Source organism: Somniosus microcephalus, chromosome 2, assembly GCF_052327205.1.
Source record: "Somniosus microcephalus isolate GS21.2 chromosome 2, FLI_Smic_1.0, whole genome shotgun sequence".
In the NCBI taxonomy this organism is placed as follows: domain Eukaryota; kingdom Metazoa; phylum Chordata; class Chondrichthyes; order Squaliformes; family Somniosidae; genus Somniosus; species Somniosus microcephalus.
In genome coordinates, this window is record NC_140988.1 from 213,116,366 (window position 1) to 213,188,299 (window position 71,934).

At 47.4% G+C, this 71,934-nt stretch overlaps 1 protein-coding gene across 3 annotated transcripts; it reads left to right on the top strand.

Annotated features, from left to right (window-relative positions):
* The first annotated feature begins 1,449 nt into the window (after window positions 1–1,449).
* Window positions 1,450–57,528, top strand: chrna9a (cholinergic receptor, nicotinic, alpha 9a). Of its 3 annotated transcripts, XM_085968998.1 has the most exons (7): window positions 1,450–2,072; window positions 2,188–2,294; window positions 16,995–17,140; window positions 19,477–19,581; window positions 28,929–29,083; window positions 33,650–34,182; window positions 52,363–57,528. In XM_085968998.1, exons 2-7 carry the CDS (start codon window positions 2,228–2,230, stop codon window positions 53,010–53,012), a joined length of 1,656 nt encoding a protein of 551 aa, XP_085825124.1. In that variant the 5' UTR covers window positions 1,450–2,072; window positions 2,188–2,227; the 3' UTR covers window positions 53,013–57,528. The 3 variants fall into 3 exon arrangements, with proteins under 3 accessions (XP_085825124.1, XP_085825115.1, XP_085825133.1); XM_085968989.1 differs by lacking the exon at window positions 1,450–2,072 and having other exon boundaries at window positions 2,083–2,294; XM_085969007.1 differs by lacking the exons at window positions 1,450–2,072; window positions 19,477–19,581 and having other exon boundaries at window positions 2,083–2,294.
* The last annotated feature ends 14,406 nt before the right edge of the window (window positions 57,529–71,934 follow it).

Genomic DNA, 71,934 nt, shown 5'->3' on the forward strand with positions numbered 1-71,934 from the left:
GCAGCCTGTGGGTTTAGATCCAGGTACGGCGGTCGGAGGGCTCGCAGCCAGGCCGGCTGCTGGGGCTGTTGTAGCTGGCCGTTTGGCTGGGGCTGTTCGTTTGGCTGGTCGTTTGGCTGCTCCGGTGCAGACATTTCAAAATTTAGCCAATAAAATTGATATACCTATCAATTCAGTTCATGAAAAGCGACGAGTTAAGTTAGTAACTATAGGTTTTTATTGGCTAAATAACAGAGCCCACCCTCGTGGGTGATCGGATCCAACAAGGAGGAATACCAGCCAGTCGACCACCTTTATACCTGGGCAAGCAGGCGGAGCCATGGGCGGAGTCAGCTGTGGTCAGCCCAGGTATAACAGCGTGGCAAGAGGTAACCTTGTGTAGTGATACAACAGTGTAAACAGTGATAACCATAGTGTAACAATATAAACAGTGATAACCATAGTGTAACGATAGTGAACGATAAAAGTGGTTTACCACACACAGTAGGATGGTGAAGTGATTCAGTAGAGAGATAGAAAGGTAAGGGTGCAAGGGAAGTAAGGGTAAGGTGAGATGAGGAGGAGCAGGCTAACAATGCAGAGTGCCGGTGATGAGAAGAGAAAGGAAGCAGAATGAAGGTAAGTGTGATGTGATACTCACTTTTGATGTTCGGACAAGATCATTGAAGCGTTTGTGGCATTGGAGCCAGGTGCGTCCACACAGCGAACTTGCGCTGACCTCCTCAGCTATCACCAGCCAGGCTGTCTTCATATGTTGAGGAGGCTTCCTGCAGCCATCGACAGGGAACAGAATGTCCCTGCGCCCTCTTACTCCCACTACAAGAGCTTGCAGGGAGTCCTCATTGAATCTAGGAGCAGCCTTCTTGCCTGTGGCAGCACTCATGGTGATCCTGGCCCTTTCCAGCAGCAGCAGCAATGAGAAATGAGAGGCTGAGGCTATATGGGGCCCTTAAAAAAAGCAGCAAAGACCTCATCAGTGCAGACCAACAGACCCGCTCCAACTCATTGCAGCAGGCAGCGCGCACGGCGGGACTAATTGGACCAATTTAGTCAAAATAGGACACTAGGAGCGGCTGAAACTGGCAGTGGGTCCGAAACCCGCCCACCAGGCAACCCAACTCCATCCCTCCTCCTCCATTAAAATCGAGCCTGGGGTGTCTGTCTGGGAGCATTCCTTGGAATGTGTGTATTTACAGGCATAACTCATTGGCTGTGGTCACTGGGTAATTTAACTCTGTTTCTCTGTGACCACTTTTCTCTCTCTCCCACCTCAAAAAAGTTAGCGACCCCCTGCCATAAATTCAATACTAGCGCCCCAAGCAGGAGGTGGGGGGCTACTGGAAAGCGCTCCACGGGGCGCTACTACTGCATCATTGCAGGCCTCCTCCCCTGATTAAAGGGGAGGGGCCTAGTGCTGCACACACCAAGGCCCTGCCAGACCACCGGGGAGCCGTGAAAACAGCCCGGCATTCAAGAGGAGGGCCGGACAGCACGATCGCGGCCGGAACACCGCATACAAAAGCGAAAGGGGGCAGGTGCTGGCAGTTGGCACCTGCCCTTTAATTTGTGCCACCGCCTCTGCCATCTGATCCTGTCGGACATATCGTGCGCCGATAGGTCAGGGGGTGCAAGGGAATTAGCGCCCTGCCAGGTGTGCTAACGAGAGGTGCAAACCAACCCAATTTAACTTTTACTAGTTGGCCTGTTCCAATATGACTGCAGCCATTTCGTCCGCGAGATTACACAAAAATGAACACCACCAATTTATGCACTATCGTTTACAAACAAAATAACTATGTAACACCATTAACAAATATTCCCACCCGAGTCTTTAGTTCGGCCTTGAACCATTCCTGGTTTTAATGCATCCGTTACAATATTCGGCAACGTTGGTCTCCGATCAACGAATGGGGCGGCCCGGAGGGTAACGAGCATGTTGGAGAAGTGTCCTTGAACAGTTCACGGTGGGCTAGTGCCCGCGCTGCAGCCACCTGTCACTCAGCAGGTAGAGCCGGCGGCGCGCGCAGCCCGGGCCAGCTCTGGCAAGTTGGAGCTGTACCTTCCCACAGCAGGTAACGTCAGTGTTCAGTAACACCTTTGGCGAGTATGTCTGAAAAATTCACGTTCCTTTCTTTTGTTGCTATCAACAATAATGGGTTCTTGGAGTAACGTTTTGTTTTTGCGAAGGTACATTCTCTTGCTCGAGTTGAGGGGCACAGGTCGCAGAATGAAGCTGGACATCTGTCTCCTGTCCTACGAATTAATTTTCCTCTTGAATGCACTCTTCATTATGGGTAAGACTTTAGTACTCTCTGGCTCTTTTTTTGTTTTATGCAGCTTGTTTACTATGAGTTTCAGAAATATCAAATTGTTCTTAAACCTTTTTCAGAGCAGCTCTTTAAAGTCATTTTGCTTCATTGCATTGGCCTTGGCACCTGCACAGTAAATAATAGATAATGTAGGATTTTCTTGCTGGTTGAGAGAATGGAAACGTTTAATTTTAACGTTTAGTTATTTTCCTATATGATGATGAATTTAAATTGTTGAGAAAAATTACTTTATACAAAACTAATCAGGACTCCTTTTTAAGCATGAAATGCTTCCAGTAACAACAACTTGTATTTATATTTAACACTGAGCCACATGAGATATTAGGGCAGATGACCAAAAGCTTGGTCAAAGAGGTAGGTTTTAAGGAGCGTCTCAAAGGAGGAAAGAGAAGTAGAGAGGTGGAAAGATTGCGGGAGGGAATTCCAGAGCTTAGGGCCTTGGTAGCTGAAGGTACGGCCCCCAATAGTGGAATGATTAAAATCAGTGCTGCTCAAGAGGCCAGAATTAGAGTACTTTAAGTACAGTAAGTGTACTTTATTGCCTCTTCCAGATTGCTGCCCAAAAAACAGAAGAAATTGTGCTTTACACCACTGATATCCGTCAGAGGACCCTTCCAAAAAAAATTAAACATTTCTGAAGTGTCATTTTTTCCAGTAATGGCATATTCAGGAATTTGTGAGCCAATTTGCATCTTACTAATTTGGTTGCAACGAAATGCCAGAAGTCTGGAATATATTAAACTGTGAAAGTGACTCTCAGATTTTTTTTAAATAACTGTGATCAAATAGGATATTTCAGTTGTATTTAGGTGCCAGTAAATGGGAGCTTGTGGTAATCTGAATTGATTCTACTTGTGAGGAAGATCGAATTGTTTACCAGTGATTTCAAAATTCTGCAGGACCAGTATGAATCCTGTATTCTTCTTCTTCTTAGGCAGTCCCTCGGAACCGAGGATGACTTGCTTCCACATTAAAAATGAGTTCTCAGGTGACTGATTAGTCCAATGCGGGACCTACAGTCTCTGTCACAGGTGGGGCACACAGTGGTTGAAGGGGCGGGTGGGTGGGGTGCTTGGGTTGACGTGCGCTCCTTGCGCTGCCTGCGCTTGGCTTCCACTTGCTCCCGGCGAAGAGACTCGAGGTGTTCGGCGCCTTCCCGGATGCTTCTCCTCCACTTTGTGCGGTCTTGGGCCAGGGATTCCCAGATGTCGGTGGGGATGTTACACTTTTTCAAGGAGGCTTTGAGGGTGGCCTTGAAGCATTTCCTCTGCCCACCTGGAGCTCTCTTGCCGTGTTCGGAGCTCCAAGTAGAGCGCTTGTTTTGGGAGTCTCATATCGTGCATGCGGACAATGTGACCCGTCCATCGGAGCTGATTGAGCGTGGTCAGAGCTTCGATGCTGGGGATGTTGGCCTGAGCAAGAACACTGACGTTGATGCGCCTATCCTGCCAATGGATTTGCAGGATCTTGCAGAGGCAGCATTGGTGGTACCTCTCCAGTGTTTTGAGGTGCCTGCTGTACATGGTCCATGTTTCTGAGGCATACAGCAGGGCGGGTATCACTGCTGCTCTGTAGACCATGAGCTTGGTGCCGGGTTTGAGGTCCTGGTCTTCAAACACTCTCTTCCTCAGGCGACCGAAGGCTGCACTGGCACACTGAAGGCGGTGTTGGACTTCGTCATCGATGTCTGCCCTTGTTGACAGCAGGCTCCCGAGGTATGGAAAGTGGTCCACGTTGTCCAAGGCCTTGTTGTGGATTATCAAAATTGTATTCTACAGTTAAAAGGAAGACTTGCATTCATATTGTTTTTTATCATGTCTCAGAAATATCTCAAAGCACCATATTTACTTTGAAGTGCAGCTATGTAAAAGAAAGAACTTGCATTTATATAGAGCCTTTCATAACCTCACGATGTCCCAAAGCGCTCGACAGCCAATGAAGTACTTTTTTTAAAGTGTAGTCACTGTTGCAGTGTAGGAAACAAGGCAGCCAATTTGCACACAGCAAGCTCACACAAACAGCAATGAGATAAATGACCAGTTAATTTATTTTTGGTATTGTTTATTAAAGAGGAATGTTGGTCTAGGGTATCTGGAGAACGCTCTGCTCTCCTTCAAAATAATGCCATGGAATTTTTAACATCCACCTGAACAAGAGATGGGGGCCTTGGTTTAACATCTCATTATATAAGGAGAGAACCTCCAACAATGTAACGCTTCATCAGTAGTGCACTGGAGTGTTTGCATCGATTTATGGCTTGTGCTGCTGATTTTTCAGTCTGTATTTTGTGATGGAAGTGGGGCCTTCCAAAACTTACCCTATAACCTTGTGCAGGGAAGACTGGATAAAGCACTGAGCCTTAGTGAGGAAGAGCAAGTGGAGGTGGCAATGGAAGAGCCACTTGCCAAGCCCAGAGATTTCAACCTCATGGGACCTGTATATAAAAGAAAGCTGCTGTCTAAGCTTTAATGTTTTATGTCAGAATTTGATTGTGGAAAGTACTCTAAGGTCTGTGGAGGAATCCACTAGCTGCATGTTTTCAGCCATGCCTGACTACTTACACAAACTTCAGCCCACCATGGAGCATGTGGCACTTCCAGGCCTTCTGCAGCAGAGACTTAAATGACCGATGTCCTAAGCCCATCTGGAGCACCTCTTGTGAATGCTTGGACTGCCACCAATGATGCCTTGGGCTTCAATTGGCTTCAAAGGGAATCAAGGGATATGGGGATAGTGCAGGAAAGTGAAGTTGAGGTAGAAGATCAGCCATGATCTTATTGAATGGCGGAGCAAGCTTGAGGGGCCAAATGGCCTACTCCTGCTCCTATTTCTTATGTTCAATCAACAATGGGCTCCCTTGTTTGGCTTCAGATGGAGAGAAACTTGAGGCAGTGTTTCATTGCTGCCCTCATGTCTACTCCCACACAGATCAGTAGATAGTGCTAGCTGAGGGCGTGCTAGCAGCAGGGGCCTGACTGAAGCAGAAACAAATGAAATTGTTGTCTCTCAAGGTAATGCCACTTCTGTTCCATTCTGTTATGTATTGTGTGTTCTCCTCCCACCTGTGGTGGCGCTGTCACAGCAGATAAATGGTTGGGTGTTCTCTTGGTTAAGTTTGGCTCTCTTTGTTTGGAACTTTCCAGAACTTCCTTTCCTTCCTGAATAAAGCACTTCATGTTTGAATCTCTGAGTTCTGAGTCCTAAATTGTGTCTAGGTAGAAAGGTACCGACACAACAAGTGGCGACGAGGATTGGATGAATCTGCGTTGTGGGAACTTACTTGTTTTCGACTACAAAACACTCGGAACAGAGATTGCAGCATCACATTAACGTTACGGCAGTGAGTAAACAGAAATTTTAATTTGAAATGTGAGATGGCTACTATATTAGGAAACATCGGTGATTTTGATGAAAATGTGGAGCAATGGAGCGCATATATGGAACGTTTTGACTTTTGTATTGGTGAATGCGGTGGCAAACGGAAAGGTGTGTGTGCGCGCGCGCGTGTTACTGAGGACAACCTTACTCTCAAAGGCCATTGAAGTTAGTGTCTCCATGGAGATGGCGGAAAAGGAGGCTCAACAGGGAGAGTTCACAAGGTGTCGTCTGAGCCTAAAGGTGCACGGAACGGCACATGTTACCGTTGTGGGAAAACGGGCCATCACGCTAATGACTGCTGGTGTACGGAGCTGGAATGCCGAAATTGTGGCAAAAAGGGTCACATTGAACGCGCCTGTAGAGGTTAAAAAAAGAACAGACAGAGCTGGGAAGCATGAAAGCAAAATGTCTGTATTTGGACAAGAGAGGAAAAGGAGTGTTCATTCAGTGCAGTATGATGAACAAGCAAAACAGAGGGGAGCGACACCTCTGAGGAGGAAGAGGTGCACATACTGACGGTTGCAGGTGGTTCAAATGGCTACTGGGTATCACCACTGGTGATGGGACAATCAGTGCGGATGGAGGTGGACACAGGCGCGGCTGTGTCCCTTGTTTCAGACACTCTACAACAAAATGCTAAAGCATCTTCCCTTCAGCCAACAAACATTGTGCTAAAGATGTATACCGGCAAACCTGTGGCCAGGAGAGGCGCCATTGAGGCGACAGTTAAATTGAACGGACAGACTGCGAAACTGCCACTATATGTGGTAAAGGGAAATTACCCATCGCTACTGGGACGTGCGTGGCTAGAGAAAATCACGCTGGACTGGCCTGCAGTCCGCATGAAGTCAAAAGGGGAGTCAGGTCTGACTGCAGTGTTAAACAAACATGCAGAACTCTTCAATGGGGAACTTGGGAGCATGAAAAAGATCAGCGTGAGACTGGACATTAAACCTGACGGCAAGCCGAAGTTTCACAAAGCCCGACCTGTACCCTATGCAATTAGGCCAAAAGTTGAGGCTAACTTGGAGGCCTTAGTCGAGAATGGAGTCCTGGAGCCTGTGAGCGTGAGCAAATGGGCCACACCCATTGTTCCTGTCCTGAAAAAGGATGGATCTGTTCGAATCTGCGGGGATTTTAAAGTGACTATTAACCCAGTGCTGTCTGCGGAACAGTACCCTCTTCCCCTCATTGATATTTTTACGGGCCTGGCCGGAAGGCAAAAGTTCAGCAAAATAGACTTATGCCAGGCTTATCTACAAATGCATGTCGATGACAAATCAAAGGAGCTGCTGACAATTGTGACACACAAGGGGCTATACAGGTATTGCCGCCTTCCGTTTGGAATTACGTCGGCCCCTGCTCTATTCCAAAGGGCAATGGATCAGATTTTGAGTGGACTGCCAGGAGTCCAGTGCTACCTGGACGACATCCTTGTCACTGGGACAAATGAGGAGGATCATCTTCTGAACTTGGATGCGACACTACAACGACTGAAAGAGTATGGACTCAGAGTTCATAAAGACAAATGTGAATTCTTTCAGTCTTCAGTTGAGTACCTGGGGCATGTGATTGACGCTACTGGCCTGCATAAAGCGCCGTCAAAGGTCAAGGCGATCGTGGAGGCCCCAGCACCCCAGAATGTGAGCCAGTTACGTTCATTTCTGGGGCTACTTAACTACTATGGGAAGTTTATTCCAGACTTAGCAACATTGCTGAAGCCGTTATATCAGTTGCTATGTCAAGGCAAAACATGGAAATGGACTGAACTGTGCAACGAAGCTTTCGCCCAAGCAAAGAAAGCATTGCTGAAATCTGAGGTCCTGACACACTTTGACCCAAAGCTACCCGTGCAGCTAGCATGTGATGCGTCACCATATGCTGTGGGAGCAGTCATATCCCACATCATGCCTTCTGGTGAAGAGAAACCTATCGCCTTTGCATCACACACCTTGAACAAGGCCGAGAGTAACTATGCACAGATTGAGCGCGAGGCCTTGGGAATCGTTTTTGGAATACTAAAATTTCATCAGTACCTGTTTGGGAGAAGGTTCACACTCCTGACGGACCACCGTCCATTGACTTCAATCTTCGGGCCCCACACCGGAATTCCGTCTCTTGTTGCAAGCAGGATGCAAAGGTGGGCTTTACTGTTGTCAGGACACACATACGACATCAAATATCGCAAATCAGACTTGCACGGCAACGCAGATGGTCTCTCGAGGCTACCCTTGCCTGTTACTCCCCCAGAGCCTCGTCAGATAGACATCTTCTACTTTAGACAAGTGGAGGGAGCACCTGTCACGGCAGTTCAGGTGCGAAGGTACACCCGCAATGATCCATTCCTGTCTGAGGTAATGGACAATGTCATTCGAGGGAGAGCTATAGGAGATTCTCCTAGTTTGAAACCTTACGTTTCAAAAAGAAATGAGCTCTCCGTCCAGGCAGGTTGTCTTCTTTGGGGACGCCATGTCATCATTCCGCCACCTCCTGAGGGAACCTATACTGCAACAACTTCATACAGGCCACAGTGGGATGGTTCGGATGAAGGAAATGGCAAGAAGCTACTTCTGGTGGCCAGGTCTCGATGGAAATATTGAGGAGAAAGCCAAAACATGTTCCCCATGTCAAAGGGTCCGGAATGTTCCACAGCTGGCAACCCTACACCCCTGGGATTGGCCTGCAGAAGTGTGGCAGCGAGTACATGTGGACTTCGCCGGTCCTTTCGAAGAGAAGATGTTTATGGTGGTTGTGGACGCTCGTAGCAAGTGGCCGGAGGTCGCTGTGATGAGGTCTACCATGGCAGAGAAAACAATTGAGAAACTTGGTGAGATGTTCAGCCATTATGGCTCACCGGAACAACTCTTAAGTGACAACGGTCCACAATTTGTATCACAGGAGTTTGCAACCTTCCTGCATGTGAATGGTGTCCAACACATCAGGTCTGTGCCCTATCATCCCTCTACTAACGGCCTGGCAGAAAGGTTCATGCAAACTTTGAAGCACGCCTTCCTCATGATGAAGAGGCAGTTGCGGACAAGTTTTGACTTACTCAAACCTCCAAGGGCAGAACAGGTTGTCCATTGTCAACAACAAGCTCAAGTTGAAAAGAGAGAGAAAAGAGCCAAGGAGAGACGGTTTCACCCCGGAGAGCACGTCCTAGCTCGAAACTACAACACTGGACTGAAATGGGTTCCTGCTACGGTGATCGCGCAGACAGGCCCTGTGTCTTACACGGTTGAGACTGCCGAGGACGTCGTCTGGAGAAGAGACACAGATCAACACAGAGCAGCACGGTGGCATAGTGGTTAGCACTGTTGCCTCACAGCGCCAGGGACCCGGGTTCGAATCCGGCCTCGGGTGACTGTGTGGAGTTTGCACATTCTCCCCGTGTTTGCGTGGGTTTCCTCCGGGTGCTCCGGTTTCCTCCCACAGTCCAAAGATGTGCGGGTTAGGTTGATTGGCTATGATAAATTAACCCTTAGTGTTAGGGGGATTAAATACGTGGGGTTACGGGGATAGGGTGGGATATGTGTTGGTGTCGGGGTTACGGGGATCGGGTGGGATATGTGTCGGTGCAGGCTCGATGGGCCGAAATGGCCTCTATCTGCACTGTGGGGTTTCTGTGATTCTGTGAACTGTTGCTAGGAGCAGAGACAGCCACAGAGGCTCCAACGGCTGGTTGGTCTGAACTGTTTACGGATGATACCGCAAACCAGCATCCTTTGCCACAGTGCTCTTCAACACAGGAAGTCATAGAGACTGTTCCACCTGTGCAAACTCCTGACTTTCGACTGACACAGGCACCTTCTCCATCCAGGCCTGTTTCAATGCCTACTGCTGTGGAAGCCAGCGATGACCGCCGGTATCCTGTCAGGGAGTGGCGGCCTCCAAGACGCTTGGATCTGTAGGCTTAGTGACTTGCCCACAAGACTGGGGCAGAATAAACCCCAGGGTAAAGTCAGTGTTTGAGGCAGTCTACCTCTACCCTTGGTTAGTGAGTGCATTGAAAGTAACTTACCTGTTGAGGAATAATGTGACCCTTTCATTTAAGAGGGGAGGAATATGTTATGTATTGTGTGTTCTCCTCCCACCTGTGGTGACGCTGTCACAGCAGATAAATGGTTGGGTGTTCTCTTGGTTAAGTTTAGCTCTCTTTGTTTGGAACTTTCCAGAACTTCCTTTCCTTCCTGAATAAAGCACTTCATGTTTGAATCTCTGAGTTCTGAGTCCTAAATTGTGTCTAGGTAGAAAGGTACCGACACACCACATTCACATGCCCCAATCATGATACAAGGTGTGTCAGAAATTGGGCAGGACCAGCTAGCCACTGGAACATCACGTGATGCAAGTCTTTGTAGGGCCATTCCATGACCCAGCCCACATAGCTACAGGACCCATCCACCCCTAGATGCACATGCTGATACCTAGCTGCCAGCCATTGCCTTTCCACTGGGAAAGTGCCTAGAAGGAGCACTAGGAAAGGTTCTGAAAGGCAAGCCATGCACTGTCATCAAGAAGTACCACCAGCATAAAACATTAATGATGTTTACAATGATCACTTACAAGGAAATAAATTGATTGCATTTTCCAGAGTTCCCTCCTGATGGGATGGAGTAAAGTATCAGCAGATGAAAAGATGGGCATCTGTTACAAGTTTTGGGTGTTCCTTAGATATTCTCTCGGGTATAGCTGTGCTGGTCACTCCTGTAAGCAGTCTGAGTGTCTTGTATCCGAGAGTGTCTGTTAGCCCAATATCTAATAAGAAAGTGTAACCTTGTGTTGTAACAATAGGTCCCCTTGTGATTTGAACTGGATATTGTGAGCGCAAATTTTGGATCCATAGCATCTGTTTTTTGGGTGCTACGAGTGCCCTCGGAAGTCCAAAATGGCTTGTGTGGCATGTATGCACAACTCTGGTGCAAGTCGTGCCAGATGCCATATTGATGAGGGTGTTGCCGTGTGCGCGCGCAGTAAGCGTCCACCGGAAGTATGCAGAATAGGCAGATCATGATGTCGGTGCTGCCATTTTGGAGCTCATCGCCCCAGCTAGCGCCCTCTCTTAAGCTTGCATAGCTGAACATGCGTTCAGCAGCAGGAAGGACCCCCCACCAGCACTATTTAAAGGGATCATCAACTACTTACAGGTTAGTTGCTGGTTGATTTCTTCTGACTGTTCCTACGATTCTATAAGTGTTTGATACTTTCTATAGTTGTTTCAAGTTGCAAATGTCTACAGCGAGTGGTGTGGCAGGTGCTGAAAGACGTTGTCTTGACTTCAAAGCTTCTGCACAAACCACTTGCTCACAGACATGGGTGCAGTAGTAGGCATTCCCCTTAGAATACAGCATGACTGGAAGAATGAGCAGAGGTAGCAGCTTAGCCCTGCTCTGTCGCAAGAGCAGGAGGGGGGGAGGGTGTTGGAGGGAAGGGCTCTCAGCAGGAGGTCATATTTGCCCAGGATGTTCAGGGAGCAAGTCTCCTACCTAAACCTTAGCGAGGAACAGTGTGCGAGATGTCTGCGCTTCAGTAAGGACGTCCTCACTGAAATCTGCCACCTGCTGCAGCCACAACAGCAACCTCAGCAGGGCCAGTGGCTGTGAAGGTCACAGTGGACATGGACTTTTATGCGTCTGGCTCCTTCCAGGCTGGAGCTGCAGATATTTGCAATATCTCGCAGTTTGCCGTCCACCGTTGCCTGAAGGAGGTTACTGAGGCTCTTTATTCCAAGAGAGCTGACTACATTCCATTCCGTCTTGCCAGAGAGCAGCAAGCGGAGTAAGTACACGGCTTTGTGAGGATTGCAGGCTTCCCCATTGTGCAGAGTGCCGTTGACTGCACACATGTCGCTTTGTGGGCGCTGCATGTCAACTCTGAGATGTACCGCAACCAAAAGGAATTCCACTCTCTCAGCGTCCAGCTGGTGTGCGACCATATGCAGCAAATCATGCAGGCCAATGCCTGGTATCCTGGCAGCAGTCTGCTGTGCCATCTGCATTTGAGCCACCACGAAAAACCAGAGGGTGGTCACTGGGTGATGAGGGCTATCCTTTGACGACATGGCTCATGATTCCGGTGCGCAACCCACCCACACGTGGGCAGCATGCATACAACGAAAGCCATGCTCCCACACAAAATGTGTGAGACCACACCATTGGCGTGCTGAAACAATGCTTCCACTGCCTGGACTGCTCTGGAGGAGCCCTGCAGTACTCGGCAGAGCAAGTGTCAAAATTTGCCGTGGTCTGCTGTATGCTGCACAACCTCACCATCATGAGGGCACAGCCTTCACCACCAGCTATATGGCGAGCAGCTGAGGAGGAGGCAACCTAGACAGCCCCTTTCTGGCTGGGCTGTCATCCGACTGCGATACCAGTAAACGCAACCCCAATTCCTCATTCACCAAGAGTCCCATACCTTGCCTTTCCTCTGTTACTGACCATTACAGCATTCGCTTGTCCACAATGAAAAAATAAAAGCCAACACAAATAAACATTCAAACCAAATTTATAAATCAAAGCATGTCATATTGCATACAAGTGTAAACTAATCACCCTTGTGCATTCCCTTAGTGCCTGTCTTCCGTGTGCCTTTGCCTGTCCTAGTGCTCCTACGCAGTGCTACCCCAGTGGCTGCAGCATGGCTGGTGGAAGGCTGCTGACTTTCAGTGGGGGAGATGGCCTTGGACGACCTTGACCTGGGGCTACACGGCCTGGCTTCGGACTGCACCATCTTTGCATGAGCGGTAGCAGTCTGGGCTGGCTGGCTGACCGGCAACAGCAAGGTGGAGTGGCAGTGGTGGGAGGACAAATGTTGTCATCCTGAGAGAGTACAGCAGTTTCGTGCTCCACAGAGCCACTGCTACTCCCCTGGGGCGGTCCCTCAGCAATCCTAGTCATCTTTTGGAGGACAGATTGCTGGACTGCTGTGACATCTGCTCTTCCACCTGTTGCTCTTCCACCACTGCCTGGCCAGGTGGCAGTTCTTGGTATCTGAAAAGAGAAAGGCACAAGAGTAGGGTTGTGGTGAGGAGAGGGGGCAAAAGTAAGAAGTGCATGCTTACACCATCTGCAGCTTGTAAATCAGAAGTTATTGTGGGATGAGGGGGAAATGGGATGTGAGGAGGAGAATTAGGTATGAGGATAGTCATCTTGTATCCTTTAGCCCCGCCGCTGGCCCCACGTGGGAGACTTCTACTGCCTCCCAAAGATACACAAAGCCAACACACCTGGACGTCCTATCGCATCAGGCAACGGAACCCTGTGTGAGAACCTCTCTGGATATGTCGAGGGCATCCTGAAACCCATCGTACAGGGAACCCCCAGCTTCTGTCGCGACACTACAGACTTCTTACAGAAGCTCAGCACCCACGGACCAGTTGAACCAGGAACACTCCTCGCCACAATGGACGTCTCGGCACTCTACACCAGTATCCCCCACGATGACGGCATCGCTGCGACAGCCTCAGTACTCAACATCAACAACAGCCAATCTCCAGACGCCATCCTACAACTCATCCGCTTCATCCTTGACCACAATGTCTTCACCTTCGACAACCAGTTCTTTACCCAAACACACGGAACAGCCATGGGGACCAAATTCGCACCCCAATACGCAAACATCTTCATGCACAAGTTCGAGCAAGACTTCTTCGCTGCACAGGATCTCCAACCAACGCTATACACCAGATACATCGACGACATTTTCTTCCTATGGACCCACGGCGAAGAATCACTGAAAAGACTACACGACAACATCAACAAGTTCCATCCCACCATCAAACTCACCATGGACTACTCCTCAGAATCAGTCTCATTCCTGGACACGTGAATCTCCATCAAAGACGGACACCTCAGCACTTCACTCTACCGCAAGCCCACGGACAACCTCACGATGCTTCACTTCTCCAGCTTCCACCCTAACCACGTTGAAGAAGCCATCCCCTATGGACAAGCCCTGCGAATACACAGGATCTGCTCAGACGAGGAGGAACGCGATGGACACCTACAGACACTGAAAGACGCCCTTGTAAGAACGGGATATGACGCTCGACTCGTCGATCGACAGTTCTGACGGGCCACAGCGAAAAATCGCATAGACCTCCTCAGAAGACAAACACGGGACACAACCAACAGAGTACCCTTCGTCGTCCAGTACTTCCCCGGAGCGGAGAAACTACGCCATGTTCTTCGCAGCCTTCAACATGTCATCGATGACGACGAACACCTCGCTAAGGCCATCCCCACGCCTCCACTACTCACTTTCAAACAGCCGCCTAACCTCAAACAGACCATCGTTCGCAGCAAATTACCCAGCTTTCAGGAGAACAGCGACCACGACACCACACAACCCTGCCACAGCAACCTCTGCAAGACATGCCAGATCATCAACACAGATACCATCATCACACGTGAGGACACCACCCACCAGGTACATGGTACATACTCATGTGACTCGGCCAACGTTGTCTACCTCATACGTTGCAGGAAAGGATGCCCCGGAGCATGGTACATCGGCGAGACCATGCAGACACTGCGACAACGGATGAACGGACACCGTGCAACAATCACCAGGCAGGAGTGTTCCCTCCCAGTCAGGGAACACTTCAGCAGTCAAGGACATTCAGCCTCCGATCTTCAGGTAAGCATTCTCCAAGGTGGCCTTCGAGACACACGACAACGCAAAATCGTCAAGCAGAAACTGATAGCCAAGTTCCGCACCCATGAGGACGGCCTCAACCGAGATCTTGGGTTCATGTCACGCTACATGTAACCCCACCTGATGCAGGGTCATCCAGACTCGAGTCGACATTGGCTTGTTCTCTCTACACAGATGCGGCCGGACCTGCTGTGATTTCCAGCCAAAAAAAATGTTTTTTGTCTTTTTTTGTTTTCCATACAGACCCCAGCATCTGCAATATTTGACCCCTTGTGACCCCACCTCATTGTTCTTTGATGTAATGTTTCCCTGACTGACCTGTTTGGACACCATTCACACCTTTGACTGCTGTGATTATCTCTCTGCCGAGGTGTGATAAATGGCAGTTGGAAAGGTTACCTGTAAACATCTGACATGATTCTCTGACTATATAAGCTGTGTCTTTATGCATTTCTCCACTTCACCTGAAGAAGGAGCAGCGCTCTGAAAGCTTGTGATTTCAAATAAAGCTGTTGGACTATAACCTGGTGTTGTGTGACTTCTTACATTTGTCCTCCATTGGGGTAAGGACATGCAATTGTGCCTGTCCCTTGGTTGAATAGCTGGCAGTCTGTACAGGCTGTGGGATATGGGTGAGAGGCTTGGAGCAGTGCGAAGTGTGAGGGGGTGAGGTGAAGCTCTGAATGTTGGGTATGAGCCCTGATTGATAGTGATTATGGGGGTGTGGTGCATTGAGCAGATGCTGAGGGTAGTGGTGCAGTTGGTGGAATATGGCATTTGAAGATACATTCACTAAACTTTTTGTGGCACTGTGTCCAGGTCCTCGGGGATTGACTTCTGGCATTGACCGCTACGGCTGTTTGGTCCCATGGCCTTCTGAAAGTTTGTCTGGAGGGTCTCCTGCCCCCCTATGGATAGAGCACATCTCTCCTCCTCGCCACCTCCTCCATCAAGGCCTCCGGTGCAGTGTCGGAAAATCTTGGAGTCTGCTCTCTCCCATGTTTGCCATTACTACATCTTTTTCTATGTCAGAATGAGTTCCATACCTGCTTCCGCCACAATGCATCTCCCCTTTAAGAAGTGCAGGCTAGCTTTAAGTGGCGCTAGCCTTGCACAATTCTGGGTCCTCTGCTGAGGTGCGCAGTCACTCAAAAGCGCAGTTAGTGCTGGCTGCATGCTGAAATCATGTTAATTAGCAGGCAGTATGAAGTTGGCGTGCTGCCTGCATCAAGCAACGGGAGCGGGTTAACCCTGCATCGCGATCCCCGCACCCATTTGTGGGGGCTATCGCATTTAGCCCCCTGTGTCTTTTGCACATGCCCTCACTTGCACTTCTCCAATCTTTCCAAAGGTTTACTGAAACTCTTTGTAGTGAGGCAAGGCTGGATATGTATTGTTAAGCTGACAGCAAGTGAATGTACAGAGTAATAGATGTAATCAAATCTCATCTTGATTCAACTAGCTGCAGAACCCTCCTCGAGATCAAGAGAAAAATGTAAACTACACTATCCCGTTTTAGTGGGCTTAATGAACTTTTCCTGGTCAGCCTTCTGATTCTGAACAGCTCTGGGCTTGAGATGAGCGCATTTCCCCCTGCTAGGCCGGGCTTCTTCCTTTGACCCAGCTGGCTAACAGACTGCCCCCGTGTCCTATTAATTTCCCAGTCAGTGAGGGGGCACTTTCTTTGACTTCTTAACTGTTCAGTGATCCACCAATATGACTGTCATTAAAACCGGTTACCTCTCCTTGTGCTACCTGATATTCTCCAAATGAATGGGGCAATCTTGGCTTAATGGACCTGGAATGAATCAATTGATCATGCTCAGAGCACGTTGAACATGGAATGGGTGAAAGGGGTTCCCCGCCAAATTTCCTAACTCATGATTAATTGTTCTATGCTGGTGGGATCCAGATTGTCAAATGGATAATAGGCTGTGTTTTTAGACTGAAGGTTGTGGAGCTAGCTAATACTTTGAAATTGAAGTTTGGCTGCAGAATTGGTGTGGTTTTAATTCTCACCACTTAATGGCTAAACTCCAGTATGATACTTCTTGTATAATTAAGTAACTGTTGCCACAGGAATCAGACAATATTATTCATTCCAGCACACTGATTTTAGTCACTGACAGTATTAATTCTTGGTTCCACTGGGACTTACAGTGCAGTTGATATAAAGCTTCATAATTGCAGAAAATGGCAGACTTAAGTTACTTAGATTCTCTAAAATAGTTGACAAAATTGATTATTTCAGTCCAGTAGTGGTAAATGTTTACTGTTAGGAAATCAAGCACTTCTGCACAAAGTGCAGCTTTTTGCTCTGGAGTAATTGGGCAATACAATTACAACTGGTGCGAAAATAGGGCCTCATGGGCTTTTTTTCAAGCTCTACTCTATAAATAAATAGGTTAAGCTAAAGAAGTTTTATAGAACTTTTTTAAACAATTTTTTGCAATTCCCAGAGAGATCCTTGCTGTGCTTTGTATCAGTTTCCAGAATAAGCTCCACTTAAAATGTCGTCTAATTTTAAGAAAAACAATGAACAGCTAAAAATATAATCTAAATTATAATATTTTTACTATATTGTACTACATATGTATTCGAGTAAGAATTTGCATCGTGTTTCAACAGATACTGAATCAGCAGATGGAAGATATGCTCAAATGCTGTTCAAGAACTTATTTGAAGATTATATCGATGCTCTCAGGCCTGTAGAAGATACAGATCTAGCACTAAATGTCACTCTGAAAGTCACCCTCTCCCAAATTAAAGATATGGTAAGATTTGCTTAAATATCTTGTGTTTTCCTCACTGATTTTCCTTTGCCCTCCTCTTTCATTCTGAAGGTGTTAATACCTTGCTGAGGTACGGTTCCACCAGGTCACTTACCCGTTACTACCTCACCCAAGTGGCCACTCTTCACTTGTGAATCTTGACAGTGAGTGTCAACAGGCTATTCAATTGCCAAGAGTACCACAGTCGATTCTGTCTTCCTCACCTGATATTTGCACACATGCAATTTCACTAGAGGTTTCTGGATAGCAGTCAGAAGCAGGATTGTCCATTCCCTAACCTAGTGGTGCTGAGGTCATGTTGTTGCACCACTGCTGCTGTCCTGACTGAGATCAGCTAACTCAGCACATTTCAGAGATTGAACCTGGGGCCTTCCTGATTTGTATTGCTTAGTTGCTCACTGGATAAGCTTGCTGAGCCATCAAGGGAGCCTCCTTAAATATATTTGTCCTCTTGTCTATTTATCATTTATCTGGATAAAAATGCAATGTACAGATTGCTATTTGAACTTGATTCATATTGAAACTTGAGAAGCTAAATTTTAACCTAAGTCTGGAAATTACTGCGTCATGTTATCGTTGAATGCTTAAGACGTCTATATTAAATTTTCGCTGTGCTATTTTAGCATGTTAAATGTTCATATAATACCATTAGTTACATAAGAACAGGATTGGGCCATTCAGCCCCTCAAGCTTGTTCTGCCATTCAATCGGATCATGGCTGACCTGCTCCTTGATTCCATTTACCCACCTTTGATCCATATCCCTTGATAATCTTGCCTAACAAAAATCGATCAATCTCAATCTTGAAAATCTTAATTGTCGCAGCATCCACAGCTTTTCAGGGAGCAAGTTCCAGAATTCAACTACTTTGTCATAGAGTCATAACGGCACAGAAGGAGGCCATTTGGCCCATCGAGCCTGTGCCAGCTCTCTGTAGAGCAATCCAGTCAGTCCCATTCCCCAGCTCTATCCCCGTAGCCCTGCAAGTTTATTTCCCTCAAGTGCCTATCCAGTCTCCCCTTGAAAACATTGAGTGTTTCCGCTTCCACCACTTCCATTGGCAGCAAATTCCAGGTCAGCACCACTCGCTGCGTAAAAAAAGTATTTCCTCACGTCCGCCCTGTATCTCTTGCCCAAAACCTTAAATCTGTGTCCCCCAGTCCTTGTACCATCAACTAGTAGGAACAGCCTTTCCCTGTCTAGCCTATCCAAACCCGTCATAATCTTGTACACCTCTATCAAATCACCCCTCAACCTCCTTTGCTCTAATGAAAACAAATCCAGCTTCTCCAACCTGTCCTTGTAGCTAAGATCCCCCATCCCCGGAACCATTCTGGTAAATCTCCTCTGCACCCTCTCGAGGGCCTTCACATCCTTCCTAAAGTGTGGTGACCAGAACTGTACGCAATACTCCAGTTGTGGCCTAACCAGCACTTTATAAAGGTTCAGCATAACTTCTCTACTTTTGTACTCAATACCTCCTATTTACGAAGCCCAAGATCCCATATGCTTTGTTAACCACTCTCTCAATATGTCCTGCTACCTTCAGGGACCTATGCACATTAACTCCCAGGTCCCTCTGTCCCTGCACATGCTTTAAAACTGTGCCATTAAGTGTATATTGCCTCTCCCTGTTCCTTCTGCCAAAATGCATCACCTCACACTTCTCTGTATAAAATCCATCTGCCACTTGTCTGCCCATTCCGCTAGCCTTTCTATGTCCTGTTGCAGTTGATTGGTATCATCATCACTGTTTGCCACACCCCCAAGTTTGGTGTCGTCGGCAAATTTAGAAATTCTACACTGTATTCCAATATCCAGGTCATTTATTTATATCAAAAAAAGCAGTGGCCCCAACACTGACCCTTGGGGAACACCACTGTCTACCATCCTCCAGTCTGAAAAACAGCCATTTACCACAACTCGCTGTTTTCTGTCCTTAAGCCAATTCCTTATCTAAGCTGCCACTGACCTACCTATTCCATAAGCCTCAATTTTGTTAACCAGCCTTCTATGTGGTACTTTGTCAAACGCCTTCTGAAAATCCATGTAGACAACATCCATTGCATTCCCTTCATCAGTCCTCTCTGTTACTTCATCAAAAAATTCAATTAGATTAGTCAAACATGATCTGCCTTTTATAAATCCATGTTGGCTCTCCTTAATTAGCTTAAACCTCTCCAAGTGCCCGGTAATTTTTTCCTTGATTATTGTTTCTAAAACTTTACCCACCACTGATGTTAAACTGTAATTACTAGGATTGTCCTTGCACCCTTTCTTGAACAATGGTATCACATTTGCCACTTTCCAATCCTCAGGCACCTCCCCCGCATCTAGGGAAGATTGGAAAATTATGGCAAGCTCTTCCGCTATCTCCGCCTCCAATTCCCTTAGCAACCTGGGAAGCAAGCCATCTGGACCAGGTGACATGTCCACTCTTAAGCATACCCAGCCTTTCTAGTACATCTTGTCTATCAAATTTCACATTGCTTCTACCTTTTTCACTGCTACCGATATTTTGTCAACATCCACCTCCTTAGTAAACACCGATACAAAGTACTCATTGAGTATCCTAGCCTTGCCCTGTGCTGTTGGATCCGTGGTTCAGTGTATATGCTATTATTAAATAATCACACGGATGCTGTACATTAACAAATAACAGGTCTTTACTGGAGGAGGGTAATCTCTAGACTGGGGGTACAGAGGCATGCGCAAAGCTTATATACCGGTGTGGTCACTGCCGGTACTACAGTATACAGGAGCTGTATAAGTAGTTCTGACTTAAAGGCACATACACTACAATTCCTCCCCTTTTAGATTAGTAATACCCCTAATATTCAAATAACAATTAACATTTCAACATGTACATTAAACAACAAAAGTCCATTTATAGATTCAGTCTTTGGGGCGGCTTCCTGACCCTTTCGGGATAGCGCCTTTCCCGAGGTTCTTGTTCTTGGTGCAGAGGCGATTCTGACCCCTTTTCATCGGGTAGTTCATCGGGTTCCACTGCTACTGGGTCTGAAGTAGATGCGACCGGTATGTCGGGTTCATCCCCAGGTACTCGAGACATGGGGTTGACGCGTTCCTGTGACGCTAAGATCTGATCGACGTGGCGTCTCACAATGTTCTCCCCGACATCCACTGTGTACATTAATGGCCCCTGCCTTGTACATATCGTTCCGGGTTGCGACTTCTCTGTTCGATAGTCACGGGCCAAGACTGGTTGCCCTACATTGAAGCTCCTTGTTGGCTTCTCATTGATGTGCTGGAATTGTTTGTCCTCAACATTTCTTCACACATTTGGTCTGAGCAAGTCCAGACGAGATCTCAACCTTCGGTTAAAGAACATCATGGCCGGGGTCTGGTTGGTAACTGCATGTGTCGTGTTTCGGTAGGCTAATAAGAAATTGTCCATCTTATGCTGTAGTGGAATTTCCTTGTCGCACATGGCCTTTATCGCCTTCTTAAAGGTTTGTACGAACCTCTCAGCCAATCCATTTGTGGCTGGATGATATGGGGCGGATGTGTAATGCCTTACCCCATTCCTTTTCATGAATTTTTAGAACTCGTCGGACACAAACTGTGGTCCATTATCAGAGCAAATCTGCTCTGGCAAACCGTTTCTGGCAAATATGGTCCGTAGGACTGCAATCGTTTTCTCTGTAGTGGTTGAAGACATTTTTATCACCTCAGGCCACTTTGAATGAGCATCCACTGCTATTAAGAACATTGAGTCCATGAATGGACCAGCGAAATCAATATGCACCCGTTGCCATGGAGAGGAGGGCCACTCCCATGGGTGTAGAGGGGCATGTGGTGGTGCATTTTGGACCTTCTGGCATCCTAAGCAGCTCTTAGTTAGGTCTTCGATTTGTTGATCGATTCCCGGCCACCACACATAAGCCCTAGCAAGGCTTTTCATTTTCACTCCCTCCAGATGACCTTCATGTAGCTCGTTTAGCACTCTCCCTTAACTTGGGTGGAATCACCACTCTGGATCCACACATCACTGTCCCCTGGCATACTGACAGCTGTTCTCTTCTGGATGAGAATGCTGGCAACAGTGAGTCGCCATGTGTTGGCCATCCCCTTACCGTCAATTCATATACCCGTGACAGTGTCGGATCATTGCGGGTCTCCTCTATATCCGCGTTTGTTACTGGCAATCGTTCAATTATTGACGAATAAAATATATCGATAGGGTCCACTGCTGGTGCTTCCTCCACAGTAGGCAGTGGCAGGCGCGATAGCCCATCAGCGTTCCCATGCTGTTTCGTGCCTTTTATATTCTATTTCATATTGATTCGCCCCTAGAAACAGGGACTATCTTTGTAACCGCTGTGCAGTCATCACTGGAACGCCCTTCTTAGGATTAAAGATGGAGACAAGTGGTTGGTGGTCAGTCAGCAAGGTGAACTTCTGCCCATACAGATAGTGGTTGAATTTTTTTACTCCCCATACTAGGCTGAGGGCCTCCCTGTCAATCTGGGTGTAGTTGCGCTCGGCTGAGGTTAGTGACCGAGACGCAAAGGCTACTGACCTCTCCAACCCGTCTGGGAATTTGTGCGACAGCACCGCTCCAATACCGTAGGGTGATGCATCACATGCCAAACGAATTGGTAGTGCTGGGTTGAAATGGGCCAACACCTCTTTTGATGTGATCAATTCTTTACACTTCTGGAAAGCTCGTCTACGTTCGTCATCCCACTTCCATGGTACCCCTGTTTGCAGTAGGGTGTTCAGCGGGTGTAATACCGTAGACAAATTTGGTAAGAACTTGTAGTAGTAGTTTACCAGCCCGAGGAATGACCTCAGTTGTGACACATTTTCCGGTGCTGGAGCCTTGACTACTGCCTCAATCTTGTCAGGGGACTTATGTAACCCCTCTTCATCGATGACGTGGCCACAATACGAGATCTGTTTCTGGAAAAAGTCGCACTTGTGGCGATTAGCTCGTAGCCCATACTCCTTTAGTCTGGTGAGCACCTTCTCCAAGTTGGCGAGGTGATCACCGTCATTTTCGCCCGTGACCAAGATGTCGTCCAAATAACACTGGGTCCCTGGAATCCGTTGCAGGACCTGATCCATCGCCCTTTGCCAGATAGCCGGAGCCGAGGCTACTCCAAACACCAGCCGGTTGTATTGATAGAGACCTTTATGAGTGTTGATCGTAAGGTAATGTTTTGAAGCTTCTTCTACCTCCATTTGCAAGTACGCCTGGGCTAGATCAATTTTGGTGAAACGTTTACCTCCAGATAGCGAGGCGAAAATATCCTCAATTCGTGGAAGCGGATATTGCACCGTGTGAAGGACTGGGTTCACTGTCACCTTAAAATCCCCACAGATGCGGACCTTCTTTGGTTCCCCAGGCGTATTATTCAATGACCTCTTCATTACAGGAACGATGGGTGTAGCCCACTCGCTCCAGTCCACTTTGGACAGTACTCCTGAATGTTCCAACCCTTCCAGCTCTGCTTCAACAGCTGGTCTGATCGCATAAGGCACTGGTCTGGCCTTCAGAAACTTTGGGCTTGCATTTTCCTCTATTTTATTCGTTGCTGTTATTCCTTTTAGTGTTCCTAGTCCCTCCTGGAACACTTCTTGTGCGTCAGTTAGCATTTTTGACAGTCGTCCAGGTGTGACGTCGTCATCCTTTTTGGCCTCAACCTTCAGTGCCTGTATGGAATGCCAATCTAATTGTATCTTCCGGATCCATTCACGTCCTAGCAGTGGTGGTCCTTCATTTGGCAATACATATATATCCATTTTAGGTATTTCCTGGCCTTTTATATGTCACTTTCACCCTTATTTTTCCTTTGGGGTAGACTTTTTGCCCCGTATACGTCTTCAAGACAATCTCTGTAGCTTTCAAGGGTATGTGTGAAAATAGCCGCTTGTAGTCTCTTTGATTTATGACTGTTAGAGCTGACCCTGTGTCCAATTCCATTTCCACTTGGACTCCGTCTATCTTGAGTGTAACCCAGATAGTCTGGTGATCCTCCATTTCGGTTACCTTATGTAGTTTCAGACAACCCAGCTCCTTGCTTCCGGAGTCTGTGTCACTTTTCTGTTCGTCTGAACCACTGTCCATCACCTGGTGTACCTTTTTGTACTTCTCCTGTGGAGATTTCTTACTGTTGGTTTTCTTCCCAGACCTGCAGACTCTTGCTATGTGTCCTGCTTTCCCACACTGTCTGCACACTTGGTCCTTGAACCAACAATCTTTCTGGTCATGTGTTCTGCCGCAGCGATAGCACTTCCCTGTTCCATAGGACATTTCATTGGTGCCATATTCTTGCGGTCTCCGTTGTATCTCTGCAGCGCCCCTTGCGGCTGCTTCGTGTGATACTGCCATACTGAAAGCTTTGTCCAGCGTAAGGTCCTTTTCTGATAGAAGCCGTTTCTGGGTTCCTTCACTTTGTAGCCCACACACAAACTTGTCCCTTAACGTGTCTGCTAGTCCCGCTCCAAACTGGTAGTGTTTCGATAGCTTGCGTAGTTCCGTTAGGTACTCAGCATTGCTTTCGTCTTTGTGTTGGTTCCTTTTATGGAACTTAAATCGTTCTGCTATCGGCAGCGGTGTGGGGTTTAAGTGGTCCTGTAGGATTTCTACTATGCTTTCAAAATTCTTGTTTACCGGCTTCTCTGGGGTTATTAGATTTCGCAGTAACCCATAAGTTTTTGCACCCATGGAATTTAACAGAACCAGTGCTTTATTAGCATCTGGCACTTCATTCGCCCTGCAGTACACCTCAATACGTTCCACATATGTCACCCAATCTTCGACTTCATTGTCGAACGTAGAGATACTGCCACTCTTCGGCATCCTTGGGTGTGAGTTAACTATAACAAATGGCGCCTCCCGTGCTTCCCCTTCTTCTCCGCTGGCACAAAATGGCGTCTCCTGCGCTTTCCTTCCTTCCCGCGCTCGCCCTTCTTCTCCACTGCGGCTTCTAAAAATGGCGCCTCCCACGCTCTTCCTTCTTCTCAATGGCGTCTCCCCTTTCTTCGCCCCGCGGACCCTGTTCAGCCCGTGAGCACTGGCTGTGCTCTGCGCGTTCTTTTTATATTTTTCGATGCCGCTCAGTCTAGAACCCGGCTGTTTCTTACCCTCTCCGGTTTATTTTATTTTTCTCGACTCCGCTCGGTGTTCAACCCCCGGCTGCGCCCTGCGCTCTTCACCCTCTGTCTTACCCCGTCGACGCTGCTCGGCTTTCTCTCCGCCGTCGGTCGGCTCCAGCCGCCGCTGCTCGGGAAGGGTCTGCGCTGGACCCGTCGTCGGTCTCTTACTGCTCGTTGTGGCTGGGGAACCAAGCCCGGCTCTCCACAGCCTCCCCTGTAAAGTTGGATCTCTGCCTGACTGCTGGGCGGTTGCTCGTGGTCGACGCCTGTGTTCCTGGCCTCGACTTTTTAAAATTTTTTTTTTTTATGTTGCAGGTAGATTCGAATTGACACTCGTCGCCACTGTTGGATCCGTGGTTCAGTGGATATGCTACTATTAAATAATCACACGAATGCTGTACATTAACAAATAACAGGTCTTTACTGGAGGAGGGTAATCTCTAGACTGGGGGTACAGAGGCATGTTCAGCACGGTGGCATAGTGGTTAGCACTGTTGCCTCACAGCGCCAGGGACCCGGGTTCGAATCCGGCCTCGGGCGACTGTCTGTGTGGAGTTTGCACATTCTCCCCGTGTTTGCGTGGGTTTTCTCCGGGTGCTCCGGTTTCCTCCCACAGTCCAAAGATGTGCGGATTAGGTTGATTGGCTATGATAAATTGACCCTTAGTGTTAAGGGGATTAAATACGTGGGGTTACAGGGATAGGGTGGGATATGTGTTGGTGTAGGGGTTACGGGGATCGGGTGGGATATGTGTCGGTGCAGGCTCGATGGGCTGAAATGGCCTCTATCTGCACTGTGGGGTTTCTGTGAAAGCTTATATACCGGTGTGGTCACTGCCGGTACTACAGTATACAGGAGCTGTAAAAGTAGTTCTGACTTAAAGGCACATACACTACATGCGCCTCTAAGCATATATCACCTTCTTTGTCTCTAATAGGCCCCACCCCGCCTCTTACTACCCGCTTCCTGTTTACATGTCGGTAGAAGATTTTTGGGTTCCCTTTTATGTTAACCACCATTCTACTCTCATGTTCTCTCTTTGCCAATCTTATTTTCATCTTCACTTCCCCTCTCAACTTATTGTATTTGGTCTGGTTCTCCCTTGAAGAATTCACCTGACGTGCATCATGCACCCTCTTTTTTTTGTTTCATCATCTTCTCTATCTCCCTCGTCATCCAAGGAGCCCTTGCTTTGGTTCCCTTACCCTTCCCTCTTGTTGGAATGTACCTAGCCTGTACTTTTTGTGTGAAAAAGATCTGCCCAATTTCACTCCTAAATGGCCTAGCTCCAATTTTAAGATTATGTCCCCTTGTTCTGGATTTCCCCATTCGAGGAAATCGTTTCTCTGTAACTACCCTATCGAATTCCTTTAACATTTTAAACACCTCGATCAGATCACCCCTCAATCTTCTAAATTCAAGTGAATACAAAGTTTATGCAACCTGTCCTCATAAATTGACCCTTGATCATTCTGGTAAATCTGTGCGGTACCCCTTCCAAGGACAGTGTATCTTTTCTGAGATTCATTGCCAAAATCTGAACACAGTACTCCAGTTGGGGTCTGGCCAAGGCTCTTTACAACTGAAGCATCAGTTCCTCACTTTTGAACTCCATCCCCCTCGAGATAAAAGCCAACATTCCATTGGCCTTTTTTACCTGTGCGCTAGCTTTTAGTGATTTTTGTGCATGATCACCTAAATTGATTTGTTTCACTTCCATAATTTTGCACAACAGAATGATCAGCATACCCCCTTCTCATAAAAGAGGGAAATAAAAATGCTGGCACAAAGGAAGCACAACATGCTGTTCACAGATGTATATTTTCAATGATTTCACAAAATAAAATGTAGCCTTTTCCACAACACTGAAGTTATTTTGAAATAAAATGTTATAGTTAGATTTGCAATTTGCAGTCATGCAATGTTTAAGATCCCAGAGTTGCCTGGACTTCCTCTGTTGGTAGTGTCCTATTAGGAAAGTCTGTAGATCAGCCAATTTCTCTTTCTCCATTGTCCAAAGTGTGTCCAATTTATTTATTGCAAAGAATACATACTGACTTTTGGTAGGAAATGCTTAAAGGTCAAATAAATAATTGGAAATGGTTGCTCTTCAACCATTCTTCACGTATCCAGTTGACTTACAGGAGATTGGTGGTTAAATATAACAACGGGAGAGTGGTGTAGGGAGGCCATTTCAGCATTGTTCTGAGAACCTGAATTACAAGGAACTGTAATGTACAAGGAGCTCAGCATTAAACATAACCAAACTCTTGTTGGTGGGAGAGTGCTATCATATCATCAATGTATTTAGTTCCAAGAAAAATTCTGGAGAGATGTAAATCTAGTTATTAGGTGATTGTATCCCTACCATGTTTTATCCTATGAACTCACTAATGGCCTGGAATTTGTTATTGTAATGACGGAGAAATTGTCAGCGTCGCCATCATTATTGTGTAAAACTGACTGGTATCTGCGCATGCATAGTTAAACGCAGAAATCCGGAAGTTGCTGTCGGTGATTCCCTGCTCCTCCACAGGGTGCGCTGTTGCAATCTCCGCAGATGGAATAATTAGAAATCACTGATTTGTCGTGAACTTCAATTATTTACAAACTATTCTCATTATAAAAATGAATGAAAATGATAAGCCTTGTTCAATCAAGAGTAACTGAGTTTTTAACAGCGTACTAAGTCCCAATTACTGCTGAACAACTTCTGTAGCCCTGAAAATCTAATTTTACAAGTGTGGAGTCTCATTCCCTCAGAACATTTAAAAATTGTAAATTTTTAATAAAGTATTTTTTCTTATAAAAGTTTTTGTTCTGATATTTAAGTTTCTTCCTTAACCCTGCATTGTCCCAATCTTTATTTCGCTTTCTTTACAATGATTTATATTCCCTGCTTTTTACTTCCTGCTTTGCTGTCTGTGAGAACAATCAGATTGGCTGATCAGCCTGCCCGCTGCCTGCCCTGGTGCTGAATGCCACAGAGCCCCTGTAGATGGCACCAAATTGAAACTGACGTCAGAAGTGAGGAAGTCTGTTCTCTAGAGCCCGCTAAATATTTGTGGGCAACTTTTTTTTTTTGAGGTCAGCGGTGAGTGAGGTCCCTTTTTCCACTGACCTCAATTTGGGCCATTGAGTTTGCTCATATGCATTTTGCTAATTGGGTGTCCAACTGCAATTGAAAAGAGGACTTGCTGCTAACTTACTTGTGTAACACTAATATATCATTGGGTGACCCAATAGTTCTAGTGGTAGAACACTAAGAGGGAAAAATTCAGTTTTTTGCGCCTCCTGTTAGCGCCTTAAGAGGGCGCTAATGGGACACAAAGCAACTAGTGCCCGGGCGCGGCGGTGTTCGCACCGCTTGCGAAATTAACTAGACATTTTGTGGCGGCGCTAAACACTACCGCCACGATCTCCTGCGCCGGCAGATCGTGACGTCAGTCGAGTGCGCAACGCCCCGGTAGCACCCCGGACCAGATATTGAGTGGTGCCCCCTGCCTTACCACCTGCCGCTAGCAACGACAGGTTGAGGGGAGCGTTTTGCAGTCAGGAAGGGACTGGGGGAGCGCTATTTTAAAGGCGACCGCTTCCTGCCTTTTTTTGTTGGTGACATTTTTGCACCACGCATTCTGAGAGAGAGACTTCTGGAGAGATTCAACGCTGTGTGAAGGAGTTTTGCATACTGAGCAGCACTTTGCAGGTTCATTTTGATTTGCCCTTCCTTGTACCTATTTAGAAGAGACAATGGGGGCTGCACTCAGCTCTTTCCCTGGGTCTCCATTGTTCTTTCCAGCAGATTTGATGTACAGGTCGAGATTCAAGGCTGCAATGAGCAGGATGTGGATGGATTGCAAAATCAACCCTCCCCTTTTAAGGTAAAAACCAAAAAATGCTGGAGAAACTCGGCAGGTCAAGCAGCATCTGTGAAGAGAGAAACAGTTAACGTTTCAGGTCGATGACCTTTTGTCAGAACTCCCCTTTAAGAACTGGCCGGAGCCAGTGTGTCTGTGTTCCATTGCTGACTGACATCACATGAGCTTCGCCAGCGTTCTGAGGTAGCGCCTCACTCCTCGGCCTTTGTGCCTTAAGACGGGTGTGAAGCATCTGATTTAGCGCTCCAATCACCTCCAGGGGCGATAAAAGCCAAGTTTGCCGTTGGAGGCGATAATTAGCGCCAGGCGCTAAACTTTGCGCACGGCCACTAATGGCGCCCCAAACAGGGCGATACTGAATTTTTCCCCCTAAAGTGTCCTGATCCAGACAGTAGGAAAACCAAAAGTAAAATACGGTGGATGCTGGAAATACTCAACAGGTCCAGCAGCATCTGTAGAGAGAGAAACAGATTTAACGTTTCAGGTCGGTGACCTTTCAATAGAACAGTAAGAATACTAGTTCGAGAACTATTTGGTGACGAGAGTGCTTCAATCACTTCCGTGCAATGATTGTGCCATGCTGATAATGGCTGGCAAAATATGTAGCCTACACAGCATTGAACATGGTGGCAGATGTAATGCTGAGTTAATTAAGATGGAGAAGGTAATTGTAATTTGAGGGCGAATATGAAAAAAGAATATTTTAATAGTATCTGAATTAAATTTGTTAATGATTTTTGAGGTAATTTACTTTTTTCTACTTGTAGGATGAAAGGAACCAAATTCTGACCTCTTACATTTGGATTCGGCAAATCTGGTTTGATGCTTTCCTTAAGTGGGACCGAGACAAATATGATGGACTTGATGCTATTCGAATACCCAGTAGCTCTGTATGGAGACCTGATATTGTTCTATATAACAAGTAAGTTGGAATGCCATTGTTTCATCATCAATTGCTAAATCTTTAACATATTTAGTTAAAATAATCATTATAGTTGCCAGTAAAATTAATATAATTGATTCCTTAGTTTGTACTTCACTGTTTCTATTTAAAGCAGTTGTGTTGTCAAAGTGCACATGAACAATCTGCATTTTCACTCAGTGATTTTATAGTGTAGTTAGTGTGATTTATTTATTGATAGTAAATTAGTTATGCTGGTTTTGAGTAAATGAATTTGTGATCCACAAAGGTTTAAGCATAATCACAAAGTGCTAGTTAAAGAAAGGGGCATTGTTTGAATGCAAAGGAAAAGTCACTGGGAGCGTGCACCTGAATTCAGGGTTCTTGCCAAGCACAATTTTGTGAAATTGGTCCTAAGCTGTATATATTCATGTATGAGACTAGAAATTCATAACACTGTTTGAGATTTGAAAGTAAGGAGGTAGTTTTATATGGATTATTATGATGGATAATACTTCACTTACTTTGGGAAATGCACTCACCTACTCCTGGCCTGGTTCTACTTCACTTCTCTTTAGTTCCTGGTCTCTGACTCCCATTTTCCAGAGGTCCCAGTCTCCTGTGCCCTTCTCTCAGGCTCTTGGTTTCTCACTAGCCACTCTCTCTGGCTCGCTGTCTATGTGCAGTGATTGCATTACGTGAAACAGGCACCGTACATTAAAACCAAATTTCCTTCATTCTGGGGAGCTGCAGTGACTGATGGGTTGTCTTATACAGGGTCAATATGTATGGAAATGAAACATTAATAAAACTTCCTGACATGCTCTAATCCTGAACTGTAATATGAATCCTGATTTTACAAGACCAGCAAAATCTGTGCTGGAAATGACTGGCAGCCAGACTGAGCTGGCCACTGCTCATTGAACTGACTGTACCCAATTTAATGAAGACAGCTCAGCTCAGCTGAGCTGAATAATTAATATGAGCTGCTGCACCATTTTGGCCTTGAGCTAACAGCTAGGCTAACGGGTTTGTGTAAAATCTGGATAGTAGCTCAAATTAAAGGGGTGTGTGCAGTTAAAGGCTGTTAAGTATCTCTACCATTTTTTGTTTATCCTCTACTAACTCACTATCCTCTCCTCTCTGGGGTTGGGAGGGGTCCCACCTCACATTTAACAATTCAATTTTACTGATATTTGTAGAATATTCTACTGTTCCTTTTAATATTTTTTTGAGATTCTCGCCTCAGTCCCTCCTCGCTCTCCTTACCTTTTACTGAGCTTCTTTCATTATTTTCTCATTCTCATTTTTATCATACCTTCTCGGCCCATCTGCCCTCTTCAATTTTAGTTCATTTTTAACCTCTTTATTTATCCACAGCAATATGAAACTTGAAGTCGTCTCTATTTTGTAATGCTGTATATTAATTCTGCAACTTTGTAATCTCCTTTTTAAAAATATCCCATTATTGATCTATAGTTCTGTGTGTCAATTGGTCTTTCCACTTCAACTCAAACCTACTCTTTATCTTTCTAAAATCTGCCCTATTCCAATCTGGTACCCTTGTTTTTGTACTAACCTTTTCTCTTTCTATTTGAGCCGTAAACCTTATTACTGTATATTGTTGTCACTGCTCCCAAGGTGCTCACCCATATTTAACTCCTCTACCTGCTCATTACTAGATCTAGCAGCACCTCTCTCTCCCCTTGAAGGCATATGAACAGACTGCTTGATGGAGCCTTGCACCCATTTTAGGAATTCCATTCCCTTTTCTCCATTTTCTAGCTCCCTGTCAATGAGCAAGTAATGAAAATCTGGAACAATTCTCTCCTTCACTGATAATGCCACTCCTTCTTTCTTATCTATTTTGTGTCTAAAATATTATAACCCAATATGTTTTATTTTCTATTCCTTCCCAGTGAACAGCCATATTTCTATTATACCTATTAAATCTATGTCTTGTGACATAATTGCTTCTAATTCCTCACATTCTGAGCATTGCAATACATGCGCTTCATTTTTTGTTTGTCTTTAAAGCTACTTCTTTCCTCTTGATTCTTTTCTACAAGCTAACAAACGCAGATTGGGCGACCACTTTGCGGAACACCTCCGTTCAGTCTGTAAGCGTGACCCCAAGCTTCTGGTTGCCTGTCACTTTAATTCTCCGCTCTGCTCCCACTCTGATCTCTCTGTCCTCGGCCTCTTGCACTGTTCCAATGAAGCTCGAGGAACAGCACCTCATCTTTCGATTAGGCACTTTACAGCCTTCTGGACTCAACATTGAGTTCAACAATTTCAACTATAACCCCGCCCCCATTTTTCATATTGTTTATGATTCTGCCATCCCCATTTGCAATATTTAATCCCTCCTGCCTCCTATCCTAGCACAGAATATTCCTTCAGTTCCTTCCTCCCCTTCCCTCCCCCTTTCCCTGCCTCTGCACCTGCTTAATATCTGTTACATTTCTAACCTTTTCCAGTTCTGAGGAAGGGTCCCAGACCTGAAACGTTAACTCTGTTTCTCTCTCCACGGATGCTGCCTGGCCTGCTGAGTCCTTCCAGCATTTTCTGTTGTTATTTCAGATTTCCTGCATCCACAGTATTTTGCTATTGTACGTTGTTCCTTTATCTCAGTTGTTTCTTTGTTTACAAGTGGCTAATTTGATTTTCATCCTCTACTTCCTTTATTTCTTCTGCATGCTATCCTTTTCACTAAATTCTTCTTCAATTTGCATATTTACCTCAACTATTAAAGCCTTCTGTACTTGCTCTTTCTGGTTACCTGTATTTTCCCTGTTTCCCATCCTTCCTAATTCAAATGACTCTTCACTTCCCTATTTATCTATTTACCAATTCATTAGCTCCCTTCCTGTCCAGATGTAGCCCATCCTTGCAGAATGGCCTCCATCTTCCCCAGAACTGCTGTCAGTGTCTCACAAAATGGAAACCTACTTCCTGACACCATCTCTTTGTCACATGTTGAGCTCCCTAACTTTCCCTATTCTAGCACATAACTGGGAATTACCACCCTTTATTCTTAGCCTTGCTCCTAAGTTATTACACCCCAAGTTAAAATTTCTCTCATTTCTTTTTCCTTTTCTTCTTGATGAGGAATGAAGTCTTTCCTATGAGCAATGCAGAACAGTTTTGAAAATTGTGGGTAGAAATTGGAACTCATTGCGCCCATTTTATGCCTGCAAAACGGGTGCAACGTGGCCTGATTTTGGGCACCACTGCCCTGCGCCTTCAGGACGAATACCTAAAACAGGCATTAGGTCCTTGCGTATGCTAATGAGGGGCCTGACGCCTGTTTTAGGACCCTTCGTGAAAATCTGGCTGCCCTGAGTAGAGCAGGTGTGGGGCCTGCTCTGCTCAGGCTTTCCCAGCGTGGATCCGACCTAGCAAGTGGCCGCTACCAGAAAGTTAAGCTTGCCTTTTTAAAAAAAAGTTCATGTAGTGCCAGGAGGGAGCAGGAGTGCTCCTCCGAGCTACACAGCACTCCCGACGGCCACGGTTAGCCTGCTCCCACTGTCTTTCACCCCTCCCTCCCAGCACTTAGCCGAGTGCTGCGGCACAAAATGTGATTTCCAGGATGTGCAAGGTGCCTGTGGAGAATGAATAGTGATTTGCAGCTCATGAAAGTTATTGAAATAAGGCCTGAGGTGCAGCGTCGATTCTGGGCCCGAAAGTTGTCAGAGAAATTTTTACCCCATCAAACCTGAATAATCTAGCCTTCATTTTCAGTGCATTCCATTGTGGTGGAAGAGGTGCTGAAACTTGTGGAGGATTTTCGCAGGCTTAATATCTTTCCTTCCTAAATGTGGAGGCAAGGTAGTGGATGAACAGGTTATTGGGTAAGTTTTCGCCTTCACCGCCTGGGCGGTAAACTGACGGTGCGGATTACCTTCCCCTCATAGAACCTGCCTGATTTTCACACTATTGAAATCAATGAAATGAAAATCAGGCTTGTTCTATAGAGGACGGCGGAACTGCTCAACCAGATTACCGTCCAGTGGTGAAGATGAAAATCTACGCTCTTTGTTTAAAAAAGCAAAAATAAAACCTCATTTTAAAAAGTAGTTTCTCAGTTGGGGAGTGGCCCCAGGTTTGATTCTTGGTCTGTGCTGAGTCAGCTGATCTCAGCCAGACCGTTGATAAGGTGACACTACCGCTGACCTCGGTGTCCCTGGATTAGGAGTGGAAACTAAGCCCAGATATGTTACCCCGGAAAATGCACGTGTGGACATCAAGCAAAAGGATCAGGCTTGTCTGATACTCCTCATAGTTGAATAACCTGACATGCCTCATTCTCTAGACACGCATGTGAAGAATGACCCCGTGGGCAATGTTTCCGAGGAAGATTTTGCTCATGAAACAGTACCCTAGCAAGGAAGCAATGCCTTCAGGAGAGAATGACGGAGAGCAGGAAATCAGAAAGAAGAAAAAAGTAGCTTAAGTACAGTGGTAGTTAAAAGTTAGTTTTACATGGCTGTTACCATTTATATTGATGACATTGCTGAATATTTTCTTATGAAGCCCTTGTTGTAACTGACTGTATTGGTTGCTTTTGGTAACTTGTTATTTTAGAGCCGATGATGAGTCTGCAGGATCCATGGAGACTAATGTGGTGTTAAGATATGATGGGCAGATTACGTGGGATTCACCAGCGATTACCAAGAGCTCGTGTGTAGTGGATGTGGCCTACTTCCCATTTGATGATCAGAGATGCGACCTTACTTTTGGCTCTTGGACCTACAATGGAAATCAGGTCGACCTCACTAATGGACTCGACAGCGGCGACCTGACTGATTTTGTAGAGAATGTAGAATGGGAAGTACATGGAATGCCAGCAACAAAAAATGTAATAACATATGGGTGTTGTTCAGATCCATACCCAGATGTCACGTACACATTAATCCTCAAAAGACGGTCTTCTTTTTACATTTTTAACTTGTTGATCCCATGTGTAATGATCTCGTTCCTAGCTCCATTAGGCTTTTACCTACCAGCAGATTCTGGAGAGAAGGTATCGCTTGGTGTGACTGTACTCCTAGCACTGACTGTGTTTCAGCTGATGGTTGCAGAAAGCATGCCACCGTCTGAAAGTGTTCCACTGATTGGTAAGTGACTAGCCTTGAGCACTAGTAAAGTTCTCAGTGAAAGGTTATGCTCAAAATTATGGGTTGGAAAGTAATTACATATTTTTGCAACTTGGAAAGTTTCTATAATGTGTGTTGTGACAAAAATACAATCCCACCCAGACTGTTCCAGTTTTAAAAGAAAATTGTTGGAAATTAGATTTTTAAATGATACTTGCGTATGTGATCATTATAATTTGTTTCTAGGTAGGCCTCTTTAAGAACATAAGAAATAGGAGCAGGTGTGGGCCGAGTCTGCTCCATTCAATAAGACCATTGCTGATCTTCAACCTCAACCCCACTTTCCCACCTGACCCCCATATCCCTTGATTCCCTTGGAGTCCAAAAATCTATCAATCTCTGTCTTGAATATACTCAATGACAGCATCCACAGCCCTCTGGGGTAGAAAATTTCAAAGATTCACAACCCTAAACGGCTGACCCCTTATCCTGAGACAATGCCCCCTAGTTCTAGACTCCAGCGAGGGGAAACAGCCACTCAGCATCTACCCTGTCAGTCCCCCTCAGAATCTTGTATGTTTCAATGAGATCACCTCTCATTCTTCTAAACTCCGGAGAGTATCGGCCCAATCTATTCAATCTCTCCTTTATAGGACAACCCTCTCATCTCAGGAATGAATCTAGTGAGCCTTTGTTGCACCCCCTCTAACGCAAATATGTCCTTCCTTCGGTACAGAGACCAAAACTGTACACGGTATTCCAGATGTGGTCTCGCCAAAGCCCTGTACAATTGCAGCAAGACTTCCTTACTCTTATACTCCAACCCCCTTGCAATAAAGGCCAACATGCCGTTTGCCTTCCTTATTGCTTGCTGTACCTGCCTGCTGACTCTCTGTGTTTCGTGAACAAGGACACCCAAATCCCATTGGACACCAACAGTTAATAGTTTCTCACCATTTAAAACAATATTCTCTTTTTATTCTTCCCACCAAAGTGAATAACCTCACATTTCACCACATTATACGTAATTTTTTTTAAATTTGTTCCTGAGATGTGGGCGTCGCTAGCAAGGCCAGCATTTATTGCCCATCCCTAATTACCATTGAGAAGGTGGTGGTGAGCCGCCGACTTGAACCGCTGCAGTCCATGTGGTGAAGGTACTCCCATAGTGCCCTTGGGTAGGGAGTTCTGGAAGTTTTATCCAGCGACGATGAAGGAACGGTGATATATTTCCAAGTCCGGATGGTGTGTGATTTGGAGGGGAACTTGGAGGTGGTGGTTTTCCCATGTGCCTGCTGCCCTTGTCCTTCTAGGTGCAAGAGGTCATGGGTTTGGGAGGTGCTGTCGAAGAAGCCTTGGCGAGTTGCTGCAGTGCATCTTGTAGATGGTACACACTGCAGCCACGGTACGCCGGTGGTGGAGGGAGTGAATGTTTAAGGTGGTGGATGGGGTGCCAATTAAGAGGGCTGCTTTGTTCTGGATGGTGTCAAGCTTCTTCAGTGTTGTTGGAACTGCACTCATCCAGGCAAATGGAGATTATTCCATCACACTCCTGACTTGTGGCTTGTAGATGGTGGAAAGGCTTTGGGGAGTCAGGAGGTGAGACACTCGCCACAGAATACTCGCCCTTCTAGTCACAGTATTTATGTGGCTGGTCCAGTTAAGTTTCTGGTTAATGGTGGGGAATTTGATGGTACTGTCATTGAATGTCAAGGGGCGGTGGTTAGACTCTCTTGTTGGAGCTAGTCATTGCCTGGCACTTGTGTGGCACGAATGTTACTTGCCACTTGTCCGCTCAAGCCTGGGTGTCATCTAGTTCTTGCTGCATGCGGACACGGACTGCTTCAGTACCTGAGGAGTTGCGAATGGAACTGAACACTGTGCAATCATCAGCAAACATCCCCACTTTTGACTTTATGATGGCGGGAAGGTCATTGATGAAGCAGCTGAAGATGGTTGGGCCCAGGACACTGCCCTGAGAAACTCCTGCAGTGATGTCCTGGGGCTGAGATGATTGTCCTCCAACAACCACAACCATCTTCCCTTGTGTTAGGTATGACTCTAGCCAGTGGAGAGTTTTCCCCCTGATTCCCATTGATTTCAATTTTACTACGGCTCCTTGATGCCACACTCGGTCATATGCTGCCTTGATGTCAAGTGCAGTCACTTTCACCTCACCTCTGGCATTCAGCCCTTTTGTTCATGTTTGGACTAAATCTGTAATGAGGTTGGGAGCTGAGTGGTCCTGGCAGAACCCAAACTGAGCATCAGTGAGCAGGTTATTGGTGAGTAAGTGCTGCTTGATAGCACTGTCAACAACACCTTCCATCACTTTGCTGATGATTGAGAGTAGACTGATGGGACGGTAATTGGCTGGATTGGATTTGCCCTGCTTTTTGTGGCCAGGACGTACCTAGGCAGTTTTCCACATTGTTGGGTAGATACCAGTGTTGTAGCTATACTGGAACAGCTTGGCTAGAGACGTGGCTAGTTCTGGAGCACAAGTCTTCAGCACGACAGTCGGGATGTTGTTGGGGCCCATAGCCTTTGCTGTATCCAGTGCGCTCATCCATTTCCTGGTATCACGTGGAGTGAATCAAATTCACTGAAGACTGGCTTCTGTGGGGGGGTGGACCTCGGGAGGAGGCCGAGATAAATCACCCACTCATCACTTCTGGCTGAAGATGGTTGCGAACGCTTCATCCTTGTCTTTTGCACTCACGTGCTGGGCTCCGCCATCATTGAGGATGTTTGTGGAGCCTCCTCCTGTTGGTTGTTTAATTGTCCACCACCATTCACGACTGGATGTGGCAGGACTGCAGAGCTTTGATTTGATCCATTGGCTGTGGGATCGCTTAGCTCTGTCTATAGCATGCTGCTTCTGCTTTTAGCCTGCATGTAGTCCTGTGTTACAGCTTCCCCAGGTTGGCACCTCATTTTTAGGTACGCTTGATGCTACTCCAGGCATGCTCTTCTACATGCTTTATTGAACCAGGGTTGGTCGCCTGGCTTGATGGTAATGGTAGAGTGAGTGTTATGCTGGGCCATGTGATTACAGGTTTTGGTGGAATACAATTCTGCTGCTGCTGATGGCCCACAGCACCTCCTGGATGCCCAGTTTTGAGCTGCTAGATCTGTTCTGAAGCTTTCCCATTTAGCACGGTGGTAGTGCCACACAACACAATGGAGGTTGTCCTCAGTGTGAAGATGGGACTTCGTCTCCTCAAGGACTGTGCGGTGGTCACTGCTACCAGTACTTTCATGGACCGATGCATCTGCGAGAGGTAGATTGGTGAGGACGAGGTCAAGTAGGTTTTTCCCTCGTGTTGGTTCTCTCACCATCAGGCCCAGTCTGGCAGCTGTGTCCTTCAGGACTCGGCCAGCTTGGTCAATAGTGCTACTACCAAGCCACTCTTGGTGATGGACATTGAAGTACCCCATCCAGAGTACATTCTGTGCCCTTGCTACCCTCCGTGCTCCTTCCAAGTGATGTTCAGCATGGAGGAGTACTGATTCATTAGCTGAGGAAGGGCAGTAGGTGGTAATCAGCAGGAGGTTTCCTTCCCCTGATGCCATGAGACTTCACTGTTGAGGGAGTGGCCCTAGGAGTCCTCCTGACTGTATACCACTGTGCTCCCACCTCTGCTGGGTCTGTCCTGCCAGTGGGACAGGACATACCCAGGGATGGTGAAGGAGGAATCTGGGACATTGGCTGAAAGGTATGGTTCTGTGGGTATGATTATGTCAGACAGTTGCTTGAGTAGTCTGTGGAACAGCTCTCCCAATTTTAGCACAAGTCTCCAGATATTAGTGAGGAGGACTTTGCAGGGTTGACTGGGCTGGGTGTGCCTTTGTCTTGTCCAAAGCCGGTGCTTAGGTCAATGTCAGGTGGTTCTTCCGGTTTTATTCTTGCTGTTTTTCATAGCGGTTTGTTACAACTGAGTGATTTGCTAGGCCATTTCAGAGGGCAGTTAAGAGTCAACCACATTGCTGTGGGTCTGGAGTCACATATAGGCCAGACCAGGTAAGGACGGCAGATTCCCTTCCCTAAAGGACAGATGGGTTTTTACGACAATCCGGTAGTTTCATGGTCATCATTACTGATACTATCTTTTTATTCCAGATTGTTTAATTTTATTAATTAACTGAATTTAAATTCCATAGCGCCTGTGGTGTGATTTGAATTCATGACTCCGGATCATTAGTCCAGGCCTCTGGAGTAGTAGTCCAGTAACATAACCACTATGCTACCATACCTCTGCCACCTTATTGCCCACTTACTTAACCTGTCTATATCTCTTTGCGTTCTCCTCACAGCTTACTTTCCCACCTCGCTTTGTATCATCAGCAAACTTGGATACATTACACTCGGTCCCTTCATCTAAGTCATTAATATGGATTATAAATAGTTGAGGACCCAGCACTGATCCTGGGGGCACCCCAGTAGTAACAGCCTGCCAACCCGAAAATTATCCGTTTATTCCTGCTCTCTTTTCTTTCGTTCAACCAATCCTCTATCCATCCATGCTAATGTATTACCCCCAACCCCATGAGCCCTTATCTTGTGCAACAACCTTTTGTGTGGCACCTTAATGAATGTCTTTTGGAAATCCAAATATGCTACATCCACTGGTTCCCCGTTATGTACCCTACTAGTTACATCCTCAAAAATCTCTAATAGATGTGTTGAATAAATTTCCCTTTCATAAAACCATGCTGACTCAGCCTAATCATATTATGGTTTTCTAAGTGCCCTGTTACCCCTTTCTTAATTTAGTTATTGTGCAGCAGAATCGACACATAGCTGTTCACATAGGAAGGAAGGAACATAGGACCAGGTGTAGGCCATTTAGCCCCTTGAGCTTGTTCTGCCATTCAATGAGATCATGGCTGATCTGTGACCTAACTCCATATCCCTTAATACCTTTTGGCCCAAATCCCTTAATATCTTTTGATTAACAAAATGTATCAATCTCAGACTTAAAATTAACAATTGATCTAGCATCAATTGCTGTTTGCGGAAGAGAGTTTCAAACTTCTACCACTCTTTGCGTGTAGAAGTGTTTCCTAACTTCACTCCTGAAAACCCTGGCTATAAATTTCAGACAATGCCCCATAGTCCTAGACTCCACAACCAGTAGAAATCATTTCTATCTATCTACCCTATCAGCTCCCCTTAATATCTTGAAAACCTCGATCAAATCACCTCTTAACCTTCTAAATTACAGGGAATACAACCATAGTTTATGTAATCACCCCATGTAATTTAGCCGTTGGAGTTCAGGTATCATTCTGGTAAATCTAGGCTGCGCTCACTCAAAGGCCAATATATCCTTCCTAAGGTATGTTGCCCAGAACTGATCACAGTACTCCAGGTGTGGTCTAACCAGGCCTTTGTATAGCTGTAGCATAACTTCTATCGCCTTGTATTCTAGTCCTCCAGATATAAAGACCAGCATTCCATTAGCCTTTTTGATTATTTTCTGTACCTGTCTGTGACATTTTAATGATCTATATACATGGACCTCCAAGTCTCTCTGGACGTCCACTGTTTCTAGCTTTTCACCATGTAGAAAGTACTTTGATCCTTTTTAGGTCCAAAGTGGATGACATCACATTTGCTTACATTGAAATCCATTTGCCACAGTTTTGCCCATTCTCTTAATCTATCCCATTATCTAAGTCATTAATAAATATGGTGACTAGCTGACGCCCCAAAACAGATCCTTGCGGGACACCACTAGTTACATCCTGCCAATTGGAGTACCTGCCCATCATTCCGACTTTCTGTCTCCTGCCGCTCAACCAATTTCCTAACCAGGTCAATAATTTGCATTCAATTCCATGGGCTTCTACCTTAGTTAAGTCTTTATTAAATGCCTTCGAGAAGTCCATCTAAATAACATCCATAGACATTCCCCTGTCCACTACTTTAGTCACCTCTTCAAAAAATTCAATCAGGTTCGTCAAGTATGTCCGACCCTTTACAAATCCATGCTGGCTCTCTCTGATCAGCTGAAAATTTTCAATGTGTTCAGTCACTCTATCCTTAATTATAGACTCTAGTAATTTCCTGACAACAGATGCTAGGCTAACTGGTCTATAATTCCCTGGTTTCCCCCTCTCACCTTTCTTAAATAGCAGAGTGACATGTGCAATTTTCTAATCTAAAGGAATGGTTCCCGAATCAAGAGAACTTTGCAAGATTATAGTTGGGGCTTCTACAATGATCTCACCTACTTCCTTTAAAACCCTGGGATGGAAACCATCTGGTCCTGGGGACTTGTCACTCCTTAGTACCAGTATTTTCTTCATTACTGTTATTTTGCTTGTGTTAATTTTTGTGATTCCCCGTCCTTGATTCAATATTAGTTTCCTTGCTATCCTCCTCTTCTACTGTAAATACCGACGCTAAGTAATTATTCAACATGTCTGCCATTTCCTTATTTTCATTTACAATATCATTGTTATCTGCTTTCAAGGGGCCCACATTGCTCCTGACCACCCTCTTTTTCTAACATAAAATTGTAAAAAAAAAGTGTTGATTTTGATATCCCTTGCAAGTTTCTTTTTCTACTCCTTTTTTGTAGCTCTTACTATCTGTTTTGTCACCTTTTGTTGTTCTTTGTATTTCTTCCAGTTCCGAGGATCTGTGCTAGTTTTTGCATTTTTGTATGCTTTTTCGTTTAGTTTTATGCTGTCCCTCACCTCTTTAGTCATCCAGGGCTGTTTTTTATGGCAAGTAGAGCTCTTGCCCCTAAGGGGTATAAACTGGTTCTGTATCACATTAAATTCTTTTAAGAACCCCACCCACTGATCATCTGCCATTTTACCTATTAACACATCTACTCCATCTGAACAATATTAATTGGGGGTTAATTTCCTCAGGGTTTTTTCTGCTCCGCTGCTGTAACTTTGGCAGAAATACCGTTTATGCGTATAAGTGCAATTTCTGCTGACTGCACATGCGCAGTTAAATGTGGAAATTAGGAAGTTGTCCGAGTTGCCATGCTCCTGCAGAAGCTGTGCTAAAACTATATCTTGCCAAGAGACTCGTCATTGAAATACATGGAACAGCTGTACTTGTGTAATGTATACAAACTAAACTCCCCAGAAAAAGTTAGGGCTTAGCCATTTCAGTGTAAGTAATTTTTTAACGGCGTGATAAGTCTTAATTACTGCCAAACAACCCCTCTGGCACTGAAAGTGCGGAGTTTCATTCCTTCAGATTTTAATTATTGTTGGAGATTTTTTTTAAATTAATTTTATTTTTAACTTTTTCTTTCTGTCTCTTTCAACTCTCTTAAAGCCATCTTTCTTTCCTTCTCTTTATTTAGCTTTCTCTACCTGATTTGACATTGCATTAAATATTCTGACACTTCATGGTGTGCTGCTCATTAACGATTCTTAGAAACATAGAAGATAGGAGCAGGAGTAGGCCATTCGGCCCCTCGAGCCTGTTCCGCCATTTAATGAGATCATGGCTTATCATCCAAATTCAGTACCCTGTCCCTGTTTTATCCCCATATCCCTTGATCCCTTTAGCCTTAAGAAATATATCTAATTCCTTCTTGAATATATTTAATAAGTTGGCCTCAACTGCCTTCTGTGGTAGAGAATTCCACAGGTTCACCACTCTCTGGGTGAAGAAATTCCTCCTCCTCCTCTCAGTCCTAAATAGCTTACCCCTTATCTTTAGACTGTGATCCCTGGTTCTGGACTCCCCTGCCATTGGGAGCATCCTTCCTGCATCTAGTCTGTCTAGTCCTGTTAGAATTTTATAAGTTTCAATGAGATCCCCTCTCATTCTTCTAAACTCTAGCGAATATAAGTCTAATCGACCCAATCTCTCTTCATACGTCATTCCTGCCATCCCAGGTATCAGTCTGGTGAATCTTCGCTGCACTCCCTCCATGGCAAGAACATCCTTCCTCAGATATGGCGACCAAAACTGCACACAATACTCAAGGTGTGGTCTCACCAAGGCCCTGCACAACTGCAGCAAGACATCCTTGTTCCTGTACTCGAACCCTCTCGCTACGAAGACCAACATACCATTTGCCTTCTTAACCGCCTGCTGCACCTGCATGCTTGCCTTCAGCGACTGGTGCACAAGGACACCCAGGTCTCGTTGCACTTCCCCTTCTCCCAATCTATTGCCATTCAGATAATAATCTGCCTGATGCGCTATCAATTACTCATAAAAGACTGAGAGTTAAGAGAGTAACTAAAGGCTTTTATTAACAAAAGAATGAAGGTCTGCCTCGAGCGGTCGACCGGTCCAGAAATACAAAGGGCTGGGGAGCAGTCACCTTTATACTAGGACTTGTGGGAGGAGTCAGCCGAGGCATGTCCAGGCATGTACACAGTGGAATACAAACAGTGGTTTACCACATTCACCCCTTGTTTAAAATTGAGTCCGGCGGGGTGAAGTGTATTAAAAGTTAGTGTATTGGAGTCTCTCCGGAGGTCTTGTCTGCCGCTGTGATCGGCGTGGCGACGGCAGGGGTAGTGGAGCTTCCGGCGTCGAGTCCTGCGTGGGCTGTGGCACAGGCGTGTCGTCCTCGTAGATGTCGAGCGGGTCGCGGGGCCCAGGCCTGCCGTCTGCTGGGGCTGGATATCGGATCGTGGGGGGGGGGGTGGTAGTGAGTAGTGGGTTACTGCGGCCCCTGAGGGTGCAAGGTCTCTTATGGAGACTGTGTCCTCCCGCCCGTCCGGGTATGCAATGTAAGCATACTGGGGGTTGGCGTGGAGGAGGTCGACCCTCTCGACCAGGGGGTCCATTTTATGGGTCCTCACGTGCCTTCTCAGTAGGACCGGCCCTGGGGACGTCAGCCATGGTGGTAGCGATGTCCCCGATGTGGACTTCCTTGGGAAGACAAACACTTTCTCATGAGGGGTGGCGTTAGTGGCAGTGCAGAGCAGTGACCGAATAGAGTGGAGCGCATCGGGGAGCACATCCTGCCAGCGGGAGGTTGGAAGGCCCCTAGGGCTAGATTTTCAGTTGCTTGCGCCAGCAGTTAGCGCCTTAAGAGAAGTGATTTCCGGGCGCTATGCGTGTAGCGCCCGGGCGCAGCGCAGTTTGCGCCCCGCCCCAAATTAAGTTGCCCGTTAGCGCCGGCGCAAAGTTTAGCGCCCGCCCGGATGCGCGCGCAGAAAATGATGTCACATCCTCGTGCAACGCCCTTTGGCCGCCCCGATTGCAAACTTCAGTCGGACCGCCCCATTGTGCGGCGGGCGGCCGGAGCGTTTGGAAAAAGGAACGCAACACAACCAGCGCGGGCCCCGGGGGGCGCTAATTAAAGGGAACGTCCTCTCCAGTATAAAGGCCATCCTTTTTTCAGAAAACAGTCTTGTGCAACGCATTTCTGGAGACACAACAAGGAGGATAGCTAACTGGTTTCAAGCAGCAAGAGCCAGGTATTTTTGGACTCAGGCAACAGCGCTGCAAGTGGCCATTTGGAAATTAGAGTGTTTGCCAGGATTTGATGGGGGTTGCATGGGGTGCCAACGCGGAGTTGCAGCTCCATGTCCATAGGGCTCGCAGACGCATTGTGAGAGGGGCAGCCCTGGCTAGAGGCAGAGGGGGCTACAGGCGTCGGCCACGTAGGCCTTACCCAGTCAGGCTATACCGCCAGCAGCGCTCCTACCTAAACATGAGTGCCGCGCGATGTGTTAAAAGGCTCCGATTCCGAAAGGGGGTGATTGCAGAGATCTGCCACCTGCTTCGCCGAGATCTGCAGCCAAAGCTCAGGTGCAGGACGTCTCTGTCGGTGGAAGTGAAGGTGACAGTGGCATTGAACTTCTATGCCACCGGCTCCTTCCAATACGCTGCTGGGGACATAGCAAACATCTCCCAGTACGGCGCGCATCGCTGCATCCGCCAGGTGACCGAAGCACTGTTCAGAAGGAGAAGCCAATTCATCTCCTTCCCCATGGCCCTGGAGAGCCAGCATCAGCGCGCATTGGGATTTTCCAGACTCGGGGAATTACCCTTGGTCCAGGGCGCCATTGACTGTACGCATGTGGCTTTGCGGGCCCCTCTGGAGCATGGCGAGCAGTATCGCAACAGGAAGGGCTACCATTCTCTGAATGCGCAGCTGGTCTGTGACCACAAGCAGCGCATCATGGCAGTCAATGCCAGCTTCCCAGGCAGCAGCCACGATGCCTTTATCCTGCGGCAGAGTACTGTGCATGACATGTTCCAGGCACAGCCTCCCCCAAGAGGATGGCTACTCGGGGACAAAGGCTATCCTTTGTGCACCTGGCCCATGACCCCGCTCCACGCGACCAGGACCGCTGCTGAAGAGGCCTACAACGAGAGCCATCAAACCACCCGCAACATCATCGAGCTAACTATTGGGGTCCTCAAGCAGCGGTTCCGCTGCCTTGATCGCTCCGGAGGAGCTCTCCAGTATTCGCCGGACCGGGTCTCCCAATTTGTGGTGGTTTGCTGCATGCTACACAACCTGGCTATCCGCAGGACTCAGGCACTGCCACCTGACGTTGGACCAGCACCTCAGGAGGAGGAGCAGGAGGAGCATGAGGAGGAGGAGGAGGAGGAGGAGGAGGAGCAGGAGTACGTTCCCAGGAGGGAGCGACCAGGGCCAAGGGCCGCACGACGCCACCTTATCAGACGGTACTTCTAAGCCCCCTGTCAGGGAATGGCCAGGGGCCATGAGGGAAGATGAATGCAGCCGCTCCGCAAGCCCTCAGCCGGCGAAGCCAACAAACACTAAGAAGAACAACCATGGAGACTGCATGAATAAAGATAATTTTTTATTGCACAAAAATGAAAAGCCCTTCCCACATGAATCGCCAAAAACAATAAACGGGCCCCACAAAAAGCCCAACAAACGACTCACTCGCACAAACTGGGGAGGAGCCACTCCACCTTTATTGAAACCGGGCATCAACGTTGGCCTAACGCAAAAAAAAAGCCCTCCAAAAGCACAACCATGGGCAAAATAAAGATGGCCACCGCCATATTAAAGGAATGCTGGCCACACCCTCTACTGAGTGGCCCGCGAGGGCGAGACCTTGGCCAGCATTTTGCCTCCCCTGCCCTGCCTGCTGCTCCTTCGCAAGCTCTGCCCAGTGGCTGCTGCGAGGCTGGGGGAAGGCGCCTGAGGCTCAGATGCCCTTCCGCCAGATGCCACTGGGGGGCGGCCTACACGGCGTTTGGGCCTCGAGGGGCCATCTGCTGAGTGGCGCACCTGAGCCTGGCCACCATCAGCTGCAGCCGCTTGCCCTTGACGCCCCAGTGGGGGAATGGCGGCGACGGATGGCGCAATGTGGGCCAGCTGGCGTCTGGGATGCGCTGGCTGGTGCTGTGGCGCGGTGGCACTCGGCCGGGCCCGCACTGCAGGATCCGCAGCAATCAGCCGACGGGCGGCTTGCTGGGATGGTCCAGCGCGGCGCCTGCCCTGGCGATGCCTGCCTGAGACAGCGCGTGTGGCAGCAGTGAGTGGCCCTGTGGCCCTGGTGTGCGCGCGCATCACATCCGCCAGGGTCTTGACGGCATCAGTCAGCATGCGGCCAGTCGCGGCAGTTGCTGCCCCGAACTCACGCACACTGGTCGCCAGCGACTCGATGGCCTCAGGCATGCGCCCCACCACGCTCATGAGTTCCGTGTGGCGCCGGTCCGAGTCGTCGGCCATCTTATCCAGCTTCCGCACCTCCTCCGAAGTGAAGGTGTCCGGACTGGAGTCGCGACTCTCCCGCTGGGGAGGAGGGGGCCGAACTAGGGGACCCTTGCCGCGTTGGTGACGGCAAGTGTGCCGAGCAGCAGCACTCCCCTCTGATCCTTCCCCCCTTTGGGGAAAGGCCGCGGGCCACGCGCACGGCTGCTGGGTGGCTGGACGCCACTGGTCCCAGAAGCTGCATTGCCCTGCGACAGTTCCTCCAGGCACTCGTCCAGTGAGGAGGTGTCAAGCATTTCCTCCTCTCCTGCGGGACGTGACTGTTCCCCCGAAGGTCCGGCTTGCTCCTCCTCCTCCTCCTGGTCGGAGGTGCTGTCACTGGCAGCCTCAGGGTCCTGGCCGTCACCAGCTGAAAGCAGGAATGCACAAGAGTAGCTTCAGAGTGAGGAGACGGCGTCAGCGAGGGTGTTAGGACTGGTGGGATTCAGCGCATTGGTGGGACAGTGGCAAAGGAGGTAGCTCGGATGGGCCAGTGCGACGCGAGAGGGCCAAAAGGCGAGGTCCTTACCATTGCCGGGCAGTGGAGGGTCGGATACACCGCACGCTGTGGGGACAATCACACGGGCTCCCATGAGCACACACACGCGCTCCTCCAGCCGAGTGAGCTTCTGCAGCTTGGCGCGGCCACCCCTGGCACGGGCCTGGCGATTAAACGCTACTTTAGCCTGCAAGAGAAAGGACGGGCTGTAAGTGCGCAGTGAAGCCCTGATGTAGTGTGCACTGCCTCCCATGGTGGAATAGCTTGGACAGAGTGAAGCCCTGATGTAGTGTGCACTGCCTCCCATGGTGTAATAGCTTGGACAGAGTGAAGCCCTGATGCACTGTGCACTGCCTCCCATGGTGGAATAGCTTGGACAGAGTGAAGCCCTGATGCACTGTGCACTGCCTCCCATGGTGGAATAGCTTGGACAGAGTGAAGCCCTGATGCACTGTGCACTGCCTCCCATGGTGGAATAGCTTGGCCAAAGTGTAGAGTGCCGAATGGCCATTTGATGCTCATGACTGTCCCAATGCTGCTGGCTGAGGGCTGGCCAATAGGACTTTCAGGTCCCTTTGCCCATCATGTCAGGTGTACATGCAAGAATGAGGAGGAGACTGGAAAGGCTACTCACCCTCACAATCCTGGTCAGATCGTTGTATTTCTTACGGCATTGTACGTGGGTCCTGGGGGCCTCGCCGGTGAACGTCACCCTCTGGGCGATCTGCTTCCAGGCTTTGGTGTAGTCATGGTGGGTTGGATTCCTCCCACTCTCTGGAAACAAGATCTTGCGCCTCACCTCCAGAGCTGTGACCATTATGTCCAGATCACCCTCTGAGAAGCGCAGGGCACGCTGACGGGCCTTCTCTGGCGTTGCCATGACTCCCTGGGGCTGAGCAGTAGTGTTGAGGACTCTTTGCAAGGCTGCAGTGTGCAGGGCGTGGCAGCAGACCAATTCGTCCCTTCCCCCTTTAAGAGCTGGTCGGCACCACGGGGTCTGCTGTCAGTGCAAAAATGACCGCACCCGTGCTGCGCCCCGCCTGGGCGCTATCCCTCTGGACCGCCGGCTTAGCGCCTAAAGGTAGGAGTGCAACGCCTCTTTTAGCGCTCCACCACTCTCTTAGGGCGAAGCCACTGAATTTCCGGCAACGGGGCGCTACTTTGGGGCGGGCGCTAACTTCGGGCGGGCGCTAAGGTTAGCGCCCCAAAACTGTCTATACTGAAAATCTAGCCCCTAGACTTTAAGGCTAGCAGGGCGGCCTTCCAAACTGTCGCATTTTCTCTTTCCACCTGTCCGTTCCCCCGGGGGTTGTAACTGGTGGTCCTGCTTGTGGCAATACCCCTAGTTAGCAGGTACTGACGGAGTTCGTCGCTCATAAACGATGAGCCCCGGTCGCTATGGATATAGCTGGGGAAACCGAACAGGGTGAAGAGGTCGTTCAGACATTTAATGACCGTGGCACTGGTCATGTCCGGGCAGGGGATGGCGAACGGGAAACGGGAGTACTCATCAATAATATTGAGGAAGTACACATTGCGGTCGGAGGAGGGGAGAGGCCCTTTAAAATCAACGCTCAGGCGCTCGAAGGGGCGAGTGGCTTTTATCAGGTGGGCCCTGTCTGGTCTATAAAAGTGCGGTTTGCACTCAGCGCAGACTTGGCAGTTCCTGGTCATGGTCCTGACCTCCTCAATAGAGTAAGGCAGGTTGCGGGCCTTGATGAAGTGGAAGGTGACCAAAACTGCACACAATACTCAAGGTGTGATCTCACCAAGGCCCTGTACAACTGCAGTAAGACATCCTTGCTCCTGTACTCGAATCCTCTCGCTACAAAGGCCAACATACCATTTGCCTTCTTAACTGCCTGCTGCACCTGCATGCTTACCTTCAGCGACTGGTGCACAAGGGCACCCAGGTCTCGTTGCACTTCCCTTTTTCCCAATCTATTGCCATTCAGATAATCTGTGTTCCTGTTTTTACCACCAAAGTGGATAACCTCGCATTTATCCACATTATAATGCATTTGCCCAATCACCCAACCTGTCCAAATCATACTGGAGTTTCTCTGCATCCTCCTCACAGCACACACGCCCACCCAGCTTTGTGTCATCTGCAAACTTGGAGATATTACATCTAGTTCCCTCGTCTAGATCATTAATATATATTGTGAATAGCTGGGGTCCTAGCACCGATCCCTGCGGTACCCCACTAGTCACTGCCTGCCACTCGGAAAAAGACCCGTTTATTCCAACTCTTTGCTTCCTGTCTGCCAACCAGTTCTCTATCCAAGTCAGTACCTTGCCCCCAATCCCATATGCTTTAACTTTGCACGCCAATCTCTTATGCGGGACCTTATCAAAAGCCTTCTGAAAGTCCAAATCCATCACGTCCACTGGTTCTCTCTTATCTATTCTACCAGTTATATCCTCAAAAAGTTCCAGTAAATTAGTCAAGCGCGATTTACCTTTTGATTCTTCAATTTGGTTGGTTAAGGAGATATACAGTTGTTTTCCCTGTTCACACAGGTCCCAGATCCCATGTAGAGGGTGCTGTGCTGTTTTGGCTCTTTAATTTACAGTAAATTCTAGTGCAAAATCCCATAGAAAGTCTGTGTGCAAGTGCATTGAGCATTTGCCGCTGAGAGCAAAATCCGGTCCAATATATATCAAAAAAGAGCAGTGGTCCCAACACCGACCCCTGGGGGACACCATTGCCCACTTCCCTCCAGTCTGATAAACAACAGTTCACCACTGCTCTCTGCTTTTTGACCCTTAGCCAATTTCGTATCCATGCAACCACTGCCCCTTTAATCCCCTGGGTTTCAATTTTGCTAACCAGTCTATTATGTGGTACTTTACCAAACATCTTTTGAAAGTCCATGTATACATCAACTACACTGCCCTCATTAATCCTCACCCTCTTGTCTCAAAAAAATGCTTGAAATCTTCAATGTAAGCAGCCTTCAGCAGCAGCTCACTCAACCTGGCCTACATGTTGAGTAGGTTTTAACTTCGCCATTTCATGATCTTTAGCTACTATCATATGATTCCTAGCTATCTTATATTTATATAAGTGTGCACTGTTTATGCAGTAGGATCTCTAACCTAAACTTGAGAGGTTTATATGGGTTATGTTTAAAAAGACCGAATCTAAATGTAAGTTTTATGTGCTGAAAATGCCCAACCTTGAACAACACTTCAAAAGTACTTCATTGGCTGTAAAGCGCTTTAGGACATCCTGAGGTTGTGATAGGCGCTAAACAAATGCAAGTCTTTCTTGGAATACACACTTGCTGTCAACGGCACTCTTTTAGTGTAAAAGTGTGAATAATTTACATCAAAGATATATAGCATTCCCTTTACATCCTAGTTGGATTAACTAAGTAATCCCAACACTCTGCAACATAAATCCGCTCCATAGCAGTTTAAGATTGTATTCATTGTATCACTGAGCAAGTTAATCTGCAAGCAATTTATTATGGCTGTTTATCATTTACTGTCCTCACAGTAGGACTGACCACATCCTTTCAACCTTATACAAAATACAGTATGCAGCGGTTCAATACATTTCTTCTTGGCCTCAAAACGTCATGACAACACAAAACATCCATGTGTCAATGGCTTTATGTCGTGCTTCATAACCAATATAGAACCTGCGTTAAAACCAGTATAGAAGCTGACCTCTATTGTGCTTTATTGTAAAATCATTACTCATATGACAAGATCACTGTTTTAATTCGAGTTTTATCATTTTTGGTTTAAACAATACAATTGATGTGTTCGCTAGGTAATTTATTTAGTAAAATATCACTAAGGAGATGAATAGAGCACCAAAGACTAAATTGCTATCTAATGAAAATGTTCAGTTACATTGCACAGAAAAAGCAAATTGGTGTTTTAAACAGGGCTATATATGGTGAATAAATCCATTGTTTAGCAACATGGCTAAGGCATGTACTCTCTAGTTTTGCAGTCAAGATATGTACTTTCTATTAGGCTATTGTATGACTTTGCTGTTGCAGAATATAAGATGATGCACATTGGAGCATGAAACTGGGTGCATGAATGAATAGGTCTTCATTACCAAAGGTGCTCAAGAAAGGAGCTGGGTGTAATTACTGACCACTCAGTAATTAAAGAATCCAGTCAGTAAGACCGAGATCTATTTCTAAAGCATTTGACCATAGGCAAATAAAGCTATTTTAATCCTGTCTATCTCTAAGGCCACATTTACAATATTGAACTTTAATTTCCTCTATTCTCTATTTTTGGCATACTGATTAATGTGTTTACATTAAATTCTTGTCTGTTATTTTGATGCAAATAGGTTAAGATAACTCTTTAAAATGAATAGCTTAATGACTGCATTACAATAGTTCAGATAGGAATTTGACACAAATGCACCAACCAGTATGCTATAAAGAGTGGACAGAGGAAACTAAACACCATTGTATCCAATTCTGGGTACCCTGCCCTGAACGGACATTGAAGAAGCGCAACAAGGACATTTCCAGTAGTTAGGACTCAACTGGAAATGGAGATTTGTTCCCCTGATGCTTGTGGAACTTGCTACCACGGGGAGTGGTTGAAGTGAATAGTATAGATGCATTTAAGGCAAGGCTGGACAAACATATGAGGGAGAAGGGAATAGAGGGTGATGCTGATAGATTTAGACGAGGAAAGACTGGAGGAGGCTCGAGTGGAGCATAAACGCCGGCATGGACTGGTTGGGCCAAATGGCCTGTTTCTGTGCCTATAATTCAGTGAGTTATGCAGTGAACAGTTGCCATATAGATTAAAAGGTTGTTGATTCAGTGCCCTGTCTGAGATGAATCTTTGATGTCAGCTGGGGCATTATTAGAGGTGCGGCGATTGTCTTTTGTACACCATTTGACCTCCGCACACCTGGGTTAGGTAGGGTAAAATTATCTGAGGTACTCGCCCCTGATTACTATCTAGTAACCATGTTGGAGATGACCTGTGTGGATATTAGCTGAGCAATTCCTGCTGATACTCACTGGTCAAGACTTGCATGTCAATACAGGTGGCTCCACTTATAACCAACATTCGCATGTATTGGATAATTGCATGTATTAGACTAATCCTGCAAACCAAAACAAGTGACTATTGTGCTATGCCAAATCCATTGTTTTAAATTAACACTGAAATCAGTTTATATAGACAAAACTTTGTTTTTATCCATGTACAATGCTGCCTCTATACTTGCTTCATAAAAAATACAGAGCCTGCCTTATATCAGTATATAATCTGCCTTACATTGTGCTTTATTTTAAAATCATTAGAGCATCTTGATGTACAGAACCCAACTGGTATTACACTGAGTATATGTTCTGCTCACCAGCACAGAAATGTATGTAAACAGGAAGGGCCCTGACTACATGGAGAGGCTCTGTAATGACTTTAAAAGCAAAGACAACTGTAAATCTGCCTTCTGCATTGCTATGAGAAATGCTGCTTCCAGTTTTTTGACTTGCTAGCTTGACAGATAGATTTGCTTATGACAGACAAACTATCCATGTAGAAACAAGTTTCAAATCAAATTTCACTGTAATAGACACTTGGGCAAGGCACTGGAAAGTGACTGGTGCCTTTAAGTAGAAACAGGAAGGAATTCATGTCTTCGAGAGATAGGAGGGCAGAATCTAGCAAGAATAAAGTAACCCAAATGTTAAGAAACACTCCTGGATTAAGTTGTTTTCATTCAAGGAAGAGAGGCATGGACTGTGCTAACGGAACTAGAGGAAATGAGTACATAATTATCTGGTTTCATTAACTTGGGGGTCATTTGAATAAATATCAGTTTTATTTTGGCAGTTTTGCTCATCAGCTGATTGGGTAGAGTGCATGAAAATACATTGCACACATTGCCTGTGGAGTCAACAGGTTTGATGAGCCAAATGGACTTTTCTTAAGTCTGTGCATGTTCTTAAAATAAATTGTGTATTTTGAATTTTACTATGAAATTTTAAACAACTCCAATATTTGTCTCTGTTTATTCATCAGGTAAATACTACATAGCAACAATGACAATGATCACTGCCTCCACTGCACTGACCATTTTCATCATGAATATTCACCACTGTGGGCCAGAAGCTAAACCAGTTCCAAAATGGGCAAAAGTGATCATATTGCAGTACATGTCAAAGATCTTTTTTGTGTATGACATTGGTGAAACCTGCACATTGGTGCAAAAGAAAGATGAAAAACTGGACTATAAACTACAGATGGATAATTCCAAAACAAATGGAAAATTTAGCAAAGAGCAAGAGTTAACAATAAAGGCTCAGCTTTCTAAAAATTACCAATGCACCAATGCAATGCTGAAGGAAGAAGCTGCTCTGTCTGTGTTACCAGCGCATCGGTGTCCAATATGCAACCAGAAAGAACCCAGTGCACATTTTGATGGAAGCATAGGGGGCAGTTGTGCCAGTGAAGAGGATCTTAACATGTCCTCTTGTTTCTGTTATTTACATCGAGGCAGGGTGGCAAAAAATATTGAATTTATAGCTAACTGTTTTAGAGAGCAGAAAGTAACCAGTGCTAAATCTGCTGAGTGGAAGAAAGTGGCTAAAGTAATGGATCGTTTCTTCATGTGGATTTTCTTTGTCATGGTGTTTTTTATGAGCATTTTAATTGTAGGAAAGGCAACATAACTTTATTTTCACATGTCTTATATGATGTATAATTGCTAATTCAATTATGATTGCTGTAGTATAGCAGTTTTATACATTGGTGCTAGTGAAGTTTGGAAGTGGAATAACACTATAACTCTCAGATTGTTAGGTCAATGAAACCTTCAGAACATTATTTCAGTTTCTGAATTTACAGTATGTAGAATCCATCAGCTTGCCACAAACAATTTCTTAAGCCATTAGGTTTTACAAAGTTATTTTTACAGTGCTTCAGATGTTAAATCTAATTTTCATACTGCAGGACCAAATTATTTAATCAATACTAGGAGCAGTTTCCTCTTTCTAGATTCCAAGACGTGCAACTCCAGAAGATGTTGCTGAAGGCATTGTGTTTGTTGAACTAAAAGTATTTTACTGGTCTGCTTGCTATTGTGTAACTAATATTGTTACTTACCTACTTCTGTAAATACTTTTGGTTTGAAATCACTTGGGTCTTTGAAGCTAAGTGAAATAATTGTTGACCAGTTCAAGCAGCAATGATCTCCCTCTCTGTGGCCAAACCCTCTTATCACTCAAGAATCCTCCTTAAGGGAAAGGACAACCCCAAATTCCTCTTCCCTGCCGCTAACTGGGCCACTAGACGTAGGATACAATAATAATAATCACTTATCATGGTTATCAATTTATCTACAACAGACCCAGAGATGTGGTGAGGCAAACCTACAGTGGTGGAAAGCTTTAGGAGCCATAGGTCCAAAGTCACCAATTCCTCCCAAGCAGGCTCCACTTACCATACATACCAACAGAAAATGCTGGAAAAACTCAGCAGGCCAGGCAACATCCGTGGAGAGAGAAACAGAGTTAACGCCCGAAGCGTTGACTCATATACTGTATCTCAATATTATTTTCTCAAAGAAATCTATCTAATTTGCATTTGAATGAATCAACACTACCTGCTTCCACCACCCCCTAGGGAGCTGTTCCGTAGATTTACCACTCGCTCATTAAAATATTGTTTGTGCAGATTAGTTTGGATTTCCCCCTTCTTTCCCCCGCCGCCCCCCCCCCTTTTCAACTGCAGACCAGGTCCTCTGATTCTACTGTTCAGGACAAGTTAAAACCGATTCTCATTGTCTACATTATCTAGTCCCTTTAGAATCCCAAAAGCAGCAATCTTATCACCTCTCAACCATCTCTCTTCCAGTGAGAGCGTGCCCAATTCATGTGGCTGCTCGTCGTAATCCAATCCCTCCATCCCCTTAATCATTTTGGTTGCCCTCCTGTATCCCTTCAATAGCTGCAATATCCTTTTTGTACTGTGGTGACCAGGGCTGTACACAGTATTCTAAGTGAAGTTGCACCAATGATTTATAAAGTGGCAGGATTACCTCACAATTTTGGCTCTACTTACACCACCAGCCCCCCCCCCCCTTCACCCACAGCATTGAGATCAAAGCTACCAATTATCTCCTATGTGATAGCAACTGCAGCATGATATTCTTCTTCAACTTCTTTAATGCCTCCGAGGCTTTCAACATGGTCACTCGCTCCATCCTCCTCCACCACCTCTCCTCTATTTATACTATTACCCTATCCCAGTATCACTCATACAGGTACCAAGAAAATCAGGACATCTCCTCCAATGGCTTCTCTTGCTGTAACGACATGGTCACCTCTGGTGTGCCCAAGGCTTTGTCCTTGGCCCCTTCATGTTCATCATTTATATGATGCCTCATCATTAAGCTCAGGGTAATCTTCCATAGGTCGATGACACCCAACTTTATTTTTGTGCCACTAAACTTGACCCCACAACTGTAACTATACCGCTCTCTGCCTATCTGACATCAAATAGCAGAAGCCAACCTGTTCATGACCCAGAAACTATGCAGTTTAGGTGCTGATTCCAACCTCCTTCCGGCTACTCTCAGGCTTAGCCTTAAAGTATGCAACCTCCATGTTCTCCTGAACCCTAAGTTGAGGTTCAATCCGCACATTCAGTCCAACACCAAGACAATTTACTTTAATCGGCACAACCCTGTCACAACATATAGTGTATTAAGTATATGCCCCCTGCTGTTGCTTGAAAGGATACAGTAGTGTAAAAGTTCAAGGTCTCAATCATCTTGGTCACCAGCCAAGCTAGCCCTGTTGTGGAACTTGTCTGTAGATCTCGCTTGAGTGGATAGCATAATTCAGTGACTGCCTCCCTGGTGAACCATAGGTGGTTGAGGCAGATGTTGTCAAACATGTCTAGGTATTTTGGCTTAGTTTGTAAATATTGGTGGTTGGGTAAGCAAGGGTGCTGTCAGTTCACTCCAAAACAATCAAATAGAGTAGTATACCTGGCCAGATGCCCATCTTCTTAATTGTGTTTGTGGGAACTTAAATTGCAGCTACTATCCAGCCACAGAAGGAAAATATAGGATGAAATTTTTTAAAGAAATGAAGCCAAACCAGAAGCCCATGCAACAAAGAGTGGCTGATCCGCCCTTCCAACCCCCATTTTAAACGTGTGACGATGACTTCAATACATTGTCAGCAAAAAACTGGGGGAGGGAAGGCCAGGATTTATTGCCCATCCCTAATTCCTGTTGAGCAGGTGGTGATGAGCTGCTGCCTTGACCTTTTCAGTCTGTGAGTTGAAGGTACTCCCACAGTGCTGTTAGATAGGGAGTTCCAGGATTTTGATCCAGCGATGACAAAGGTAAGGTGATATAAGTCCAAGTCAGGATGGTGTGTGACTTCGAAGGCAACTTGGAGGTGGTGGTGTTTCCAAGTACCTGCTGCCCTTGTCCTTCTGGGTGGTGCTGTCGGAGAAGCCTTGACAAGTTGCTGCAGTGCATCTTGTAGATAGTACAAAATGCAGCCACGGCACGCCAATGGTGGAGGGACTAATGTTTAAGGTGGTGGATGGGGTGCCGACCAAGTGGACTGTTTGGCCTTGTGTGGTGTTGAGCTTCTTGAGTGTTGTTGGAGGCAAGTGGAGATTATTCCATCACAATCCTGCGTTTTGCCTTGTAAGTGGTGGAAAGACTGGGGAGTCGGGAGGTGAGACACTTGCCACAGAATACCCAGCCTTTGATGTGGTCTAGTAGCCACAGTATTTATGTGGCTGGTCCAGTGAAGTTTCTGGTTTCAGGATGTTGATGGTGGGAGATTCGGCGATGGTAATGCCATTTGAATGTCAAGGACAGGTGGTTAAGACTCTCTTGTTGGAGATGGTAATTGCCTGGCACTTTTGTGGCGTGAATGTTACTTGCCCAAGCCTGAGGAACTCCTGACTTCTCAGTGACCTGACCTCTGAGCTGCCAGCACAGTTGAGCCTGTGGCATAGGCCAGCACTATCAGGGCCATCACCAACGTATGAAATTGATGGACAGGAAAAGAGCAGCTGGCCAATCATGCTTGTCCCATACAGTCATGGTACAACTGAGCATCATGATCCCACTGCTCCTCCAGTACCATTAATAAAATTTGCCTAACCTAAACTTGAGAGGTTTATATGGTTTATGTTTAAAAAGACCTAACCTAAATGTAAGCTTTATATGCTGAAAATGCCCAATCTTGCACAACACTTCTATTAGGCTATTGCAGGACTTTGCTGTTGCAGAATATAAGATGATGCACATTGGAGCAGGAAACATGAAGCTGGGTGCATGAATGAATGGGTCTTCATTACCAAACCAAAGGTGGTCAAGAAAGGAGCTGGGTGTAATTACTGACCACTCAGTAATTAAAGAATCCAGTCAATAAGACTGAGATCTATTTCTAAAACATTTGACCACCGGCAAATAAAGTTATTTTAATCCTGTCTATCTCTAAGGCCACATTTACAATATTGAACTTTAATTTCCTCTTCTCTATTTTTGGCATACTGATTAATGTGTTTACATTAAATTCTTGTCTGTTATTTTGATGCAAATAGGTTAAGATAACTCTTTAAAATGAATAGCTTAATGACTGCATTACAATAGTTCAGATAGGAATTTGACACAAATGCACCAACCAGTATGCTATAAAGAGTGGACAGAGGAAACTAAACACCATTGTTTACAATTTTGGGTACCCTGCCCTGAACGGACATTGAAGAAGCGCAATGAGGAAATTTCCAGTATTTTTAGAACTCTAAACTGGAAATAGAGATTTGTTCCCTTGCTGATTGTGGAACTCACTACCACAGGGAGTGGTTGAAGTGAATAGTATAGATGCATTTAAGGTGAGGCTGGACAAGCATATGAGGGAGAAGGGAATAGAGGGTTACGCTGATCGATTTAGATGAGGAAAGACTGGAGGAGGCTCAAGTGGAGCATAAACACCGGCATGGACTGATTGGGCCAAATGGCTTGTTTCTGTGTCGTATATCCTATGTAAACCCTCTGCAATGAATTCCCTATCCAACCCAAGTTCTGCTGTCAATCTCATAGGACTCTATCTTATAAAGTAACCTTAAAATAACTAATATAGTTGTTAACTTTTGGCTTGTTTTTTTAGGCACACGTAATATTTTTCACATGGGTAATAAATGCAAATCCCAAGAGGTCTCGCATTTAAAATGGACTGATTTTCCAGTAGTACTATTGTGGTTATATAATGCATTAAAAAATAGTTAATGAGATAGAATAAAATGATGCAGTCAAAGGAATGAACCTAAGCTACATTATTAATGCATTGCATTGCTAATGTTCTGCATTGTTTGGTTCAAAGTTGTAAGCCTATCTGTTTGGGTCAACAGAGTTATAAATTATATATAATCCAATCAGCTATAATGTAGATGCAGCACCATCAAGACTACATAGGTGGTAATGTTCAAATTAATTTTATATCAGTATTGATGCATACATTTTTATGTATTTATTTCTCAGCTCCAGCATTGACTCCAAGAGGGACAATTTTAACTAAACCTGCCCAGCGGAAATGGGGAGGGGGGATTGAAATCACACCTGGGGCTCCCCACGCTTGACCCCCACAGTTCTTACCCCCTCCACCATTTTAACTCTGGTTTCTGGCTGCGTGTGAGGTGCTAACCCCAGACAAGCAGTGTCCTAATTAAAAGGTCACAATTAAGACAGTAGTGATATGAAAATCGGTGCCTATATGTGTGAATATTCCTATAATCAGTTAACAAACCCCATTCTCTGAAACTGCTATGGTATAAGAGAAATCTTCTTAGGCAGCCCCTCGGAACCGAGGGTGACTTGCTTCCACGTTAAAAATGAGTTCTCAGGTGACTGATGAGTCCAATGCGGGACCTACAGTCTCTGTCACAGGTGGGGCAGACGGTGGTTGAAGGGGTGGGTGCTTGGGTTGACGTGCGCTGCCTGCGCTTGGCTTCCGCTTGCTCCCGGTGAAGAGACTCGGTGTTTGGCACCTTCCTGGATGCTTCTCCTCCACTTTGTGTGGTCTTGGGCCAGGAATTCCCAGGTGTCGGTGGGGATGTTACACTTTTTCAAGGAAGCTTCGAGTGTGTCCTTGAAGCGTTGCCTCTGCCCACCTGGGGCTCTCTGGCCGTGCCAGAGCTCAGAGTAGTGCGCTTGTTTTGGGCATCTGGACAATGTGACCCGTCCAGCGGAGCTGATCGAGTGTGGTCAAAGCTTCGATGCTGGGGATGTTGGCCTGAGCAAGAACACTGACATTGGTGCACCTATCCTGCCAATTGATTTGCAGGATCTTGCGGAGGCAGCGTTGGTGGTACCTCTCCAGTGCTTTGAGGTGCCTGCTGTACATGGTCCATGTCTCTGAGGCATACAGCAGGTGGGTATCACTGCTGCACTGTAGACCATGAGCTTAGTGCTGGGTTTGAGGTCCTGGTCTTCAAACACACTCTTCCTCAGGCCGAAGGCTGCACTGGCACACTGAAGGTGGTGTTGGACTTCTTCGTTGATGTCTGCCCTTGTTGACCATAGGCTCCCGAGGTATGGAAAGTGGTCCATGTTGTCCAAGGCCTTGTCGTGGATTTTGATAATCGGGGGGCAGTACTGTGTGGCGGGGCAGGTTGGTAGAGGACCTTTGTCTTACGGATGTTTAGTGTAAGGCCCATGCGCTCGTACGCTTCGATGAAGGTGTTGACGATGGTTTGGAGTTCGACCTCCGAGTGAGTGCAGAAGCAAGCGTCGTCTGCATACTGTAATTCGATGATAGAGGATGGGACGACCTTGGATCTGGACTGGAGGCGACGGAGGTTGAAAAGTTTCCCGTTTGTTCTGTAAATTAGCTCCACTCCAGTGGGGAGCTTACTGAGGGTGAAATAGAGCATTGCAGCAAGGAAGATCAAGAAGAGCGTTGGTGCGATGACACAGCCTTGCTTGACCCTGGTTTGTGCGTGAATTGGGTCTGTGGTGGAACCATTGGTCAGGATCATGGCTTGCATGTCGTGAAGCAGGCGGAGGATAGTGACAAACTTTTGAGGGCAGCCGAATTTGAGGAGGACACGCCATAATCCCTCATGGTTGACAGTGTCGAAGGCCTTTGTGAGATCAAAGAAGGCCATGTACAGCGGTTGGTGGTGTTCCCTGCATTTCTCTTGTAATTGACGTGCGGTGAAGATCATGTCCATTGTGCCCCTTAGTAGGCGGAATCCGCATTGCGACTCTGGGAGGAGCTCTTCGGCCACCGGGAGAAGGCGATTGAGGAGGATTCTTGTGATGACTTTCCCTGTGGCAGACAGCAGGGAAACTCCTCTGTAATTACCGCATGCGGACTTGTCACCTTTCTTGAAGATGGTCACAATTACGGCATCTCTGAGATCCTCTGGCATACTCCTCCTTCCAGATAAGAGAAATGAGTTCATGAATTTGTGCCAGTAGTGCTTCTCCGCCATGCTTTAGTGCCTTGGCGGGGATTCCATCTGCTCCTGAGGCCTTGTTGTTCTTCAGTTGTCAGATGGCCTTTTCAACCTCGTGCCGGGCTGGGGTTATGCTGAGATGGTGGTGGGTAGCATGCTGTGGGATGGAGTTGAGGACACTCGTGTCGAAGACAGAGTTGTGGTTAAGGAGATCTTCAAAGTGCTCCTTCCAGCGGGCACTGACTGCCTCTCTGTCCCTGATGAGTACCTCTCCGTTCTTGGCCCACAGTGGGGTAGAGCCTTGGGTGCTTGGGCCGTAGTTGGTCTTGACTGCGTTAAAGAATCCACGCACGTCGTGGTTGTCGGCTAGCTGCTGGATCTCCTGCGCTTTTTCCACCCACCATCTGTTCTTTAGGTCGCGAGTTTTTTGTTGGACCTCGGTCTTCAGGCTTCTGTAGCGCTGCTTTCTTGCTCTCGAGTTCTGTTGCTGTTTCCAGATCAGGAATGCCTTGCGCTTGCGGCTTATTAGCTCCTGGATCTCCTGGTCATTCTCGTCGAACCAGTCGGTGTTTCCTGGTCGAGTGACCGAGTGTGGTAAACCACTGTTATACCTGTCTGTGTCTGTATGTGTATTCCACTAGGTACAGGCCTGGACATGCCTCGGCTGACTCCTCCCACTATTCCAGGTATATAAGTGACTACCTCCCAGTCCCTTAGTATTCTGGACGGGTCGACCACTCGAGACAAGACCTTCATTCTTTAGTTAATAAAAGCCTGATTGTTACTCGCTCAACCTCAGTCTTTTGAGTAATTGATGGCGCATCAATTTTATTAACTAAATTTTTTATAATGGAGAAGATCCTCACACCAGCATGCCTGGACCTGGACAGTCGGGAAGCGGACGCTTCCACCAAGTTTGCTCACTGGCTCACGTGCTTCGAGACATTCCTGACTGCCTCCACTGCGGTCGAAACGGATGCGGACAAACTGTCTGTCCTGTTCTCCAAGGTGAACCACCGAGTGTACTCAGTCATCCGGGACGCGACCTCGTACACAGCCGCCCTCCAGCTCATCAAGACCCAGTACACGCGCCCTGTGAACGAAGTATACGCTAGGCACCTTCTGGGGAGTCGCAAGCAACAACCTGGGGAATCGACCTGAGGAATACCTCCAAGCACTGTCCGTGCTTGGCCGGGCCTGTGGGTGTAAAGCGGTAACGCCCACTAAGTACACAGAGGAACTGATCCGGGATGCCTTCGTAGCAGGCCACAGGTCCAACTACACCCGACAGCGACTGCTGGAGCAGAGTGACCTCACCCTCGACAAAGCCTCCGACATCGCACTAACGCTGGACGCAGCCTTCCGGGGCATGGATGCCTACTCCTCTGCACCGTGGACGCCGCGGGGAACGACAACCTGGGACACGGTAGGACAGCCCCATAGCACCGTGCCACCCCAGCCACAGCCCAACAACGGCCCAACTACCGCAGCAGTGTCCCAAAGCCAGACAGCAGTATCCCAAGGCCAGAAATGCTACTTCTGTGGCCAGGCCAAACACCCCAGAGCGCGCTGCCCGGCGAAGAATTCGGGCTGCGGGAAAAAGGGACACTACGCCAGCGTCTGCAAGGCCAAAGCCACCCCGAACGCCAGCAGCGCCGCGTGTGGGCCGTGCGAGCCGCCATCTTGGGCCCCCAACAGCGCCGCGTGTGGGCCGTGCGGGCCGCCATCTTGGGCCTCCCCAGCCATGTGCGAACCACCGCAGCAGCAGCCATCTTGGATGACTCCAGCCACATGGGAATCATGGACGCCGCCATCTTGGACACCAGCCGGGACGCAGCAGACCGCCAACCCCCCCCCCCCCCATCTGATACTCACAGTGACACACCGACCCCTATGCTGGCCTCTGTGACGCTGGACCAAACGAGACCGCACCAGCTAGCTCGGTCCAAAATGGACGTTAAGGTAAACGGCCATGCAATAAACTGCCTTTTTGACTCCGGGAGCACAAAGAGCTTCATCCACCCCGACACGGTGCAGCGTTGCTCTCTCCCAGTCCTGCCTGCGCACCAGCGGATTTCTATGGCCTCCGAGTCCCAGTCAGCGGACATTGGCGGCTACTGCGTGGTGACACTAGTAGTAGACGGGACTGTGTTCAATAATTTTAAACTCCTGGTCCTGCCCGACCTCTGCGCTGCCGTTCTGCTGGGGTTGGATTTCCAGTGCCACCTCAAAAGCGTTATGATGGCGTACGGTGGCCCCCTCCCCCCCCCACTCACAGTCCGCAGCCAACAGCCTCCAAATTGCCCGCCGCGCACCAGATGCAACCTCTCCACACTCAGAGTCCCACCCCCCCCCCCCCCCAACTGTTTGCTAACCTCACCCCCGACTGTAAGCCCATCGCCACAAAGAGCAGGCGATACAGTGCCGGGGACAGGGTTTTCATCAAAACCGAAGTGGAACGGCTCCTGAAGGAGGGGATTATTGAGGGCAGCTCCAGCCCCTGGTGAGCCCAGGTTGTGGTCGTTAAGACCGGCGAGAAACAACGCCTGGTCATCGACTACAGCCAAACAATAAACCGCTACACCCTGCTGGACGCCTACCCACTCCCCCGCATAGCTGACATGGTCAACCAGATCGCGCAGTACCGCGTCTTTTCGACCATTGACCTGAAATCAGCGTACCACCAGCTCCCCATCAGCCCTGAAGACCGCCAGTATACTGCTTTTGAGGCAAATGGCCGCCTCTATCACTTCCTTAGGGTTCCCTTCGGCGTTACCAATGGGGTCACCGTCTTCCAAAGGGAGATGGACCGGATGGTCGATCAAAACGAGCTGCAGGCCACTTTCCCTTACCTAGATAATGTGACCACCTGCGGCCATGACTTGCAGGACCATGACGCAAACCTCGAGAAATTCCTCCGCACCGCCCAAATCCTGAACCTGACATATAACAAGGAGAAGTGCATATTCCGCACAGACCCCCTCGCCATCCTTGGCTGTGTTGTGGAACACGGGGTCATCGGTCCCGACCCGGACCGGATGCGTCCCCTTATGGAAATCCCACTGCCCCACTGCCTAAAAGCTCTGAAGAGGTGCCTAGGGTTTTTTTCCTACTACGCTCAGTGGGTCCCCTACTATGCAGACAAAGCCCATCCGCTGATCAAGTCCACCTCTTTTCCCGTGACGGCAGAGGCCCGCTTAGCCTTCCACCGTATCAAGGAAGACATTGCCAAAGCCACCATGCACGCAGTGGACGAATCCATCCCCTTGCAGGTGGAAAGCGATGCGTCCGACTTCGCTCTGGCTGCCACCCTTAATCAGGTGGGGAGACCTGTGGCATTCTTCTCACGAACCCTCCAGGGCCCGGAGACCAGACACTCCGCGGTCGAGAAGGAGGCCCAGGCTATTGTGGAGGCTGTGCGTCATTGGAGGCACTACCTGGCCGGAAAACAATTTACCCTGCTCACTGATCAGCGTTCAGTTGCTTTTATGTTCAACAACAAGCAGAGGGGCAAAATCAAAAATGACAAGATCTTGAGGTGGAGAATCGAACTTTCCACCTACAATTACGAGATCTTGTACCGGCCTGGGAAGCTCAATGAACCCCCAGATGCCCTATCGCGTGGCACCTGCGCCAGCGCGCAGATCGATAGGCTGAGGGCCCTCCACAATGACCTCTGCCACCCGGGGGTCACCAGGTTCTTCCACTTCATCAAGGCCCGCAACCTGCCTTACTCCATCGAGGAGGTCAGGACCATGACCAAGAACTGCCAAGTATGCGCTGAGTGCAAACCGCACTTTTATAGACCAGACAGAGCCCACCTGATAAAAGCCACTCGCCCTTTCGAACGCCTGAGCATCGATTTCAAAGGGCCTCTCCCCTCCTCCGACCGCAATGTGTACTTCCTCAACATCATTGACGAGTACTCCCGGTTCCCGTTTGCTATCCCCTGCCTGGACATGACCAGTGCCACGGTCATTAAATCTCTGAACAGCCTCTTCACCCTGTTCGGTTTCCCCAGCTATATCCATAGCGACCGGCGCTCATCATTTATGAGCGACGAACTCCGCCAGTACCTGCTCGCTAGGGGTATAGCCACAAGCAGGACCACCAGTTACAACCCCCGGGGGAACGGACAGGTGGAAAGAGAGAATGCAACAGTTTGGAAGGCCGCCCTACTAGCCTTAAAGTCTAGGGGCCTTCCAACCTCCCGCTGGCAGGAGGTGCTCCCCGATGCGCTCCACTCAATTCGGTCACTGCTCTGCACTGCCACCAATGCCACCCCTCACGAGAAAATGTTTGTCTTCCCAAGGAAGTCCACATCGGGGACATCGTTACCACCATGGCTGACGTCCCCAGGGCCGGTACTACTGAGAAGACACGTGAGGGCCAATAAAATGGACCCCCTGGTCGAGAGGGTCAACCTCCTCCACGCCAACCCCCAGTACGCTTTCATTGCGTACCCGGACGGGCGGGAGGACACAGTCTCCATACGAGACCTCGCACCCTCGGGGACCGCTGTAACCCACTACCCATTACCACCCCCCCCCGACCCGATATCCAACCCCAGCAGCCGGCTCGCCTTGGACCGTCACCCACGAGGACTACACTCCAGGGCCCCAGCCTACACGGGACGCGACGCCGGAAGCTCCACCACCCCTGCCGTCGCCACGTCGATCACAGCGGCAGACAAGACCTCCGGAGAGACTCCAATACACGAACTTTTAAATACACTTCACCCCGCCGGACTCATTTTTAAACAAGTGGTGAATGTGGTAAACCACTGTTATACCTGTCTGTGTCTGTATGTGTATTCCACTAGGTACAGGTCTGGACCTGCCTCGGCTGACTCCTCCCACTATTCCAGGTATATAAGTGACTACCTCCCAGTCCCTTAGTATTCTGGACGGGTCGACCACTCGAGACAAGACCTTCATTCTTTAGTTAATAAAAGCCTGATTGTTACTCGCTCAACCTCAGTCTTTTGAGTAATTGATGGCGCATCACCGAGTGTCTCTTCACGGGTGCTGATTATGGAGGCCTTGAGTGCAGACCAGGTGCTGTGGGCACTCTGTGTCTCTGAATCACTGGGGGTCATCAGGTTGCTTGTGAGGCGCAGGCTGAATAGAGCTTTCTTAGCGGGGTCTTTGAGTGCTCCAGTGTTAATTTTCCTGTGGCATTGTTTCTGTTGCCGCCGCTGTTTTGGGGCTACATTGATGGAGATGACAGAGCGGATTAGGCGGTGGTCTGTCCAGCAGTCATCAGCTCCTGTCATGGCGCGGGTGATGCGGACGTCCTTGCGGTCCCTTGCTCGGACGATGACGGAGTCCAGCAGAGGCCAGTGCTTGGAACGAGGGGGCTGCCATGAAGCCTTGTACTTGTCTCTCTGACGGAACAAGGTGTTGGTTATGATAAGGCCATGTTGTAAGCATTTTGACAGGAGGAGGGTACCGTTGGAGTTGGCTTTCCCTACCCCCTCTCTGCCGATCGCACCTCTCCAGAGGTCTGTGCCCTTTCCAACTCTGGCGTTGAAGTCACCAAGGAGGATCAGCTTGTCGCCCGTTGGGACTCGGGACCGGGATTGTTCGAGGCTGGAGTAGAATTCCTCTTTGGTCTCATCTGTGGCTTCCAGTGTTGGGGCGTACGCACTGATGACCGTAGCACACTGGTTCCGGGCTAGGTTGAGTCGAAGAGTGGACCGGCAGCGGGGTCTGGGCCCAGGAGTGGCGCAGCGTGGACCAGCAGCGGGGTCGGGGCCCAGGAGTGGCACAGTGTGGACCAGCAGCGGGGTCGAGGCCCAGGGAAGTTGCGGCGTGGGCCAACAGCTAGGTCGGGAGGACCGCAATGTATCCTACGAAACCCAAGCAGAGAGGACCTGTGGGAAGGAGGGAGGAGGACTGTAGCAGTATGTTTGTGTGTGTGTGTGCGCTGCATTGCATAGCAGAGCCTGGTCTCCAATCGAATATAATCCTGCCAATTGCTTCATCTAGTCCTGGCTATTGGGTCTTTACCCCCTTGTGTGTTGAATTTAACTTAATAACACCTTAACTAAAACTGGTCCAAAATTCCTCCCAGGCCAAAAGTCAAAAAATTAAAACCATGACTTCACTGGTCCTTGGCCCCATTCTATTGGGGTAAGTGCAGTAGAGTAGCTTTCACTGCCCTCCACCGCTGTCTCCACTGGAGCATCTGGTATCAGGCTAGGGTCAACACATCTACTACATAAGTTTGATGGGTGCCCATGCCAATATTGACACTTCTTGGGTGCCCATTATAGAGGGGGAGGGGCAGGGTGGGGCGGATGCTGGTGGAGCTCCATACAGATATGCATGCAGACAAGTAGATTGGCTCCCTTTACTGGAGGGCCAATTCGAGCAGACAAGTAGTGAAAGATAACCAGGGTTGTGAAGACCAGGACCCCTGCCTTGAGCCCCTGTTCTGACTTTTAGTTGACCTGTATGTTGGGTTCATCCCGTCATCCAGATTGCAGGCTGGAAGGGAATCCAGAGCCAATGAAAATCCTGGCGTGGGAAATCTCCCGCCTTTGCCTCATCCCCTCTGGCATCATGGGCTATGTTTGGGGCGGAGGCTCCAGGCCCTGTCGGAAATTAGCTGCCACTGGGCTTCTAGGTGGAGACCCAACATTTTTGGGTCCCACCAGAATTCTAATCCCCACTGGGCCTGTTACACCCAACTTACAGCCTGGATCCAACAGCCAGCCCATGCAGGCACAATATGTGTTTCCTTTAAAAAAAATTAAAAATCTGTTAATTGTGAAGTGTAAAGGTTCTTAAAATTAAACACTGTGTCATTTTCAATGTAAAAAAACATGGTTAGACTAACTTTTAATACATTCATTAGATTTATTTTTAAACTGGGGCATTAGATATGGCAGTTTATTTTTCTGCTGCTACTTTGGAGCATTTGTGCATCACCTCTGTGGCACATGCCACTAATCAATCATTTGTGTACTGCAAACTATTTACTTCTCCTTTGACTTGTCAGCCACTTCAGCCTCTCCAATAACTGTGATGTTATGTAGGACTCAGCAAGCTACAGTGATTCTGGAGACTCGCTGAGCTGTATTGCGGGCCTCCACCAGATTTATCTAGGCAGAAGACTTGAGAATTCCTAGGGGGAAAAATTCAGTTGTTTGCGCCTCCCATTAGCGCCTTAAGAGGGCGGCAATTGGGGCGCAAAGCAACTAGAGGCCGGGCGTGGCGATGTTTGTGCCGCTCGCGAAATTAACCAGACATTTTGCGGTGGCGCTAAACACTTGCGCCACGATCTCTTGCGCCGGCAGATTGTGACTCCGTCGCAACGCCCCGTTATCGCCCCGGACCGGATATTGAGTGGCACCCCCTGCCTTACCACCTGCCGCTAGCAACGACAGGTTGAGGGGAGCGTTATGCTGTCAGAAAGGGACTAGGGCAGCGCTATTTAAAGGCGACCACTTCCTACCTTTTTTTGTCGGTGACATTTTTGCACCACGCATTCTGAAAGAGAGAGACTTCTGGAGAGATTCAATGCTGTGTGAAGGAGTTTTGAGTACTGAGCAGCACTTTGCAGGTTTATTTTGATTTGCCCTTCCTTGCTTCGCCAGCGCTCTGAGGTAGCGCCTCACTCCTCGGCGTTTGCGCCTTAAGACAGGTGTGAAGCGCCTGATTTAGCGCTCCAATCACCTCCAGAGGCGATAAAAGCCAAGTTTGCTGTCGGAGGCGATAATTAGCGCCAGGCGCTGAACTTTGCGCACAGCTGATAACAGCGCCCCAAATGGGGCGATACCGAATTTTTCCCCCCTATAGTCTGCTCTATCGCACTTCTTGTAGTGGCATGGGTCTCATCATAGTTGTTGTCTACCACTGTCTGTGGAAGCCTTACATCATAAGGCATAACTGCAGAGGATTGCGCTAATCACCAATCAACTATCCAGAGACACAGCTTTGAGTCATTAGAGCTGGTATGGTAGATTGTTGCATGATGAAAGTGTCATGACAGCTTACTGGGTAGTGGACATTAATGTTCTGGATAAGGTCATTTGCATCGCACGCATATTAATTGAATTAAATCCTTTCCTGTTCATGAAATTGAGGGGGCTCTCACATGGGTGCCATATGCATGCCATCAATTGCTTCTTGTGCCAGTGGCAACCCTGCCAGTCTGCAGAATTGGATAACAACAGAAAATGCTGGAAATACTCGGCAGGCCAGGCAGCATCCATGGAGAGAGAAACAGAGTTAACGTTTCAGGTCTGGGACCCTTCATCAGAACTGGAAAAAGCTGGAGATGTAACAGATATTAAGCAGGTGCAGGGGGGGGAGGTGGAGGAAGGAATTGAAAGAACATCCTGTACTTTTGTAAGAGGCAGGAAAGATAAAATGTTACAAATGGGAATGGCAAAAATCATACTGCATGAAAAATTGGGGCAGGGATAATTATCTGAAATTGTTGAACTCAATGAGTCCAGCAGGCTGTAAAGTGCCCAATCAAAAGATGAGGTGCTGTTCCTCGAGCTTACGTTGAGCTTCATTGGAGCAATGTAATAGGCCGAGGACAGAGAGATCAGAGCGGGAGTGAAGCGGTGAATTAAAGTGACAGGCGACCGGAAGCTCAGGGTCACGCTTACAGACTGAATGGAGGTGTTCCTCAAAGTGGTCGCCCAATCTGCGTTTGGTCTCCCCAATGTAGAGGCGACCACATCGTGAGCAGCGAATACAGTATATTAAATTGCAAGAAGTACAAGTAAATCGCTGTTTCATCTGGAAGGGGTGTTTGGGGCCCTGGACAGTGGGAAGGGAGGAGGTAAAAGGGCATGTGTTGCATCTCCTGCGCTTGCACGGGAAGGTGCCAGGTGAAGGAGAAGGGCTGTTGGGGGTGATTGAGGAGTGGACCAGGGTGTCGCGGAGGGAGCGGTCCCTTCAGAATGCTGAAAGGGGAGGTGAGGGGAAGATGTGTTTGGTGGTGGGATCACGTTGGAGGTGGCGGAAATGGCGGAGGATGATCTGTTGAATGTGGAGGCTGGTGGGGTGAAAGGTGAGGACAAGGAGAACCCTATCGTGGTTCTGGAAGGGAGGGGAAGGGGTGAGAGCAGAAGTGCGGGAAATAGAACGGGCACGGTCAAGGGGCGTGTCAACCACGGTGGAGGGGAATCCTCGGTTGAGGAAAAAGGAAGACATGTCGGAAGCACTAGTATGGAAGGTGGCATCGTCAGAACAGATGCGGCGGAGACGGAGAAACTGGGAGAATGGAATAGAGTCCTTACAGGAAGCGGGATGGGAGGAAGTGTAGTCCAGGTAGCTGTGGGAGTCGGTGGGCTTGTAGTGAATGTTGGTCAGTAACCTATCTCCAGAGATGGAGACGGAAAAGTCAAGGAAGGGAAGGGAAGAGTCGGAGATGGACCATGTGAAGGTGAGGGAAGGGTGGAAATTGGAAGTAAAGTGAATGAACTTATCTAGTTCAGGGTGAGAGCAGGAAACGGCACCAATACAGTCATCGATGTACCGGAAAAAGAGGTGAGGGAGGTGACCTGAGTAGGACTGGAACAAAGAATGTTCCACATATCCCATGAAAAGGCAGGCATAGCAAGGGCCCATGCGGGTTCCCATAGTGATGCGCTATCAATTACTCATAAAAGACTGAGAGTTAGAAGAGTAACTAAAGGCTTTTATTAACAACAGAATGGAGGTCTGCCTCGAGTGGTCGACCGGTCCAGGATACCAAGGGCTGGGGAGCAGTCACCTTTATACTAGGACCTGTGGGAGGAGTCAGCCGAGGCATGTCCAGGCATGTACACAGTGGGATACAAACAGGACAAACAGGAATACAAACAGTGGTTTACCACACATAGCAACACCTTTAATTTGGAGGAAGTGAGTGGAGTCAAAGGAGAAGTTGTTCAATGTGAGAACAAGTTCAGCCAGGCGGAGGAGAGTGGTGGTGGATGGGGACGGGTTGGGCCTCTGTTCAAGGAAGAAACGGAGTTCCCGAAGGTGGCCGTGGGGGGAAGATCTCCAGAGGTGATGAGGTCAGTGACACACTTGGAAATAATGGCTTGATGTTTGCTAGTGGGGTCATGGTCCAGGCGGAGGTAGGAGGAGGAGAGTCGGCGTTCAGCTTCCGCATGGTAGAGGTTGGTTCGTCAAACAACAACAGCACCACCCTTATCAGCAGGTTTAATAATAATGTTAGGGTTGGATCGGAGAGAACGGAGTGCTGCAAGTTCAGAGGGAGGTAGGTTGGAGTGAGAGAGGGGAGCAGAGAAATGGAGACGACCGATGTCACGTCGGCAGTTAGCAATGAAAAGATCTAGAGAGGGTAAGAGGCCAGAGGGAGGGGTCCAAGTAGAACGAGAATTCTGAAAGCGGTAGAAAGGATCAGTCGTGCGGGGGGAAGACTCCTGGCCAGAGAAGTGGGCACGGAGACGAAGGCGATGGAAGAAGAGCTCAGCATCGGGCTGAGCTCGAAATTCATTCAGATGGGGGCGTAAGGGGATGAAGCTCAGGCCTTTGCTGAGGACTGATCGTTCGGGGTCAGAGAGGGGAAGGTCAGAGGGGATAGTGAAAACACGGCAGGGGATGAGATTGGAAGAAGGGATGGGATCAGAGGAAAGTAAGGGGAAGAAGGTTCTGGAGGGGCGTTGGTGTCCACGAGTTGATGAAGCTTGCGATCCTTGACATCAGAAAAGAAGAAGAAAAGTTTTTTGATGAGTCGAAGGATGAAATGGAACGGTGGACCCGGGCAGCTTTGAAATACAGTGCGTCGGTGCTGCTGAAGAGGAACTGCTTTGCGGAACACCTCCGTTCAGTCCGCAAGGGTGCCCCTGAGCTTCCGGTCGCCTGTCACTTTAATTCACAGCTTCACTCCAGCTCTGATCTCTCTGTCCTCGGCCTATTATATTGTTCCAATGAAGCTCGAGGAACAGCACCTCATCTTTCGATTGGGCACTTTACAGCCTGCCGGACTCAACATTGAGTTCAACAATTTCAGATAATTATCCCTGCCCCCATTTTTCATGCAGTATGATTTTTGCCATTCCTATTTGCAACATTTTATCTTTCCTGCCTCTTACAAAAGTACAGGATGTTCTTTCAATTCCTTCCTCCCCCCTGTCTCTGCACCTGCTTAATATCTGTTACATCTCCAGCTTTTTCCAGTTCTGATGAAGGGTCCCAGACCTGAAACGTTAACTCTGTTTCTCTCTCCACGGATGCTGCCTGGCCTGCTGAGTATTTCCAGCATTTTCTGTTGTTATTTCAGATTTCCAGCAGGGTCGGGTTTAGTGTTGGGTGGTTGGGGAAAATGGAGCAGGAGGGTTCGCTACACCCATCTGATCCCATTTAAATGCAGCAGGATGGATGTTAAAGGGTAATGGTGCTACTTCTGGAAGCGAATTCTGGTCCTGCTTTTTACTAGCATGAGCCATTACCGTCCTACTTTACTGAGTTTATTGCACTGAAAATGGCTGAATATCCAAGGAAAATCCAGCCTCGTGTTTTTTTTTAATGCCATGCTTATCCAGGAGATTTAATAAAACATCCATCTTAATGGGGCACAGGCGAATGCCTCTTTTTTCACCATGGATTTAAAAAAAAAAAGAAAATTACCTTCTACATATTGATGAATTCGGATCCAGCAAGTCTTATTTAATTTGAACACAAAAGCAGAACAGGAGCAGACCGGGAAAGTGAATATAGCCAAACGAGCTGGATGATGTGGATGAATGCTGGTCCTTACCACACAGAAACATATGCTGAGAATTTCCTTGCGCTTCTCCCGCTCCGCTACCATAACTTCAGCAGAAACCCTGCTTACACACCTGAATTGTGTGAGATTAACATATGGACGTTTAACGCATTCATATTAAATTCTATACTGGGTTTAATGGCCCACTTTATACTGGGTCTTCCTGGCAGCTAGCCTTAGCAAATCTGACAAGTTTACTTTGGAGGTTACCGCTGGCTACAGGAGATGGACATGTTTGGACTTGGTGCCACCAGGACCATACTAAGCCCTTTATTAAAGCAGTTTTAGCCTGCTATTTTAATTAAGCAGTTAACAGATTTACAATAACTGAGTTGATACCTCCACTAATTTAACTTGAACGTGTTAAGCATTCGTGAATTAATCTCCGCAGTGCATAATTTCAAGGCTCTGATTTAATGC

Bases quoted from the DNA above. Each gene is read 5' to 3' on its own strand.
- chrna9a (XM_085968989.1), top strand. From the start codon at position 2,153: ATGGGTTCTTGGAGTAACGTTTTGTTTTTGCGAAGGTACATTCTCTTG. The intron at 17,141-19,476 runs GTAAGATTTGCT...TCCAATCCTCAG, and splicing joins TCTCCCAAATTAAAGATATG to GCACCTCCCCCGCATCTAGG. The intron at 34,183-52,362 runs GTAAGTGACTAG...TTTATTCATCAG, and splicing joins TGAAAGTGTTCCACTGATTG to GTAAATACTACATAGCAACA.